Below are 72,089 nucleotides of genomic sequence, written 5' to 3'. Positions count from 1 at the left end.
AAAAAAAAAAAAGTCATTTTCTTTTACATTTCCTTTTAATGAGCACTCAGAATTTTTGCTAGCTGACAACAGGATTATTTTAACAGGCTGTTGGAACAGAGGGTGAGAATGGACTGCACTTGTGTAGGAAGTCATTAATTGTTCAGACCATATCTTGTTGTGGATTTCTCCATGTAACATAAAAGTAATTTTGAGCAGTGACTTAGAATAATTACCACTGTGAAAAACTATTTTGCACAATCTATTACTGAAGCACAGACTTAGTATTGGAGAAGAGTGACAAATGAATAAACATGTAGTTGAAGTACCATGAATTGGTGAAGTGGATGAGCATTAAATACATTTGAAATCAAGACTAACAAATATAAACCTCCTTAGGGCCAGAATAGAAATGTAATGCAGCCATTTTCAAGTAAGGCTGAGGATTAAATGATTAAATATTTGACAGAAGCTAATGAGCCATCATCATAAGCAATAGGGTGTTAAAATGAAAAAAAAAAAAAGGAATTGCTATGAAACACAATTTTTCTGATTAATTTTTAGATTTTTCGGGTACATTTTTTCCCACATGCACATGAATCCTGAACTACTACTTTCTTGCCAATTTGGAGCTGCAACTAATGGCTTGTGACCATCTAATGAGTTGTAATATTTAACTTGGATTCTGCGATCCCAAATGTACTTAAAAGTTTAGATATTTTTGTTCTACGTGTGGCAGTGCAAAGAAAATGTCCTCCTAGTCACAGAGAGCTACAAAAATATTCATTATTCTGAGATACAAAATTCATAGCACCATTCTTCCTCTTCTCCTGCTCTGTGGGAAGGAAAACAGAGATTGCACTCACATAATCCCTGCACACTCAGTTCTCAGCAGGGGAATGAGCACCTGAAAACTTCCCCGCCAAGGCAGAGCAGGGAAGGGTGGGAGGGTGACCCAGGTGCCCTGCCTGCTTCTGATGATGTCTTTTATGCCAAACTGGCTGAAGTCACTGAGGAAAAGCTGTTTCAAAGGCCATCACCATTGATTTCTCTCTGCTGCTGCTGCTGCTGCTGAGGTCAATGAGTTAGTGTTGTCATGATTCTTACCCATAAATATCGATGTGGAAAAACTCTCATTGACTCCAGCACAAGTGAGGACAGGGCAACACTCTTGGAAATCCCATCTGCTGCACTGCAGTTTGCTGCTCCAGAAAGGAAAAAAAGGCAATGATTATGCATGATGTGTTATGAAGGCTGAAATACTGCTACTTCAAAGAGTGCTTAATTAGTTCAGATAGGTCATAGGCCCCCAGAAAGTACCAATTGTTTCTAAGGTTTTATTCCCCACTGATGCCATTTTTTCCCCAACTGACAGATGGAAAATGTGCTTGCAGTGACCTTGTCTGGATGTTCTTTTCTTTTTTTTTTATCATCTGCAGAGAAGTCAGAAACAAATTCCTTCAATAATTTGAACAACGTACATCCTTCTATGAGGCAATCTGTCATCACCTGATTTTGAAATAAGTTCCTATTAATAAGCTATTCCATCTATAAATAATTATCATCAGGAAATCAGTTTTGAGATTGCTACAGTGCAAGAGATTAAACATTCCATCACATATTTTTATTTTTCCTGGAGTTGTAAACTTTTTTTCAGTAGTGTCCTGAACTCAGGGCACAACTAGGAAGAATCATTGTTGTTATTTCTACATGAAAGGGAAAACTATTTATTTTTCTGATTTCTTCTCAGTTCAAGACAAGTTTTCTTGACCCTGTTAGTTCTTAACTGCCACTGTTTTTCTGTTACCATGAGCAGTTGAACAGAACATACCTACCCATACCTATCAATCCAGCACAAACTGAGAACTACATTCTTTATTAAAAGAAGGCAACAATCAATAACAAATTAAGGAACACAGCTATAAATTATTCATGACAGTAAATCCCAATAAGTGAAGTATGCCACATGATGCAGAACATTAAAAATTTGCATTGCTTGCCATATCCCGATCGATATTAAAGAGATTGTTAAATTGAGATCAGGGAAAACAGCAAACAAGGAAAAAAAATCAAAAGTGAACCACAACCTAAAATCCATAAATCAGTCAGTTATAAATAATTAAGGTGAAAAACCTTTTCCTTTTGTAGAATATACAATGCATTTAGAGAGCAGCATTTGTTTGGGTAAAAATTCCAAACTTAAACTATGCAATTCTGTCGGTTTGAAGTTTTATTTATTAGCAGCATTAGTTGTTCAGTGACTTGCAATCAAATGAAAGCTCAGAACCACACTTTTAGCTGATGTAAACCTATTTAACTCCATTAAAGCTGTTGGTGATGTTAACCTCCCTAATTTTGGCCAGTACATTTGATCAGGAATGAAGCAGTGAACGAACACTTAAACTATACTTTGGCCTTCCCTACATTCTGCTGAAGTTGATGGAAATTCTCCTACCTGCTTTGAACCAGGCCCCTGTTGGGATTTTATTCTCAGATCTAGAAATTTAGAGAACACAGCCCTACAACTAAATGCAGAAAAAAATCTAGCATGAACTTTCCTCAACCTACCCTAAAAACAACAGGCTGAGTGAATTACTGTTGGACATTTTTTACTAAGGGGTGAAAAAAAACCATTCTTTATGGGGTTCTACACCCCAAAAAATTGTAGCCCTGGTTCTGTGCCTGAGATGTTTTGGTTTTCTGAAATTCTTTTCCCAGGGAATTTTCTGTAAACAAGAGAAATGTTTTTGTAACTGTACCTTTGTTATTCATTCCTTTCCCCAGGAGGGACTTCTCCTTGCTGTCCCTCTGCTCTGACCAATGGGAGTGAAGAGGTTTGTCTTTGTGTCACCAATCCAATTGGTCTGTGTGAAATAGTATAAAAGGGAGACACATCCCAGAAATAAAGGAGTCATTTTCAGCCTTCTGAAGTTCAGAGTCTGTGTCATTGCGAGTGGTGTAAAACAGGGTCAAAAAATGACACCAAATTGCTCCTGAACATTGACTTCCGGCCTTCAAGCATGGATATTCTGAATATGCAGTGACAGAACAGACTCTGATTCCTCCAGAAAGGCAAATAAAATATAATTAGAGCTGCAGCAGTGCAGATCTCTCACGTGGCACCTGATGAGGTGTTGAGCCCCAGCACAGGCAGTGGTGGGGAGCTCTGGCTGGCAGACACACCACACAATTCCAGAGGTCTGCTGCACATCTCTGGGTGATCCCAAACAGGCAAACAGCCGACACACTGCACACTACCTCCCCAGGAGAAATCTGTTGTCTTGCCAGCACAATAAATGTGTTAAGCATCATTAGCAAGATTCTTAATTACCTATTTTGAATTAAGTAGTGGCACATGCTGTTTACTGCTGCAGAAGGAAAAAAATGATAATTTCTGTGCAGGCAAAGAACTGTGCCTATGAAATTACCCCAGCACTGGAGCCAAGGTAAAAGAAGATGCAAATATTGTAAATTGAATTCGAATTCTGTAATTGATAATATTTTCTATCTTGGTGAGCAATGAAAATTCACACTGAATTTTCTGCAATGGCTATTTGAGGGAAGGAGACACGCAATTCCTTCTGAAATGAATGGGAATGCTGCTTGCAGTGCCCAGAGGCAGATTTTGAGAACTTTATCCTTGATCTTTTTTGATGCAATGGGTTCTGTTCCAGTCAAGAGCAATAATGAAAAGCTGTGTTTCCCTTGCTTCCTGACAACAATGCCTAAACTGCTTCTGTCAATGCAGAGTGACCAAACACACATGTTTTTCCCAGTACATGCAGTTCCCTCTTCCTCCTAACACTTTTGTCTGACCTGGTCTATTTTCTGCTTAAATACACAATTTAATAACAGATTGCATTATATTTAAGAAGCCACTCATGCATGTAACACACCAGGACTGTCTCTTAGCATGGTGCAGACCTCAGATGTTCCATTAACAATCAACTCCCATATTATTAAATATAGGAAACTATTTCTTCATTGCAGCTTCAGGACAGAGTAAATTTTCAGCAGTATACTGTAAAGATACACTAGTTTCCAAGGAAAGCAGTTTGCTCTGTTAAAAGACAAATACACTGGATGAATGTAAAATTATTTGCATTTTTTATTATATTTTTTTAATTGGGGTTTCTGCTTAGATGGGGTATTTCCTGTTTATTTCATCTGTTCTGTATATGCAAATTCAAGAGACCATAAAATTTAAACCCAGACTATGGTCAAGCTTTATGCTTTACAGTAGACTTTCTAAATGGACAATTTCCAGCTTTGTTCTCATAAATATAAAATGCATTGACTTAAAAAAAAAAAAAAGATATCATCATTACATAAACATATTTTTGCACCAGCACCCAACATGATCAATTTAACACCCACTGTCATCCTCAGAACCTTGTCTATTCATGCCAGGTAGAAGTGAGGGATACTTCTCAAATTGTTTCTACTTTCTATTCAGATCCTCACCGTGCCCCCATTTCTGCTGGAATGGAATGAGTGTTCTCACAGTGATGGCAATAAAGGTCCCAATTTGGGATCAAACGTCATCCCACCATAAAGAACTACTGGAGTATTTCAGAGAGAATGTGGCCTTTGCTAGAAAGTTATAATCTAACAGCAATTTCTCCACTAACTAGTGGGAAGGAAAGCTCTCTTAGATGTTTTGGCACATTCCAAAATGCAGTCTGATTGTAGGCTCTCACCTTATATCTATTATTATTATCATCACCATATTCATATTCCAGTTATTAAACTGCTATTATTTTAACCCATGAGTTATATTTTGTTTTCCAATTCTCCTCCTTGTCAGATTATACCCTTTCTGACCCAGAGATAGGGCAAATGAGACGTATTTTAAAAACTTTTATTCCATTTTCAGTCTCATGTGAAGGGTGAGACAATACAGATGTTACAGTTCATGCCATCACAATCAGAAGCCAAACTATTTCTTAAGTACAATCCATTATAAGTGCTTCTTGGCCTATCAGCTTTTGCCACACCTTAAAGCCAAATGCTTTTAACACCTTAAAGCCAAACATCTAAAATTACCCCTCATGGGTCCTACTACAATACATCTTTCACAGTTTTATATAGTTCTATATTATATAGTTCTATTTTCATAATTCTTTCACATTTCTAGTTCTCTATCTGGTCTATTTGCAATGTCATCATTTGAAACTTGTTTCCAGCTCCATTTCTCTCTCAGCAATGTCTGTCCTATCCCATGGCATTTCTAAGTCAGCATTTCTTATCTCAGAGTTTGCACACAGATGCACATTATGTGAGCCTTCTGTCAGGCTTTGAGAATTCTCCACAAATCCATTTCCCACACCTCCCCATCCAGCCAGGCTGGGGATGGGGTGGGTGTATGAGAGCAGCTGTGTTTTAGTTGCCTGCTGAGGTTAAACCACAACAGCCCTACTACAGACAACCCTTAGATGTTACTTCTATTGTGTGTGTTTGGTTGAGTGGGGTTCCAGTGCTCTCCAGAAGTGCTCAGAACCACAAAGAGTCCATTTCCATCAAGGATCTGCAGAAAACAGGCTGCAGGCTCGAGCTGCAAAAAAAGATTAATAAGTGAAAGTCTTCAGAAAATATAGTGTTCAAGGAAGTTTAAAAAAATATTGAAGCTTAGTTATGAAATATTAGGGCAGTTTATATTGTGCTGTGCACAGGGAAATTTCCTCCAGGAATGGGAAAATATTGAACAGGTTTGGGGTGTTTATATAATGCCTCATCATCAAAATCATCACCAGATCTGCAGAGGGTTTTTTTCCAGCAACATCTCCCTCTGTTCTTTCAGTTGGCAGGGCCATAACTTTCAAATTATTGCATAATCCTAAACAGATGACTTCAGATAAGGCCTTTCAGACAGTGATGGTGACACAGAGCTCACCATGAGGTCAAGATTCATCAGGAAATGTAAACATATCTCTTGAAGATGGATGGATAATGGCAAGAAGCTCCTACTGTAACAGAAGCACAAGGGAAATAAAACAATGTCCCAGACAGCCAGATGAATCTGAAAGACATTCCATTTGTGAGGGAGACAGGAGGAGCTGTGGGCTCTCCCAGCTCAACATGTTTCACCAGCAGGTGCTGGATTGTCAAATGCACGAGCCACTTCAGCTGGCAGAGTACCCTGTTAAAATCAACTTATTTACTGCCCTGTGTAGTCCTGGTTCTGTGCCTGAGGTGTTTTGGTTTTCTGAAATTCTTCTCCCAGGGAATTTTCTGTAAACAGGAGAAATGTTTTTGTAACTGTACCTTTGTTATTCATTCCTTTCCCCAGGAGGGACTTCTTCTTGCTGTCCCTGTGCTCTGACCAATGGGAGTGAAGAGGTTTGTCTTTGTGTCACCAATCCAATTGGTCTGTGTGAAATAGTATAAAAGGGAGACACATCCCAAAAATAAAAGAGTCATTTTCATCCTTCTGAAGTCAGTCTGTGTGCTTGTGGGGTATAACAGCATCAGCCCTGGATTTCTAATGGACTGTTTTCCCAATTCCATAGCAAGAGTTTGGAATGGTCAGTTTAAGACACACTCCAAACCAATGTCTCCACAAACTGAGGGTGTAGCAAACCTCATCAGACACCTGCTGGATAAAGAACCACCCCATGGATCTCAAGGGGTCTCTCCTGACGTGTCAAGGCAGGGAGCCACTCCAGGTATTGACCCAGTGGGGACCCAAGTGGGACAGGGAGCTCCTGACACAGCAATGCAACACTGCTGCTAATGAAGCACTTTTCCAATGAATAAATTGAAGATTCTCCTCTTTGGAAAGGTTAATCTAGCACCTTTCATGAGAACAGCACTCATTAATACGTATCTTGTATTTCTAAAACCTTGTCTCCAGCTAAAAAAAACTTATTACACATAGTGATTATAGCTACAGCTATTCATATTTCCTTTTCATCTTCCCCTCTTCCTGGGGTCTTAAATATGAAGAAAATTACTGCATTGCATTTGTACATCCATAAGTGGCAATAAAGCTTTTTAAATATAAACACCACTGAGGATTTGCATGTCTTTAGAGAGAAAATATGACGGGAGAACTTTGGAACCCAGCACATTTTTCACTCGTTTGTTTAGACACACAATTTAGTTTTCATTTTCTGTTTTTTGTCATAATTCTTGTCAGTCCAACAAGGCACTGAAGCTCAACTTTAAATTTGTGCTTATTCTTGTTCCCTTCACTGAGACTTAGCAAGAACCCAGGCAGGTAACAGAATGGGACTCAATGGGATGTGGGAGGTTTAGGAGCTGTATAGAAAGAGCTTTGTGCTGACACCTGTCCTCAATATCCCACCAGAAGGTCACCAATAAATCAACTTACTACAGAAACTGATTTTAGACAGAAAGGAAATAGCATTGCACTGAGTACAGTGGGCATTTTAAAGCAGTCTCTTAGGATGGAAGTTTGTCTGTTGGCGATGCTGTAGTAGTGGATATTACAAATGAAATATTCTGAATGTGAAGGCTTTGGCACTAGCATGACTATCCTTGATATCAGGGAGAGGAGCAGGAAAGGGAGGGGACCATCCCACTATCATCTTGTTAACATTCCTGACAAGTGCACTAAGGACCCTGGAAAAGCAGCACACTGCTAATGCTGCCATGTGAGCAATAAGACATGCCAAATTCTGAGAAACACCTCCCTCAGGGGAGCAACTGAAAGCTGTTTACAATAGATCAGAAACTCCTGTCTGAGATTTATCAGCGACTGTCACAGGTGAGAAGTGTTTACTAACAAAGCCAGAACAAGTGGCAGAGAAGGTGATGACTCCTTCAGGATGCTCAGCCTTTGGAACAATTTATCTTTTAGCAGCAGCCTGGCAAGTCCCACACTGGAGCTTTCAGCAGGCAGCTGGGGCACAGCAAAAGCTTTCCCTTCCCTGGGCAGATCTAATCTAACCCAACTGAATTGCAGCTGCCCTGAGGCAGAAAGGGAAAATGGAAAACGAATCAAAGTGATCTGATTCTGACTTCCACAGAGATTCATTTCCCTGGATTTGATTTGACCAGATTAGCTTAGAAGAAGTTCTTTACTGTGAGGATGGCGAGGCCTTGGCACAGCTTGCCCAGAGAAGATTTGGACACCCCTGGAAGTGTCCAAGGCCAGGCTGGATGGGGTTTGGAGCAACCTGGGACAGTGAAGGTGCTCCTGCCCTTGGCAGAGGGGGTGGAACAAGGTGATCTTTAAGGTCTCTTCCAAGCCAATCCATTTTGGAATCAAACTCTGAGAAACAGCTTTCTTTAATTGCATGAGGAACTCAGGAGCTTTGCCTACCTAAGGCTCTGTATCAGCTGCACCATACAACCAACAGAAATATCATTTTTCTATTCTGCTCTCACAGTTCATAAATTTTCCTCTAAGAACTGAATGGGAATTGCAGTTGGTAACTAATGAAGGAAAACTGAGAAGTCCCTAAAAGTAGCTGGGAATTTTTTGATAGATACCTCATTATGTTATATTTTGACTGCTCAACCACCTGCACTTTTTTAAAAATAAACCCTTAATCCCAGGTTTACTGCAGTACATCACAATTTTTTCGAGATTCCAGGGAGTGCTTCCTTCTACTTTTGGAAGCATCTTTCAGGCCCTGACAAGTATTTTCCAGAAAAGCTGACTGCAAGTACACTTGTCTTAAATTAAACACCCACTTGCCATTTGCAAGCAGATTTCTTTAGAGACAATCAAAAGCATGCAGACCTCAGCCCCTCCTTTCTTTAGGCCTCTAGCAGCCAGAAATATGTCATGTTTTTATAGGTTCCATCACAAATTTGCATCAACCTCAGTACAATAAGGTCTCCTCACCACACCAACATATACTGCTCATGAGGAAAATTAACAGCCCAATTAGCAGGAGGGGGGATCATTATCAGCTCTGATGGATGGGCAGCAGTTCTGTGCCAGGAATGACATCATAAAGACTCACCTCCTTTCTTTCCTGTGGCCACATATTAAGTTTTCCAGCTTAAAGTCCGTTATAACACAAATATTCATCAAAAGCAGGCTAAAGGAAGACAGGATAAGGACAGTATGTGACTACATAAAAAGGCATTTCCAAAGAAACTGGGTTTTTTAATATATATATTTCAGTTATTGAGATCAATGTGGGTCTTTTCTTGTGGCCTAGATCACAGGGCCTTAGCAAATGCAGATAATAATTCCCTCCCTTTTCTGACTCCCTGGTCTGACTACGAGCTCTTTGGGAAATAAATGATCTTTACTGAATAGCTTTAGAAAGAACCAAAGTTTCTCTCTAACCTCTGTTGCTGTTTATGTGCTCTGTCTAAGCAGTGCTGGATGAAAACTCCACCTGTGTGTCCACACCTGCACCTTTACATCAAGAAGTTTCTCATCAGCACCTACATTTAAAGGCTCCAAACACAATTCCATGCAAACTCCTCCAGGTATCTCGAGGTTACAACGGGCTGTTCTAACCAGCAGTTTGCAAATGGTCGCCTGCAGCCATAACAAAAGGCTTTGCTTGATTTCTCTGTTCCAGAGGTGGGGGAGTGAAGCAATAAATATGCAATGTGCTTTCCTCTGCGGAAAAGGGAGCGTGAAACCACAACAAACAGGAACAGACAACAGCGTTTGGAGACAACTGCTGCTAAAACAGAGACAAGTTGCAGCCTGAGGGCTTTAACCTGCCTTCCCTTAAACTTGTGCTGTTGTGCAGTCATTGCCTACAGGATCCCTGTTTTGGTGAAGTTTTTAGCATCCAACGTTCATTAGAGAGACCATATCAAACCAAAGGGTGACCAAATGAACTTTTGTTCTTTCTTCCACTTTGTCTTTCCCTGCACCAGAAATGAAACTGACTTCTATCATCCATCCTTTAGAAACTTATCGCTTTCCCCTCTGTGTAATTTATCTATTGCATCCAGGATTTGTTTGGGTTTTTTTTTTTTTTTTTAAGGTTTGAAGAGCTTTACGAAAGGAAGAGGCAAAGGAATAAAAACAGGCGTCTGAGAATGCAATAATAGAACTGGGTGGCATCTGGAAAAAACATAATAACACAAATTAAGCAAGATTTATAGCTACTGAAAGAGAATGTGACTCCACTGACACCAACAATCCAGGAAATGTGTGCAGATATGCATTTTTCTCTCCTATTGCCATTCACAGCAGCAGCACTGCTAAAGGAATCCCCTGACTTTCCACTAACACAGTGCAATCCTGTTTCTCTCATGCTACCAAACACATTTATACCCAAATCGTAGAACTCACTGCTTTATATTTCACTTTCTGATACACAGCCATGGCTGATTCCCAGAATTACTCCTTCTCTCAGCAAAAAACGTATTAATATCCCTGCAAGTGAATATCTAGTGAATTTATTATAAGAGGAAATGGTTAGACATATACAAACCTCAGAGCAATTTAATCCACGCATCAAAATCCTGAATAAATTGAGAATGGAAAGCGTGATACAGATCTGTGTTTGGAATAGAAGCAAAGAAAGTCACTCAAGTAGTTTTGCTATGACAAATTAAAGTACTTGAGATTTCTTAATTCAAAGCTATAAAAAGTCCCTTCCTGTGGGCACTGCAGAGCAGTGCATTTGTTACGATGATAATAAACAGCTTGAAGTTCTATCAAATCAGATTTGGTTTGGGGTTCTTTTGTCATTAGGGTTTTTTTTTTCCCCAGTCAAATTAGAAATGAAATGCATTGGAGGGAAGATAGTTGAGGCTTCAGTGAAGCAGCAGAGAGATGGAAAATCTTAGTTCAGAAGTGGGATGGACTATTGAAATCAGCCATCCTGAAACAATCTATCATTTCCTCTTTTTGGAGAGGCTGAGAACTTCCAGTTTATCACAGAATCCAAAGTGTGACCTGCTAGGATTGAGTTGAACACACAAATGAGGAAAAATACATTACAAGGTTTAAAACCTTAAACTTTCATGCTCAAAATAGTTTCATCTTTATGAAAAAGCCCCAAGCACAATGCAGCTGAATGACTACTCACGGCAACTTTCTGAGAGACTTTCTCTGCTCCACTTAGAGCAGCTTAAATATGCTTTTTTTCCCCCCAGTTTTTCTTTCAATGAGTCAAAAATTGTTCTTTCTACAACCTGAGGCAGCATTTGCTGCTCTTCTAGGTGGTAGAGCATCGTCATCAGTGTAGATGTCATGGTGCCCAAATGCCATGTCATCTAGCAGGGGAGCTGCCAGCACTGGGAAGTTTGGAGGTTTATTTTTGCTGCAGTAAATTAATGTTTCACATCCAGGCAAATCCCAAAGCAGAGGCTCTGGCAGCAGGCAGGTAATTCACCCCCAGAAATCCCTGGTCAGCACAGGGGGCTGGGATCAGCAAAGCCAGTCCCACCTCATGCCTGAGATTTAATCAGGGGCTAAGAGGGAAGGAAACTTCTCCTGCCGTTTGCTCAGCTCCCACCCCACTGCTGTCTCAGAGCCCAGAGCAGAAGTGTCACAGCTCCCTGGGATGGGCTGCATGGTGACATCACAGGTGACATCACAGGTGACATCACACTGCACACATAATGGGCTCGCTATGCAGATTTAAGAGAAATCTGATATCTGATCCTCCAGCTTGCTATTACACAGTAGAGTAATAACAACTACAATAATTAGATAATCCAGCCCTATTTTCAAATATGTGCTGCCACTGTCTTTAAAGATAGTGCTAAAGATAAAGCTGCTCAATATCTGCAAGTCCTTAAAGCACTTTGAGGATTGGGCTCTCAGTGCAGGTCTTTGAAAAGTGGACAAATTGATGCTGAGCTCTCTGGATCCCTGGTGAGACACAAGTTCTGTTAAAAATTTTGATGCCAGATGAAAAAGTGGTTTTGCCTGTAAGAAAGCTCTATTGGCAAACAAACAGGGAAAAAAAAATACAAAGTACATGTGTAGTACAAATTCATCCTCCTGCCTGCCTTCCCAGCTCCTTCCAGAAACCCTGAGTAATTTCTCTGTGCTCTGAGATAACACAGACTCACCTTAATGCAGGAATGTGAATACAACAGTGGAAATAAAGGGGGTACATCCAGATAAACATTCTGGATCTGTATCAGCTCTTTGTGGGTATTTTTAGCCAGTGAAAGACTATTCAACCATGTAGAAAGCAGCAGTTAATTTTTTTTTTTTTTTTTTTTTTTTTTTTTTTTTCCCCAGAATGCAACATATTTACATAGCATCTTGAATTCTTCTGGGGTTTGGTATAGAATTTGCTTGCTCCCTTCCACTTTAAATGCCTTGTTGTTCGATTTTGGTTGTTGCCTTTTTGTTCTTTAAGCCAGAAGTAGAAAAATTCTTGATGGCTACAATCAGTATTCTGCTACCCTTACAGTGATTCTTTACCTTTTACCTCCTTACAGAGCTGTTACACCATACAAGAAAAAGTAGATTTACTGGTGACAACAGTGAACCGTGTTCCAGTTATAGTGCAGCATTTTTCTCATGAAAAGTTTCCCATTCCAGCAACACCGAGGATTTCACAGAGCTGCTGAACCTGTGTAGAGTTGGCAGTCTGCATCTGTGGCATTGCCTGTGCTCAGGACACAAGGGTGAGCTGGGGAGAGCTGAGGGGGTAAAAGTTTTTGCTGAGGGGTAAATACTGGATAATTTCTGTGACTACATAAATGCAAAATGTTAGTGAGCTCTCGTTGCCATGAAATCACAGCACAGCCTCAGCATCTGAACCAGCCCAGGCATAGCTTCCAACCTCCAGCTGTTTTATCCTCTAGTAATTTTAATATTTCCATACTGCATATGATTTTGTGTCAAGCAATTATTAAAATTATTCCTATGAAAAAGGGGCCATATAAACCATTTCCACTATTGCTACTGTTAAAAAGTATGAGCTGTAATTTTTTCCCAGAGGGGAATTTAATGCACAAGAAAAAATACAACTTCCCTGAATGTGGCTTTAAAATTTCTAAGGACTGGAAAAGCTTTTGTCCAAGTATCTGATATTTACAACAATGTGATCTGTTGCTCAGTGTGATTAGCACAGAGCAGATCTACAGCCCTGACAGGGCTGCTTTGTTCATTTCCTAGAGGACATAAACCATCACTAACACTTCACATTCTTTACCTGAGTCCATTCCTGTGAAGTCACCCTGCATAAAATGTACCCAGCCACAGGGGCAGAGGGGCTTCATTCCTCCTATGGTGGTGCTTTGGCAATCTAGAGGACGAGGAAAATTAAAAACTAAAATATTGATTCATGTCTGCTCTTGCATTTGTACAATTCAGGGTGTGTGTGCTGTGGGTGTGTTGTATTTCTTGGTGTACATGAATATTTAAACCAGAATAATTGCCTTTGTATGCAGAGGGTTTAGTACCTGGAATCCAAATGAGAAAGCAAAATTCATTCCCATTCCATTTATTAGGTGATGAAATTGTATTGAATTATGTCAATTCCTCTTCTTTCTCCTCATTTCAAACAACATGTTCTGTTTTAAAAAGGCAAAGAAGCGTCAAACAGCCAGAACTGGTACCCACTGCTGAGCAAACGGAGGGCAACAAAGTGAGTGGCCTTGAGATACTGGCTCACTGTCTGGACTAGAGGTTTCAGTTATTGCCCTTTTTAACAAAGATGTAGAAAAAAAAAACTTGCACGGAAAATTCTCTTTTGGCGCAAAAATAAACTTTTAAAAAGAAAAGACCAAGATGGAAATAGGAACTCGCAGATTTCCCAGTTACACATGGAAAAAAACAGAGTTGTTTTTTCTTTGCACACCCAAAAAGTGTGCACTCCTAGCAATTGTCTCACAGAGAATGAATTTGGAGTGCAGAAACAATACTGTCTGATTACAAGGCACAGAAGATTAACACTTACTGGCAATCAGCTGGGAGGACAGAATTCATTCTCACTTTCTCAGTTCACATCAGTGAGAAATACAGCTGTAGAAAATCAAAGCCTGTATTGATGATGTTCAGAAAAAGTGATAATTTCATTAGAGCAAACAGCTGTAAGTAGCCATGTGATTTTCAGCAACCTACAGAAGCAGCATTACATTTCTGAACTATATTATTCAGCTTCTTTCCCAAACCTTTCATCAAAAATCTCATCTCAATCTGCAAGAACCTTTTGCTCACTGGCCGCACTTTTAAATGACCAGCAATCAAGATGGTTAAGCTACATTACAAATTTAGCCTTCTGGTTATGGGTTTTTAATTACTCTCAATTAATCCTTCTCTTTTTTGATCCCTTATTACTTGTTTTTTGCCAAACACGATCCCAATCCGACAGCCATTCAACTCAGCAGGAGCCATTCCATTAATGAAGTTTTGATCTGTAACAGCTTCTTTCATTTGCACTACAGACTATCAGGATCAAATCACAGCTGAGTGATGTGGCAGAGCAAATTGACTCCTGAGCAGTGCAAAGTCTGGCTCCCAGATAACTCCTCTCCTAATTACCACCCTCACCCCATGTCCCTTGATATTTCCCGTTGTTAGGAATATTAATCCACAAACCCCAGAGGTTTATGTCTAAAAAAGGAGACAGAGGAGTCCTTTGATTTTTTTTCCAATAAAGGGAGAGGCCATGGGGCATTTCCACTGGGGTCTCTCCAATTTTTGGAGGATGCAGCCTCCTATTTATCCCAATTTCCCAACCTCATTTCCCTCTCTCTTTCTCCACTGGCTGAGGTACTCGAGATGTGCAGACTTCCCAGAGTGCCTAATACCTAAAATTCCTCTTTATTGTATACCCTCTCTTTTAATTTTCAACTCTTATGGAATTTATGGGTTTTCCCCATTGTTTCTTTCATCTTTCAATACCCAATTTCATTTATCAGCAAACCTACACTTTGTTTGTAAAGGCAAATATCTTCTTTTCCATTCATCCAAAAGTGGAATCCTTCCCATTGCTTCTTTTGTCTCTCAGTGCTGGTTTTATCTACCAACAGACCCACTGCTTGTTTGTAAGGACAAATATGTAATTCCTCTCACCATTTCCTCACTGCTCTGTCAGTGGTTCTGCCTTGCACTCCCCCAGTCCCTCTGCTGTTATTGTCCTCTCCCTCTGGTCCTCTGTCACTAGACAGTCACAAAAAGACTACACTCATACTGTTTGTGAGAATGAGAAAGAAGGAAGTTTATTTGGGATTTTGACTTATATAGTTTTTGGAGTTTGATCAGGGATTGGGGAACGAGGTTGGCACTTCTCTGACTCCACTGGTCAAACTGGAAGTCCATCAGCTCATCCTTCCCCCAGGAAGGAATGCAGTTTACCAAACATCACTCTCTGTTTGCGTTACACGCATAAAAACTCCAGTACAAAAATATAAAACATCAGAAAACTAAAAAAATCAGAGCGACAGTCCCCAGGTCCTTTCCCTGCCACATTCTCCATCAGAGCAGCCATCCTGTCCTGCTGATGGCTCTGCCCGGAGCTGTGCAGGTGAGGACTTGGCTCTTGCTTATATGGCTGCTGGAAACTCAGCTGGGAGCGAGGGAGCACTCCCTGTTTATCCCTCACTAAAGGATCTTTGCCAGCTGTCAGTTTTAACAGAATATTTAGGAGCTTAACACCTTCCAGATCTCTCCGTGCTATGAAAGCACTGAATATTTACAAATTTGGTTAGAGTTTGCTAAAAAAAAAAAAAAAATCAAAAGCTGCTGGGAAGTAAATGACTCACAGATGGACAATGTCATCACGAGTTGTGTTTCCTTAAAAAGCAGGACTAAATGTTCCCAGAAGAAGGTAACAGTGTTATAAAATCACAGACCAGGTATGAATGATAGTGCACTGGCAGCCAAATCATCCATTTTCAGGAGCAGGGTAATAAAAGAAGACTTGGTTTACTCAAGAGAAGTAATTCGGATGTGCATTTGCAGCAGAGTGAGTAAAGCTCTCAAGGTTACTGGATCTGCAGTGAGGGAAGACTTGTTTCCAGCTCCCAGCCTGCAGGTCACTGCAATCCCAGACAAGTGAGCACAGTTAAACAGCTAATCCTGTTTATTCTAGAGTTTAGCTTGGAACAGAACAGAAAATCTCAGCTACCCTTGAATTTTTTTTTTACCTGCAAACTGAACTGAACATCATCACTACACAGCCTTACGTCTTTGCAAGACTGCATTGCACTCTGAAATCTGAAATGCTCAGCTTTAGGGGGAGAAATTTTCATTTTATCCACAAAGTTTACTTCCCCCTTCTGCTTTTATACCAAAAGAAAGCGAGCTTTGCTCACCCAGAGAGCTCATGCATAATGTCAGACCATTGTCCTCTAGCTGCACATTCAGCTGATGTTTACATCTGCAAGTTCCACTGGAGAAATAAACACACTGAGCACAAGGCTGCCATCAGTTAAAATACCAACACTGCCTCTTCATAAGACAGGCCGTGCAGAGCTGAGCATCAAAATATGTTCCCGGTGCTGTTGTTATTATTATGATATGACAAAGAGTCTTCAAATTTAATGACGCTATCTTCTAGAGGGATGATAATAATTTGACCTGCTTCAGTGGAGATAATAAAAATTTGTGTACTTTTTACACATCTCCCTGCTGTCAATACTGGATTTTTTTTCCACTTTTTTTTTTTTTTTTTCTTTGTGAGGGATGAATAACCACCTACCCAAACACAGACAGCAACTAACAAGCCAAGATAACCCCTTAAAAAAAATGATCATTATGGGATCCTTGACTTTTTCCTCTCTGCCTTTCAAAAGAAAACTCTTAAAAGTTAACAAACTGAATTTTCTTCTTGACAGGAGCACCAAACAATGCTTGAAAGGCTGCCCACATCTGTGAAACTATATCTAATCAAATTCACGCCTGTATCGGTTGCCTGGGTTACAATCAGACAGTTGCTCCCACAAACAAACTGCAAACAGCAGAAGGAAATGTGCTCTAACTGGGAGCACCTACTTCTCTGAGCTTGAGCCTTGTTAGTTTAAGAAATAATCAGATGTAATATGATCTTACTCACAAGGCAGTGGATGAATGGAGCAGGGACATTACAGGCTGATTGGCTCACTCAGGAGGATGAGGAAGGCACAGAAAAGGTTGTGAGCAAATGAACATAAAAGCTCAGCTCTATTTTTATCATTCCCTCCCTTTCTTCTCCCTGAGACGCACAGCATGGCATTGGGATGTAGCTATATGTCCCTGCATAAAGGGGTGATTCATTATCTCTTTTCCAGCCCATAGCTGAAGTTTTTGTCTGCATTTCCCCCTGGCAGCACAGGCCCCCAATTGATGGGATCCATGTCAGGCTCCTCCTCATGCCACACACAAGAGATGGCTCTCAGGGATGTATAGAGATGTGATAGGCACTGCAAAGGCCCTGGTTTCCACAGCAACAGGGATCATGCAGGAGCTCTGAGCCAAACTTCATCCCCACCCCATCCCTCCCCCCTTGGTCTGACCACACAGGTTCCCTTCTTCGGGCTCTTCCGGGGGAGCCCAGCCACGTTTGCAGGGTGAATGTCCCTCACACACTGAAATCTGGGGGCTGTATAGACAAGGGCTGGCTGCAGGGCTCACTGTGTATTCAAACAAGCTAAGTTTGTCAGCCTCAAGCATTCAGAAATTTTAATAAGTAAGGTTTACTTATATAAAATCTTGAGATTTGACTAATGGGTGCCATGGGTTAGCACAGCTTGGTTTTTTTTTTTCCCTGTAAGGACCTTGTATGAAGTTTAATTTGACTTCTGGGTTATAAAACTTAAGCCTCTTTTCATATTGAGGTTGAATGTTAGACTTTTTTTGTCTAATTTTTAGTATTTTTTGGTGGCGCTGGTTTAAATTAATAAAATGTAAGCTGCCTAAAAAATAAGCCAGACCCAGAAGAAAAAAAAAAATAAATCTAAACAATCATTATGATAATATTCATAGTGGCATGCTATAAATCAGGCCTATTGCAGCTGTCCTGTAACACTGGTTTAAAAAAGGGAAAGAAAACAGAATTGTTAAAGGGCTGCTCCTTATTGAAACCTGAATCAATTACCTGCCAAAAGTCAGTACTGCAGAGGAACATACTTGTATTGCAGATTTCCCACAGTGCCATGTACAGGCTGATGCCCCTGAATAGTGCCTCACGTCATGGCTTTTGAGTTGGTGGGCGGAACTGCAACACTGAAATCATCACTAAAAAAAACAAATATAAAGATGCCAAGTTGACTTCCTGGCCACAGAAGCAGAACTGACAGGAACAAAAGTAATGTGGGAAAGGTTCATCAACAGGACGGTTATGCAAAGCCTGTTGCAGCAGCAAGGATCAAATGCTGGCTGCTCCTCAGAGTCAGTTTTCCCACCTGATTCACAGCTCTGGATTTTTTGGGAGTTTGCTTTGTCCTGGAGCAGCAGTAGCCACTCATTACACAATGCTGGACTGGCTGCATGGTACAGATGAACAGAATCCAGCTCTGAATTTAATACTTTCTCCATCTTTACACTTGCCACGTTTGCATGGGAGAGAGATTTTGTACAAAAAAGGCCTCACCTCTGTGCATGGGTTTGCAGTCACGGTGTTCTCATCCCACCTGGTGCAACCAGCTGGCAGGGAGCTCCCAAATTCCCTTAGACCCTGGAGCTCCCAAATTCCCTCAGACCCTGGAGCTCCCAAATTCCCTCACACCCTGGTGGAATTCCAAATCAAAGAGAGCTACTGACCATAGGGTGTTTAAATTCAACCAAACTTTCAAAGGAGGACTTTCTAAAAGGGTTCTAAAGGAAAGCTTCTTGCTCCCTCAAGCTTTTAAACAAGCCTGTGACTGTGCTCTGGAGGAAAAGAGGAATTTCTGTTTCCTGGTGCCTTACTTTAAAATATTTTTTAAAGGTAATGTCATGCTTTTTATCAAGAGGAGCTGTCCAACAACACCTCATCTTTTTCCTCCTTCTCAGACCACAATCTCCCACGTGTACTTTAATCAGATTGTGGAATAGCGTGCCCAGGACTGGACCAGGAGCAGGGATTATCTCCTGCAGACACTGCCAGCACTGGCCCTGCAGCTCCTGCAGCTCCAGCTTTGAACAAATGCCCTGGAGCTGCTGTTGGCTCTGGTGGTGCTGCTGATGAGCGTTTCTGCACCGAATCAGATACAGAGGAAAACACGCAGGAGAAAGTTGTGAACATGAGCAAAGAAATAACAACAACAACAACAACAACAAACAACAAACAAACAAACAAACAGCAACAACAACAACAACCAAAAAAAAACCACACAAAAAAACCAAACAAAAAACCTGTGCCATAAAAGCAAGAACAGCCCTCAAGTCCCCAATTTTAGAGCATCCACCACATCTGCTGACCTTACCTAGAGGGATTTGCTATGTAAAATGAAGAAATTGTCATATGTGCTCACAGAAATCAGTAGCATACTGAAATATCAGAGTTTTTAAGGACTGCTTTTTGTTGTCTGGTTTTTTATTCCAACTCTGGAAAAATTGTGGGCAATCTTCAATTTCATAAAAATTTTCCCTACAGGCTTTTACATATATATCAACCTGAAGTGGATTATCCGTTTTTCCGCACTGAAAAAATGAGATTCTTCCCAGTGGTTTAGCAATAAACACTTGGAAATTATTTTAAGCTTATTGCAAAGCAAAGCACTTTAATGTTTAGTGTAGTTTGAAGAACACTTTATTCCTGAGAAATATATTTTTTATTTCTTCCAATAGAAAGAATTCCTATTTCTGCACCCATAGCATGGTTTTCCAGCTCTAGAAAAAAGCCAACAGGTCATGATGATACTGACTTGCTCTTTGGGAAAGCATCAGGAAAATTAAATTTGCTTATTGTGTTGCCTATTTTTTCATGAGAGACCTGAGCTTTTTTGTTTGTACATCTTTACCCATTGCTGAGACATTTTATAGTGTTAGCTGGGCAGGATTTCTAAAGCTATCTTGAAACTGAATGGTTAAAATGAATGAATGAATGAGAAATTAACTTAGGAAGTAGAAATTGAGGCAGAGTATTGCACTCTGAGCCAGTATGGAAAGAAACAGATGCCAGTAGAGTCCTAGAACTCCTCATTGTGCCTGAGAAGAAAAGAGTCTCAGCAAATTAGTGTTAAATGGAAGATACCTTTAGGAAAGTGCCTTATGGAGGGAATTGTGTTAAGAGATAGAATCAATGAGGAGATACAATACAAAAAAAAGATAAAAGGTATGATATGTATACATTAAGGTTTTGCTTTAAAAATCATATTTTTGTGGGACAGTTTACTATTTGCACTTACCATAAGAAAACCTGGGACATTTAGTAACAATATTACAATTTTTTTAAAAAACTAATTAACTCATTATGTGATACAACATTCTCTATGAAGACAAGCTTCTGTCAGCAATTTGTTGCGCCCCTCACACCTGACTTTAAATATAAAATTGGGCCACCATAATCTGCCATGGCCGTCCAAGCCACAAACCCACAGCCACCCACCTCTACTAAAGCCACAACAACTGATAGCAGAACTTACTGCAGAACACTATTTCATAAAGGTGGAGGAGCAGCACTTTTACTTTTTCTCTCCTGCACATATGTCCCAGGGAGAATTCACAGCCTGTGCTTCCCATTTCTGGAAACAAGGCACTTTACTCTGTAAACACTGGTCATATGCATCACTTGGGTATCCGTGGTTACATAGATGTAAAGAGCTCTTGAGTCACATCCTACTTGTTTTCCAGCCTCTGTGCCTGTGAGGGCTGCAGCAGCAGCAAAATCCGTGGGTCTGAACCAGAGTCTACCAAGGCTGACAAGGAGATGACATTAAATACAAATCTGAATATCTGAATAAATTAGGCAGCTGGTACAAACCCCAGCTGGCCTTAATTTATATGCAGAGGAAGCAAGGAAAGAGGAGAGAAGAAGGCATTGGAGACTACAAAGGATCTGCCAAGCCCACATCATCTTCCCATGGTATCAAGTGGAAAAACTTGTTCTTCCAGCACATTGCACTTCCAGGGACACTGTCAGAGTCCAGGGCACCCCTCTGGGCAACCTAGGTGGTCACAGACCTTGGTAGGGAGGGATGAGACCCGAGAAAGAGGGTCTGGGGTCTGTGCAGGGGGTTTGAGACCCTGGCACAGAGCCCAGGAAGACACAGGCTTTGATTTCAGTCCATGAGAAAAACTTTCAACACAGAGAGGAATTCACAAGGAAGTCACAAAGGTGTGGCAGACAGTAGTGTAGCTAATCACAAGGTGGAAGATTTTGTAGTTTTGGGGAACAAGATGGAGGATTTAGGGTGTTGCCCTAAGTTCCTCTCCTTCTTCCTTGTCATCCATGTGGTGATGACACAAGGTAGTTTGAGGGGATTGGGTCAGAGTGGAGATGAGCCTTCTAGTCCAGGCACTAGGCATTGGTATGAAATGGTAAATAACAGACACATAATTATCTGTAGAAGAGGCAGCGACCTCCCATCACGGGGGGAGTCACCTCATGTCCGAGCCGCTGTGAACACCTTGGCTGGGCACAGAGAATTGTAAGATAAGAAATAATAAACATCTGAGAAACCACAGAAGAAACAAGACCTTGAGACTCCATTTCATTCTCGCACCAAGCACAGACCCAACGCCTTCAGAGGGCAGAGAGCAAAAAACACTCACTCAAACCACCAGCCTGACTCTCGGGCAAAGAAAACCCAAATCTGAGAGGACACCAGTGACCCTGCAGAGCCTGGATCCACTGGAAATGCCATCCTGGGGCTGCTCAGGCCAGTGGAGCTCTACTGGCCCCACCAGAGGTTCCCCATGCCAAGCTCACCTTTCCCATCCCCAGAGTGAAGCAGGACTAGGAACATCCTCAGCTTCTTTTCCAATCCCCATCCAGTGGAATTCAGGAAAGTGTTCCCTGCTGCCCTTGAAGTGGGCACAAAGAGAGAGAAGGAGGGTGAGACTGGCATTCCACACACAGACACCCTTTGCTCCTCTCTGGGTTAAATAAAGGAACTTCACTGTTCACACACAGGAGTTAATTACCCAAAGAGAACAAAGTGCTGTTCAAGAAGCTGAAATTCAGTTTTTACAGAGGTCAATACATGCAGTGGCTCATTCCAAGCTGTGCTGTTCTAAAAAGGAAGGTGATCTCTGTTCTGCCACCACTTTTGGAAAATTGCTGTTTAGTCTTGGATCAGAGAAGAGCTTGATGACACCTTGCTGTAAAAATAAAATGATAGATTCGGGTCTGCGTTTTACAGTCCCACAACACTGATCTTTGATATTTCTTAGGCAAACTTTCTGTTTGAGGTTTGGAGATGATTTTATTGTTTTTTCTCTCCTAGAAAAGGTTTGTTGCTCATATTCAACCTCTGAAATCTCTCGCGCACTCCCTGTCATACTATTTTTCCAAAACAGCATTTGATCTTGTGAAATAAATAATATGAATAATGCATGAGAGAGACATTTTAAAGCCCAAATTCCAGCCTTCCTTCCTTTCTTCCTCCTACTTTTCTCATTTGGCATTAAAGCTATTATAAACAGGCACATTTTGGTAACAAGCTAGACTGCCTGTGGATAGCAGGACTATCATCAGCTGGAGGAGCAAAACCACACACAGAAAAAAAACCCCTTAAATATAACACTGGAACAATAAATACTGCCAATACAGTATTGATTCAGCATACTCTTGAAATATATAAAAGCTTTTAATTCCATGATCTCTCACCCTTTTTCCTTAAGACCATATTACATTAAGCCAGAGATTTTCCTGAGATCTTATACTGCAGCATTGAAACATGACTGCCAGTCTTAGCAACATCCTCAGGTTCGTGAACAAAAACCAATTCACTGTAAAAATGCATCTCCACAGATCTGTGTTCCTAAGCCAGCAATTTGTTTCATTAATATATTTTACAAGCCATTATTTAATACTTTTTAAAAGTATGTGACATGTTGCAAAACCTTAAACTTTCCACATTGTTTCATGAGTGACAGACAAGTGGTCATAATTCCATACTAAATTCTAACATATTAAAAGCAGTTTTCAGAATCTTTCAATCCCACAGCACAGCTGGCTGGTTTTTAATAAAAGGCAGTGGTTTTAAGGAGCCATGAAGAGTTTGTGTCTCCACTGGCTGGTCAGAAATGCCACCAGAAGGGGAGCACACTGGTGTTTCAAGCTCCCTGCAGCACAGACTGGGTGATGAGCTAGAAAAGGAACCCTGCTCACTGCACAGAACACAGGCACAGCTGGTTCCTGGTGACAACTGGGGGAAAGCTGATGTTCCTTAGTTCTTCTCCTTGTAGGTAACTGAGACAGCACCAGGGATGAATAGTTGGGCTGACACTCCTTGCAGAGAGGTTTGTTCTCTCCCCTGGTCAATCTCCAAATCTACAGATTCCCAGGGAACTCAGAAACATCTTGTGGCCTGCAACCATTTAACTCTGCCCTTTGCCTGCTTTGGAGCCCACCTTTCATCAGGATTCCTGCTCTACAGCTCTCCTGGAGTCACGGAAGAACACCAGAGTAAATTGGCCCATCTGTTTTCATCTGGCAGCCATTCAGCAAGACACAGTTTAGCAAAGTGTTTAAATAAAAGCTTAACCTTAAACTTGTTATTAAGGACCTAAGGAAATGCTTTCCTGGATTAAGAGCAAGAACTACTGAGAAATGAAGGAGATGTTCATTGTCTGCAGCAGAGTCAGAGGTCTCACAACAGAGAGGGAGCTGCTTTCAGGGTAAGATCTGTGTGTGTAGGATGGGACAGTCAGTGGAGATGATGCCTTGAGTTTGAGTTTTCATGTATTTCAGGTTCTGTGGTGCCCAGGGGTGCAGCTCTGAGCTCACAGTCAGTGTCACTCAGCTCTGCACACAGCAGGGACACAAAACAAATCCTTTTCCTGCTGCACACCAAGGACAACTCTCAGGCCCAAAAGCACAAACAAGGGTGGCTGGAGGGAGGAACAAGAAGGATGGGACCTCACAACCTGCAGCTGCAATTGGACAATTCAACCCCAAGATGCAAATGGACCAAAACTTATCCAAGCGTGAGACCTGGTGACCCTTTGTCCATTTTGTGACCATTTTGGGTCCACCTTGGGTGCAGCCCTGGCCAGGCTCTTGTCCTGCCCAAGGTGGATCCTTAAAGGCCTTTCAATAAATCTCTATTTTATTCTCCAGCTCTGTGCAGTCTCTGTTCCAGCTCAGCCTTCCCAAGGCATCAGTTTCTGGCACCCCAGATGGGACAGTGAAGCATCTGAAAAGCCCTGAAATCCCCGGGCTGCAGAGACAGCTGTGCTGCCCATGGGTGCAGGGGGCACAAGACAAGCACATTGTCCTGTGCTGTCACCTCAGCCCCTTCCACTGCTCTGTGCTCCCTCAGCCATGGGAGGCAGAAGCAAACAGCTCAGATTTTCTGTGATGATGATGGGGGCAGTGAAGATCCAGGTGGCAGCTTCTCTACAGGTTGATAATAACCCTCCCTTTGCAATACAAATACTGCCTGCAGGTGTTTACTCCTGCCTTTTTACCAGCTAAAATGAGACAACACATTTGCACATGACTAATCTCTTCATAATGCATTTTACCTCCTGCAAACTGCTTATAAATGTAATTATTTTTCAAAAGACTGAGAAATCTGCCGGATCTTTATATATAGGTCCTTGTGGATGACACAATCCATCACCTTTCCAGTAAAGAGCTATACAAAATGAAATATTTAATAGGTGATAAATATTAACGGCCAATGCATCACAGATATCTCCAAATGTTTACATGAGTATATAAGTTAGAGTGGTTATTTTTGCAGCAGCTCAGTCTGTTCTCACCTATGCCTGTTGGGTGTTTCATAGGCCTCTAAGCAATCCCACAAATCCAAAGTCACCTCTATGGAAAAATTCCAGCTCCAGAAGTTCAAACCCAAGTTCAGTTCCTCCCTGTGCATCCCTCAAATATCCCCTTACCTCACCAAGGGCTTCTGGGCTTGCCTGTGTCTGTCTCCACCACACTCACTGAGATTTTACTGCAGCTGGAGGTCGTGGTGGCACAAATAGAAATCATTTACCCCTTGCTTTCATCCACACAGGAACAAACCTGGGGGAATCTGCAGAGGTTCTGGCAAAGGAGGGGAGGAGGAGGAGGCTGCTCAGGCAGCTGGAAGGTGCTGTGTAAAGAGCAGAGCATCCTGCTGGGGTAATTAGAGAGCTCCTACCAGATTTATTCCAAGATCAAGGCCTTAAACTTATTTAACTCCCATATCTTTGAAAAGCTGCACACTTACAGCACTGGACTGCAGGAGAAGTACTTTGGCAGCTTGAAAAAAGTCAAAATTTTCCTCCCCAAAAGCAGTTTGCTGACAAAGAGCATCAGGTCATCTGGGACAGATGCTGTCTCTCATGGAAATCAGTGGGGTTTAAAACCCTGCAATTTTTTCCTCAACACCTGAAAAAGATCCCCATTGTGGCAGTTCACACGAATCCTTCCACTGGCTTCTCTTGAGCAAGACAAAGCAAAAAGAATGTAAAGTTTCCATTTTTAATCTCCTTCAGAACAGCTCAGGCACGTATGATGGCAGTGGCTATGAGAGGTAATTGCTGCACTGTGGCCCAATTACTCACACACTTCAAAACAACCCAAAACTCCCACCTGCTATGAGTGAAAGGCTTAAAAGGTGTGGGTTGTGAAACAGACAGAAGCATCATTTCAGACCTACCCAAGTGTCAGTTAAAATCTGTTTTTCTTTATTCTTACTACAAATTATCATTAAGCTAAATGTGGCTGTTACCTGTGACTGGTGTTCTTTGAGAGTGGTTGGTTTGTTTTTCTTTTTAACTTGAAGCTCCTCTTTCAGATGAATCAAAGCCTCCAATCTCAATAGGAAACCGAATTTTGGAAGATTTGTGTAGTGCAACTAAAAGCAAAGGTTCATTGGGTCTTTAGAGACCTGCTGTGGTGTTAATGTGCCTTAACATGGCCTGGAAAGGTGACAGACATGGAGAGAGATCCTTTACAGAAAGGATTTTTCGTGGTTTTCCTTGGATTTTTTTCTTTTTTTAACAAAAAAAAACCCCTCTCATTATGAAGATCAACTATAAACCATTCCACATGGTTTGGGTTGGGTTGGAGTCTCCTTGTGATGAGTCCAAGTAACAGAAACCCTTCTTCACCCTTAATTACAGTAGCAGTGTTGGGTGATGCTGCATAAAACTGACCTTTGGCTTCATGTCAGCTGTGCTAAATAAATAAAAAAATCACAATTTCCCAGTAACAAATACAAGCATATCTTATCATTCACAGTGTGAAGTTGTTACTACAGTGCCATCTTCAGTGCGTTACATAAAGTGGAGTTTTCCTGTAGGGGATTTTTCCTTTGTTCTTTATGGGTTGGAAATGGATTCATGGAACTTCAGCTCTAGAGGAATGAGTAAAAAAAAGAAAAAGAAAAAAAAAAAAAAAAAACCAAACGGTGAAAGTTTTCTCTCTTTGTTAAAAAGAGTGTTGTTATTAAGAAAATAAACTGTTATACATGAAGTATACGTAATTGTTAGGAAAAGCAATCTAAATCTGGCTATCACAATAGGTTTTGAGGTTAAAAAAATGGTTGTCCTCATTTACTGCCAGCAACACTCAGCAGAAATACCACACAGAAATCCAACTCTGCATGTGCACACACATTATGTGTAGCACATCACCAAACCATCAGAAGTGTTAAAGCATGTTTGACCTGTATAGAGTATACTATTATATTATTTATACTTGGATACTGTAGTACACAATATACTATTTACAGACAGGGAAAAACATGAATCTCCACATATCTGACAGAGAACCTAGGCTGGCTCTGCTGTGGGGTAAATCTCATTTGGTCAAACATTCCTTCCTACCCAGTCCCCAGAGTTTAGACTGGACCCAGCAGTGAAGATTACTTCTATTATTTCCATTACTTCTCTTGCAAAAGGGATAAGCCCCACATATTGAATAGCAGCCAGCCAAGGAGAGTCTTACATCCTTGATTACAGAGCCTCTGTGTCACTCTGCTGCCCTGCAATGCTCAAACAAGGATGTTGCTGACCCCTGCCACAGCCTTGTTCCTTGGCCAAGGATGCTGTGGGCCATGGCACAGGTGTGCTCCTGTGCACAGGAGAATGATACTGCATGAAATTAAACCAAGAAATGAAATCCTCCTGGATGAGGGACACTTTAGAATGTCCTACTGTTATGAAATGATGACTAAACCATTTAAAGATCACTTTCCGTTTTCTGGTTAAACAAAGACCAGAGAGAAGTGATGATGATGGATGATTATCTGCATATGGATGATTCTTTCTCATCCATATACAGACAATCCAAAAGAGAATATGAGGGTGAAGGAGAAGGCATTCTGGCAAAGGTCACTGCCATGCTCCTGATATCTCTATCTAGTCCATGATAACTCTAGTTCTAGCTCATTGCAAATGCCTGCAGAGTGGGGATGGACTGATGTTGTTGCTTCAGCCCCATCCGGCACTGAAAGGCACTTGGGCAAACTGACCCTGTTTGTGTATGATGTCAGAGGGAACACTTGTGAGGAGAAACAGGAGCTGAGGCCAACCCCACATCTCACCCCACAGCTTGTCAGAGCAGCAAAAACACCCAAAGGCGCCAATGACGCTGGAAAAGATGGGTGATTTTATTATTATAATGCAGATGTTCTTCTGGGAGAGGATGTATTTGCTTGTCGTTTTCAGGCTTGTGTATTCTCTTGCTCTGTGCAGAGTAAACAGCTCTATTTAACAGCTGAAGAAGAAGAGTCTATAAAGAGGAAAACACAGCTTATCCACTCTCAGTGATATTTCTCAGTCTGAACAATAGACCACTGTGCAGAGTACAATGGTACTTCCCTTTTGAAATGGATTGTATGCTGATAATACTCATCATTTGCATGCTGCTTTCCTTTTGAAAGCACATTACAAATGTATAGGAATCCTAACCAACACCCTTTACAATTTATGATCCTTACTATCTTTGCTGTCATAAGTGGTATAAATTACTTGACAAAGCTACACAGAGAAAACGCGTCACACTGTTGTTTTGTTGACCAATACAGCAAAATCACAAAATCACGCTCATGGCATAGCTCCAACAGCTGAATTGAAACTCCAGATTCTAGGGGAAGCTACTTAAAAGATAAAACCTCTTATGGCATCCACAGCTCATGTTCTTGAGGAAGGATTACAAAATAGGGGCCTTATTCGTTGGCACAAACCAAATTTTCCCAAGTTAATTCCTAAATATTTCACTTGTACTTTCTGAAGATTTCACTTCGTTAAATAAATCTTAAATCTAGGTTATTCACCAAAAGATGCTTTTGCTCTTTATTTTCTTAAAAAAACCCATGAAAATTAAAGGCAAAGCCTTTTTTTCTAGACATTTGGACCCAATTTCCTGATCTTATTTTTAAAACCACTGATTTATTGAACTAGTCATAGAAGTAAAGATCTTCATAAGTATAAACCAGTGCAATGACATGGTGCTATTTAAGAAGGAAACTGTACAAACCTCAATTATTTCCAAGTGTTAACCCCATCCAAAAAAATCACCTCTTTTATGACATTTTCACTTTTTTTGCTAACCAACTTCATCAAACTGGAGGCACAACTCAACGGAAGCTTGAAGTCTGCGGATGCGATTTCCCTTAATGCAAACAGAGAGGGAACATTCCAAACCTTGCATTTCATTTCTGCCACACAAAAGGCAGAAAGACATCGAGGATGAGCCTTTGCAACTAAATTGTGCCTTGAGCTGCACATGGAAGTCCCTTGGCACCCAGGGGCATTATTCTGACCCAAGAATGGAGGTTGCAAAGTTGCATGCTAAAAATATAAACACAACTGCTTTCTTCTTCTCTCTCTCTCTCTCTCAGTAAAATACTTTATTAGTACAGGTATTAACCAACAATGGGACCGTCCTTTAAAATACCTGTATTTTTCTTTTTCAGTCTGGAAAAATTCAAATTCAGCCCATTTCGCTTTTCAAGAAAAAAAAAAAAAAAAAGTAAAGAAGAGGAAGTTATTCTCCTACCCTTCTCCACGAAACTATTTTTGGGTCTAAGCAAACACAGACTGCACATACACGAGCCTGGTGACCTGGAGCCTTATTTGCAGTGTACAGACAAGTAGAATACCCTGCTGAGAAGGACTCACAGGCTCTATGAAATCCTGCCAGGGAGCAAGAAAATCTGCTGTATGCTACATCCTTTCCTGCAGTTTCTTGCAGTGAAGAGCTCAAAATCTGTCAAAACATGCTGCCCTTTGTGACTCTGCTCATTGAGATGTACATCCTGCACAGTGCCTCATATTCAGATGTGAGCACTGATGTAGCACATGGAGAGAGCCCCTCCCAAATCCACTGCTCAGCATTATTTGGCAGACTGATCCCTAAACCCAAACAGAGTGCACAAAAATATATCCACATCCTGGTTAAAAGCATCCCTGAGAAATCTGTACCACCTCTGGTTCAACCTCAGTAATTTGTGCAGGATTTTTCAGTGAGCAGTGACACCAAAGCCCAGCTCAGGTAAGTGGGTGCAGATGTCTGCAGGGTTTAGTCACAGCCTGTCAGGATTCAGCTGGATAAAGCACATTTCCTTTACACTGCACCACTCACAGTCCTGGAAAGCCACCACTGTCCAGCTTCCAAAGCCCAGCACAAAACTTCCCAACAGAAGCTTAAACCATTTCCTACATTTCTTTTTTGGATCATGCACCATGTGAAGTGACTCATAAACCATCCAGGACAGGCTCTTAGTTTGCCTTTTTTAGCTGTTTTCTAGGAACTGACAAATCCCACTCTTCTGCCTCTTTGGAAACTGCCACCAACCCAAGCCTAGAAAAACCTTCAGCTGTAAAGGACTGGCTCCCTGAAAGTGAAATGAGAGCACGGAGTGAGAGGATGCTCTGGAAGGTCACAGTGCACACATTTCTAGGAAATTACATGAAATTAACCCAAGAAATTAAATCCTCATGAATGAGGGACACTTAGGAATATTCTTTGTTTCTCTACTGTTACAAAATGAGGACGAAACCATTTAAAGATCACTTTCTGTTTCCTGGTTAAACAAAGACCAGAGAGAAGTGAGGATGATGGACAATTATCTGTATATGGACGATCCTTTCCCATCTATATACAGATAATCCAAAAGAGAATATGACAGGCACTTAACAAAGTCTAGTTTCAGATTTCTGTTTCTCTGTTACCCATCAGAGTTGCACTACACTGTGTTAAGCCTTCACGTACACACAAACAAAAAAAATCACATTTAGTAACAACTAGGACTTTTAATTTTCTTTATCTGATCTTAATTGTGCTTTTGAGGAATTATTTATGGAATTATTACTTGGGGAATGGAAATTCAATGTAACTCAGTATCTGTCTGTTACCAGCAACTGGTATTTTAAAAATAACAGACTGAAATGTGCTGCTTCCAGACAATGAATTAATAATCTCAAGAACTGCTAGTGGGTACAAGTAAAATTAGCAGTAAAATGAAGATATGTGCAATAAAGTCCCTACTTAATGAAAACCAAGAGCAAAGTAACTTTGCTCTCCATTACAGGGAGCAAGTAAATTGTACTGTTAAGATACTGTTTGTATTTTATGTGAGATCTACCCCAAGTGTATGTATAAACCAGCAAATTTATACAGTTTTGTACCCATAGTACAGCTCTGGGACAGCCACAGCTCTTGAATCATTGGAGAGTTCCACTGACATCAAACAGACACAGGATTCACTTCGTCTGTCGTTTGAAAATAGTAACAGCTTTACCACACAAATCAACAGAGTATAAAGCAAGATTATATTACATTTCAAGTCAAAAATTACTTATTTTTATTTCAGTCACAGATAGATCTTGTACTTTCTGCTTTTTTTGTTCATTAGGGTGAGGAGGATTTACTCCACTGAGGTCTGTTCAGTCAGTCTGGATTAACATTGGTAAATTTCTGAGGAGAGTATGTCCCTGAGCAACAATATTCTTATTTTTGTTTTCCAACACAGCATCAATCATGACACATAAGGATGAGTGATTTGAAACTGGAAATAAAGACTAATAATGACAAAACACATTAACAGAAAACTCTCAAGTTCCTCTGCATTCAGGAAAGCAGTTCACACTTATTATCAAAACATGAATAATTAATTCTTAGTTCTTGAGTTTTTCTTTAGAAAGAAATGATATGGAATATTATATGCAGACTTTTCTCAACTAATGCTACACTTCAACCTTCCTACTGTCACACTTCAACTAGAAGTGAAAAAAATCTGTATCAAGTCCTGATTTTCCACTCCATGTCCCATCCTGATTCTCATGTGCTGCCATTATAATGCATGTTAAACCCTGCACAACAGGGAATGTTTAATCTAAATGTAACTCTGCTCCTGCTCTTCTCCCTTGCCATGAAGATTTTGATGAGGCTTTGTAAACCATTTTAACTACAAAATATATAATTGGAAGTTTAACTACCTAAAGGAGTCTTTGCAACTTTCAGTTATAAAAGTAACCTAACCAAATGAAATGGTAGATGGATTGGTGGTTTTGCTTCTTCTAAGGACAAATGAACTTTTCTTTCCTCTGAAAAATTGTCATTGAAAATGACTAATAAGAAGACAGCAGAATCAAAGCAAATGCCCATAACATTATGTAATTGTTCCTCTAAGCATTTCTGGGTTGAAGAACTGAGAATCCAACTAAAATCCAAATTCTGCTTCTGGTAGTAACGGAAAAAAAAACCCCAAAACAATGACTTTGGAGGGATTATTTGCATAACAGGGAAAAGGAAGATTTTGTTGGACAACAGAAAATGAGAAAAACTTTCTAAAATACAACAAATTGTTGAGGTGGTTAGAAAACATTACTGCATAACTGCTTAACACATTCCTTGTCATCCATATACAGATAATCCAAAAGAGAATATGACAGGCACTTAACAAAGTCTAGTTTCAGAAATACAATAGTACCAAACAATTTTATTAATATTTCGTACAAATTATGAAGTCAACACTGACTAGTATTTTGATGTTGATGAAGGCAAACAAAATTAATGAACAATAGGTTTCTGTGTTTTACATTGGACTGGATGTCGTAAGTATCTGTCTTAATTATAAACTAAAATAGTAATGATCAAAACAGGGTAAAGCCAATACATTTTGTTTTCTTTACTTTATTTCAAAATAGAGTGATTATAAATACATTCTTGTTATATTTCCTTCCTAACTCTTTGGATGCAACCAAAAAAAAAAAAAAAAAAAAGTCTCACTGTGCTCATTTCATACAATATCAACATACAAATCATGCAAAAGATATTATAGATATTATACCACCATCAAGTTCTGGATTTTTTTTTTTTCTTGATTCTGAAACATTTGTTAACATTATTCACAAGGCCATGCCTTTATAATTTATATCATCATTATGGCTTTAAAAAAAAAAAAGCATTTAAAAATATATTTATACTAGATTGCTGCATTATTGTCAATCTTGAACACTAAATGCAAAACATAAATCACCTGTTCTCGTGATCTCGCACCGCAGCATTTGCTCTCTGATAAAACTGCACAATCCTTTTTTCTTTTTCAAGGAAACGACTACACTTTATTGATTTCATTTTAAAAATGGAAACTTCTTTATAATACAATGGAGACAAACAGATAATGCCAACACCTTCACTGGTTTAGTTTATGGGTCTCAACAGCCATTTTACAAGCATGGCCACTCAAACCAATAAAATGAACAGACAGACCCGTTAAGCCACACCCAAGAGTCACCTTCTCAGAAAGACTGACCAGAGATTTGAATGGACATCACACTAAAACTGCTGTGCAGACACATACACCGCTTCAAAACATGGAAAAAACAAACTCAGGTTGCCATTCAAAGTAACAACTCCACAGGGAAAAATAGTGTTTTTCGCCAGCTTCTGCATTCCTCACTCACACTGTTATGCCTACATATTGCACCACACATTGTAGAACACTCAGGGACAATTTCTACAGGGAGGTCCAGATTTGTGCAACCTTTACTGGTGATGCTGGTGAACCTACACTCAACTGCATAACCCCAGATGAGTCACTAGGCTTCTATGGATTATATACAATGGTTCTGAGCTGGCTTGTTCTGAAGTCAATGACAAAACTCTAGCTGAGCCCCACTCTTGGCTAGGTATCTAATTATTACCTCATAGAATTACCTTATGAATTACCTCTGCACATGGTTTAGGTGGAGGTGAAGTGCTTTACTGGAACTGGGGCCTCGGTGATCAGAAAACTCTGACCAGTGTAATGGTACAGCATAACGGTTCAGTTCTTTTGATCAGCAAAAAGAATACAACACTCCAAAGACCAAAACAAACCAAAATAAAGCAAAAAACCGCAGAAAGAACATCCCCAGAAAAACCTCACAATACAAAATAAAACAAAAAAAAAAAAAACTTCATTTTTTTTAGCTGAGGAAGGTATGATCATCTATCACTGTTCTCAGGGCAACACAAGTCATAAGCACATCAGTTTTACCATCACTTAGCAATGTTTCCTTACTTGCTGTTTTTAATATTTTTAGCACATTCCTCTCTGGAGGATTACACAGGACATGCCAGTTACAATGCACTGAGTGTGTCAGATGCATTCTGCTTTGGCAAACCCCAGGGAACCTGGACACACAAATCTAAATTTCAAATTATTTCCAAATGATTTCCAAATAACTTCAAATTATTTCTGAATTATTCTCAGGAGGAATCATACAGGACATGCCAGTGACAATGCACCGAGTGTGTCAGACACATCCTGCTTTGGCAAACCCCAGGGAATTTGGACACACCCTCGAGGACACAGAGCATCGTGGATCCTCCTTAACCCACAGACAATAAACTCACACATTCTCATCCAAACCATGCATTGCATCATTGGCCAGCTAGGAGCTTTTTATGGCAGAACTGCGTGTGCATGCAGCATCCATGTCCTCAAAATCCCCATGACATTCTGAATTAAGTTAATTATTGTGCATGGATAGATGCAGCTCTTTGAAAGAAACTCAGCCATTAATTTATCTCTCTCGTCATTTTATTATCTGAAGTCATGTATGTACTTTGCAGTATGGAGGAAAAAAGAATAAAACCACCCTCTTTCTTAAGTCAAAAGAGCATAAATGTATGTCTGAAAGTAGAGAAATGTTTTGTTTGCTTTCTCTTAAATACAGAAGCAGTGCTTTTTTTTATTATTTTATTTTTTTTGGTCTATTTTGATAAAAATATACTGCAGGCTGTTTGCCAAGTATCATTCCAGAATAAAAATTTCAACTCAGTGTCATAAAGCCCTGAAATTAGAGGTTTATATTGGAAATAGCTGACACAGCCCTCTCCACAGTATTATTATTGGGACTTGCTCTAATTTTTGCTAGCTTCAAATTCATGAAAAACGTTCATGTTTATATCCTGCTATCTTAATTGACTTATGTATTGATTATAAAAGGTAGGGAGAGGTTAAGGTTCCAAAAGCAAAGGAGATAAGAGAGTCTTATCCAAAGCTCACCAAGTCAAAGAAATTTTGTTAATCTCATGGATTTGCTGTGGGCTGCTTTACCCATATATCTCCATTCTCATGTCAAAGAACCACCTATCAGTGAGATACAATGGGGATTTTCCATTCTCCTCCCTTTTTTCCTGGCTATTCAGATTCAGCTCTGACAAAGGCAAGTTTCTGCTCTCCAGTTATGAGCTACACAGTCCTCTGAACTGAGACCACTATATCCATTTTCACTGGGGGTTTAGACAGGATTTGCCACATTGTTCACTGTTCTGATCAGGTTTTGCTGACTAACAGCAGCCAGAGAGATAAGAACAGAAAACTTCTGCATGTAAAACAACAACGTTCCCCTTAGCGTGAATACTTAAATACTTGTGAAAAGAATTCAGGTTAAGCTGTAGAGACCTGAAAAGCAAGAAAACTGATGGCAAATAACTGCCTGGGACACAATACTAAAAAACTAATCAACCTATTTTAAAACGCACCATTGGTAACAAATCTGAAATAAGGTGATATGCTAATCTCACAAGAATAGTACAGAACAATTTTATTATTATTATTATTATTATTAATTATATTATTATATCTGATCACTTAATTCTGGATGATGCTATACATTACATCCCCGGCTGCTGTTTGGTATATTGTTCTGGTTTTATTTATACTGAATGATTAATGCATTGTGATCAGGAAAACAAGTCAGGCATATTAAATACATATTAAGGAGTACATATTTTTTTTTTTTCCTATGTAGTATACAAAGTATTTCATAAATATGAATTATATTACAAAAATAATTTCTGCTACGCTCACACAGTAAGCACTTTGACAATTTTGGACAACCTGTTGGGGTTGCAAGAGTTTCACGTAACTGAGAAGGAACTCTAGTTTTAATTGGAGATGAGTCTTAGAACAGATTCTGCATAAATATCAAATATTTTCTTCAGATGTCGCGAGTACTGCAGAAGTCAGCTTGAACTATTTTCTTTCTTTCTTTCTTTTTTTTTTTTTTTTGTATAATTTTCTGTATAGACATGTATGCTTCAAGTGGTCAGATTTATTTCATAGGTATGTAATGCATGGTATATTTTAAACAAATATTTGCACAATTTAACATTATAATTCCAGTGGTTTCAAGATGCAGCCCATAAATGGAACCAATTTACACATACTATTGAATGTTCTCTCTTTGCATGCTTGTTACTTTCCAGATAAGCTTTGAACAGTGCCATTAGAACACCACAAATCAAAGGGTTACTCCAGTTCCACCAACTTAAATCCACGTGCAGGATGAAGGACCCAGCTGAAGTACAAATATCAGTACCAGGTTTCTTGTGTTTGTTCTAACAAATCACAAGGAGACGATGGTTTGCATTTTAAGATACAAAACATATATGCCTCTTGAGGTTAAATTCAGTGTAACGTGTATAAAGCATCCCTTTGGCAATAGAGTTTGCAGTATCCCTACAGGATTCCACAGGGCATGAGCTTTATGGAGTAAAATCTATTTAAGGAAATTCTCCTCTACTTGACAAATCGTACGCAGCTACAGTTAATCAGACACCCTTGGACACACCTGTGTATACCTCTATGCCTATCAATATAATATAGTATTTGGAAGTTAAAAGTCAACAAAAGGCACTTTCATCATTAAATAAATGTCCTCTGTAGGCAATAAGATTGTATGACCTATATTTTATTCAAAGCTGTTTGTTCTTCAAGGACTTGTAGGTAGTCAGGTGAACCTTGAAGTTTAGCTTTTAGTTCAAAATATTCACTTTTTCTTTGTTCTACTACAATTTTACTATGATTACCACCTATGAGAGATTTCTTGTTTTTTTTGTCTTGCAGTTTCTCTGGGTAACGTATTTCAAAGCCACTGACCCCTATGCTGTTGTATTCTTTTTTACTTTCAAGAAAATTTTGAATAAATACATTGGAATCCCTTCCAGGGAACAACTCATCCAGTTCATCGATTGTGCTAAGTCTTTTTCTGGTATCCACATGCAACAAATCTTTCTCCTTGTCATTCATATTTCTCAGAATGACTTTTTGCCCTGGTGGGTCAGCAAACGTGAAGCCTGTTTCAGACTCCTTCAAGCCACAGGTGTGGCTTTTGCTCATCTGCTCAATGGTTTGAGGAATGAAGGCCTCTGCACCCAGTCCATCTTTTTTGTTTGACTTGTGATCGTGCTTTCTTAGCTGCAGCTGCATAGAACTGCACTCTTGGTTTCCAATCCCTTCATGCTTTATAGTGGGTTTTTTGTTGCGCCGAAGCACAAAAACGAGAAGACAGAAAGCAACAAACACCGTTAAAATCAGCACAACCAATATGCTCAGGATTAGGATGGACAATGGAACTGGGCCACCAGGAGGACTCCGGACTGGTCCTGGTGGTGTTGTGTAAATAACAGCAGGCATGGGACTAGTGAATAGAGCAGATGGCTTGTTTAAAAGTTTGGGGCAGAGGATCTCATTTTTCAGAGACTTAAGTTCTATGTTAGCAAACTGCACGGGTGTTTCACATTTCAACTCCTTCACCACAATACCGTCATTGAGCTTTTCAAGCCACAGTTTCAAAGCAACTAAATCACAAGTGCAGTCCCACGGATTACCTTCCAAATCTATTTGTGTAAGAGATTTTAGCTGATCAAGAACACCACTTACAGGTAAATACATGAAGTGATTGTTCCTCAGGTTCAGTCTAGCAAGTGGTGCACCAGCAAAAATGTACGCTGGCAAGCTTCTCAGAAGATTGTTGTTCAGGTAGAGCAACTGCAAATTTGGCATTAAGTCAAAGGTGCCTGCTAGGATTTCTTTGATAACATTGTATTCCAAATACAGATACTGCAGATTGTGGAGGCCAGCGAACATCTCTGGGCTCAGACGCTCTATCTGATTGCCATTGAGATACAATCTCCGTAAATTTGTAAGGTTGCGGAAAACATCTCCCTTGATCGCTGAAATCCGATTGCTGCCTAAATGCAGCAAATCCAGCCCCTCAAACTCAGCGAAATCTGTAGTATCCACATCCTTTATATAATTGCCATTCACGTGCAGTTTCTTGGCATTGAAAGGTTTGGGTACGAGCTCAGCCATCGATTCTATGTTTCTCTCTTGGCAATTAACACTTAATCCCAAATCTGAAGGATGAGTTTTGCAAACACAAGGGACTGGGCAAGGAGTTAAGGGAGGCACCCTGGTCTGGTAAGATACGATCTGACTGAGATTGCGATTGGACAGCGCTTTGCCTGCTACTATCCCCGAGATCTTGGAAGGGTTTGTAGTTTTTGGAGGCTTTGTGACTAATCTGTGCACTGATGTCTGGGTGGTGTGGCCGTTGGGCGTGCTGTAGCCGGGCTCCAGCTGAGAGGGGGGCAGAATGCGCACGTCAAAATCGCTGCCCGTCCCCATGGAGCACAGCTCCTGCTTATTGGTCTCCTTCAGCAGCCTTCCATACAGGTCACTGGGCGTCTCACAGATGGCCTCCCCGATGTAGATGTTGTAGGGCATGTTCTCCAGCCACGCTTTCAAAGGCAACAAATCACAGGTACAATTCCAGGGGTTGTCTTCCAGCTGCAATTCGACAATCCGCCCGATGTGCTCCAGAACTCCAATGTAGGGAAGCTTCTGTATTCGGTTCCCCCGTATATCCAGATGGGTTAGAGAAGCAAATCGAAAAATATTATCGGGAAGGAACGAAATCAGATTGTCATTAAGTATCAGGACTTTCAGCTTGTGAAGCTTATTGAAGGCTCCCCGTTCAATAAACTTGATTAAATTGTAGTCAGCTTGGAGATACTCCAAGTTCTCTATGCCAAGGAAAGTGTCAGCCCGGAGAATCTTTAATTCATTGTTGTTCAAGTGCAACTGTTTTAATGCACTAAGACCCATAAAGGCCCCTCCCTCAATGTTCTGTAACTTATTATTACCCAGTTGCAAGGACACTGCATGTGTAAAATTAAGAAAGGAATTTGGATACAGAATAATTAGCAGGTTGTTTTGAAAATTGAGGTGGTAAAAATTAGACCATGGTGGTTTAAGCTGATTTGGTCTGTAGACTGCAACCTTCTCACAGTTGACATAGAGTACATTCTCAACTGACACACAGGAGCAAACATTGCAAATTTCCACAGATATATCAGCCTCTGCAGTTGTAGAAGAAACTGGAGATGACAGAACCAGAAAGAGCCACAGAATCATCTTCTTATGATCAGCAAGCAACCTTAGGCTCCTGAACAAAGATAAAGAATCTAAAGAAGAAAGAAGGAAAGAAAAAGAAAACGTTTTTCAGTTGACATTGTTCCAAAACGTCATTTGAGTTAGAAATTGTATACCACTGAGCTACTGTATCTGCCAAGGATTATAGACAAACTACAAGAACTGAATTTAAAGTAACATGAAAGGCTTTAACAACCAAACAAACGCACGGGAGCTGGGATGATTTCAAACACGGAATGTAAATTTCTGTAGACAAACACAAATAACTCTCAGGTCTGTCAAATGTATTTCTCTCTCTTGTGCATGCCAAGCATGCATAACTAACCAAGTAAAATAACCAGAGGAGATTCCAATTTTATGCATATTTACTCCCCTCAGTTGTGCATTGCTCATATGCTGCTGTGCATTTCAGGGATATTAAACACAAATGCTGATGTTATGCATGCCCAAACATCTGGGATGGGACAGCACGACACAGAAAGGATGGAGATGCTGACACAAGAAGCAATGGCAATGCTCAGTATATGTGTCTGAAGCAGTAACACATACAGATACATCACTATGATAAAGATATCCACTCAAGGGCTACATAGGCATGCACACACATTGTTTCTGTCACTTCTGATATCTGGTTTAAATAAGTAGGTGGTAAACTGACTGCAGAAATAAAACTATCCACCAAACAAGATCAGCTCTGGGTGACCAGTGGAAGCACACAGACATGGAAGAAGCATGCACAAGCACACAGCCCCATCCCCAGGAATAACGATACACTGACTCGCAGGGCGGAACAGAACCACAGTCTGCCAGCCTGACACTATTGGAATCTCAGAACTATTTTTTTCCCCCCTAAAACATTATATAATTTGCTCTTATTCCTGCATTGATAAGATCCCTTTGCATATAGTCAGGCCAGCTGAGCTGCCATTTTTTACGCAGAAGAACTCGAGCCACAGCATTTGCTCTGAGTTATAAGGTAAGCTTCCCCCCCCCCCCCCCCCCCCCTTTAACAAATCAGTCAATAATCAATACATTGCACACACACACACATTCCATCCTCCCATTACCCCCATTTCCCAACTTGTCCCTTTTATTTCCTGCTGTGGGAAGCCACTGAGTTGGCAGGAGGGAGGCAGAAGGAAAAGTGGAGAAAGCAGGAGGCAGCTGCAGGGAGGAGAAGCGGGGCTGGAGGGGAGACACGAGGGGAGGCGATGTGCCGGGGGACCTGCAAGGGACGAGCAAAGACAGGAGGACGAGAGGGAGAGGGACAGCACAGAGGAGAGACAAGGAAGGATGAGAGAAGGGATGGCCGAAGGGGTCAAGGAGGCCGCTTGTGGGGAGCAGGGGAAGCAGCGGCTGCCGATGCCCGCAGGCTCCCGAGCCCGGCCGGCGCTGCCCCAGGGGGACCGCTGTCCCCGGCGCTCCATCTCCCGTCTCCTGCCTGCCCACGCTCCAGCCCCTCATTCCTCCTGCCGGCGGTGCCCGGCGGGCGGGCTGTGCGGGGCTGGCGCGGGGCGGGGAGCCCGACCGGCACCGCCGGCGCTACCGCAATTGTTCTGCCGCATCCGGCTCGGCCGGTGCCGGCTCCCCTGTGCCCTGGAGCCCCGTCCCCCCTGTGGCTCCGGGCAGAGCCGAGAGCGCTGGGGGCGCACACAGCCCGGCCGGGAGCGGGAGCGGGCACGGGCAGCCCCGCATCCCCCCGGCTGTCCCTCCTCTCTCCGCCGCCGAACGCGCCGAGCCCCCCCCGCCCCGGTACCTTCGCAAAGTCCGGCCCGCAGCAGATCCATCCACACACCCCCTTCCCCGGTCCCGCTGCGCACATCCTGCTCCCCCCTCCCCTCCCCGTCCCTCCCACACCTCCAGCGGCTTCTCCGGGCCGGCGGCGGCCCCGCTCTCCCGGCAGGGATGAAGGATGGGGAGAGGCAGCGCTGCCGTGCCCGGTGCCGGGGCCGGGGCTCCGGGAGGCGGCGGGTGCGATGGCAGAGAGGCTCCGGCAGGGAGCCACTGTCGCCTCGTCGTGTGCACCCCCGCCCCCCCCACAGCGCCCCCCACCCCCCTCCGCCAGCGCCGGCTTTGAAACGGCACCGGCAATTATTACAGCAATGAAAACAAAATCCTTCGGGATAATTAAGAGGAACGAAAACGCCCAGGGGTCCGGGCGGCCCCGCCGTGCCCCCCGCCCGCACTCACACGCCTGCCGGGCGCCCGCCGCCCTCGGTGATGCTCCCGGCGGCTCCTGCCCGGCCCCGTCCCTGTCCCTACCTCGGCGCCCGGCGGGGTGTCCGCGGCCCCGCTGGGCTGCGCTCCGGGGCCGGCGGAGCGAGGAGGGCAAAGCCCGGCGCTGCGGAAGCCCGCGGGCTCCGCCGCATGCAGCAGCCGCCCGGCCGAGCCCTGCCCCGCCGCGGTCCCCGCACACGGCCGGGGAGAGGATCCCTGTGCACACGGGCGCCCGCTCCCATCGCACTGCTGTGCTCTCGCCCACCCCCTGCGCACCGAGCCCCCTCCCCTCCCCTCCGCCACACGCGCACCCGCGCACACACACACACACTGCTCACACACATTGCTCACACACATAGACACACTGCTCACACACACACTGCTCACACACACACACAGACACACACAGACACAGACACGCACCCAGCGCCGCTCCGGCGGGCAGGGACACGCCGCTCCGGGGCAGCAATCCCGGCGCATCGCCGCGGCCGGAGCCGGAGCCGGAGCCTCTCCCGGGGAGCCGCCGAGCTGCGCCCCCGCCGGGCCCGGGCGGGGCGTGCGGGCCGGGAGGAGCCCCCCGGGCCGGGAGGAGCCCCCCGGGAGCCGCGGGGGTGCCATGGGCGGGAGGGGCCCGCGGGCGGGACGGGGCCAGCGCGGCCCCCGGAGCCGCAGAGCCCGGCGGGGGAAGGAGAGAGGAGGCAAAGAAAAGGACTCTACCCCCGCCTTTCCTGGTGATCTCCCCTCCCGGCTTGAAACAAAAGTAGAGGTGGAAAGTGAGTGGGCAGGATGCTGCATTAATGTGAATTGCAGTTGTGGAGCGGGATCGCTGCGAGGAGACACAGCCCGGGCCGTTCTTACGGCAACGCAGCGATTTGCTCTGGCTCGTTCTCTGTGCTTAGGTGAAATTCCTTCTCTGCTTAGGTAACAGCTGCAGGCTGATGGAAGAGAAATCCTCAAACGCTGCGCGCTGGTGCTAAGCAGATTCTGCTAATTAACAACTCCTATTGACTGTGCCTTTCATAATACACTTTAAAATGGTAATGAATACCCTCAAACGGGGTGACGTCTCATTCCAAAGCAGCAGAGTCAGTTAACCCAGTGAAATCTTGCAAGAGGAGTTCAGCCGCTTGTCCTTTAGCACGGCTAGCTAACGTGATCCAGTTAGAGAACTGTTTATGTGCTGTACACAAACCGGCTGGGAGTGCTACATTTGGGCAATAAACGCCAGGGAATGGAAAACAGCAACTGCTTTCTTCATTTACTGAAATGAAATAAATAGCTCGCTCCGAAGGCTGCCTGCATCTAATTGAAATAATTGCAGAATGTTATTTTGCATTATGGGGTTAGACTGATACCTGAAAACAAATGCAGCTGAGACATCAATAATTTGCATATCACAGCAGAACTGAAAGTGATCTGTGATTAATATTCAGCCAATTAAAAACTGAAGTCTTTAAAATGTAAACTCTCTTAATTATGGAGCCATTAACAAAGTACTGTTCACATAAAAGGGGATGTGTGTATATAAAGGGCCCGGTTTAGAAGGATTTGCATATAGTTTAAGCTGAATTTTTCCAACACTATTTAAATAAACTAATGAATTAGAGAGCAAAGGTCTAGAATAAAATTCATTTAGGAAGATGGCTGGTTTATATAGTTATTTTAGCAGCAGGCACAGAAAGGCAGGTGTAAAGGTCAAGATGCCCATTTTGTTTAATCAGCAACCTTATCTGGATGTTAAACTAATTTCTTGTTTATTTGGTAGGTGAAAGAGCACATTGGCAGATTCAAAGGGATCACTACTCCCACCGCATCCAAACAACTACTTAGAGACTGAATTAAACATCAAACAAGAAGCATAATAAAATATTGTATTTTAAGCAAGTAAACTGTGAAATGAATAAGCACTTGAGAACTGAAATAAGACTCTAAATAAATAATTCTCGATGTTTCTTTTCTAGGTGGCTGTTACCAGTGGTGTATGTTTATGGTGCTGTAGAACTTATCTGAGAAGGAAACTTAGTTATGCAGCACAGTGTCATTATTAGGGTTTCAGTGTGTCATATATTTATGTTTCTGCTTTTCAGTCACTAAAAACAACTTCTCCTCCAAATCTTAAGTGATTTCTGAGCTACCTGCCCTAGCCTACCTCATGCCAAACTCACTAATGTTTAGCTTACATGTCAGGACCACAATCCAAAGCAAACTGAGGGGGATCTGAAGTAGAACATTAGCACAAGCTAAGTACAAGGCTTGGATCCAAGCTGATGATGTTCTTCAGGAATAAAACACTTTAAAAGGTTACATCCTAGAATCACTTGGTTGCACCCATTTTCTGAGATCCAGCTTCAGGTTCTGTCACTCTCAGGAGAAATTTTCTGCAGAGGTTGATGGCAGGTAGTAACTGGAAGACAGCAGGGCCAGACAGGGTAAGTTGGAGTACCTGGTCTGATCCCTGAAGGTTACAAGATTGCCTCAGGCTAAACACTGTGCCCATTTAATGTCATCTCTAACCTTTTCTTAAATTTCCTACTGTGATGGAACATCATTCATCTCCTCTGATTTCCCCCCCCCCGTCTGTTGTTTGCCACAGCAGCGTGTGTTTTTTCCTTCTTCAGCTTAGCAAAAGGAGAGCAAAAGTAAACAGGCAGATTCATAGCAGGGTTTTCTACAGAGAGAAGTGGCTGAAGAAAAGGTAGAAATGTGAAATATATAACTTCTCACACAAGCAGATACATTCAGAGCCATATCAACAATTAGCTTGTTGATAATGTCATCACCAAATCTAAGTAGAAGCTCATGGGAGGGAAAGGTACTTTTTACTCCTGGCTCTGGAATTCATCGTTGAATCTGCTCAGAAATTACAGGAGCCTGCTTATGTTTTGTTTCCTTTCTCATTTTTGTGAGATCTTCTAAACAATACTTTTCTTTCAAACACACAGACATGCCTGGTCGCCTACTCTCCCAATTTAATTCTGGGCTCATGCAGGAACTTGAGGCTGAAACTGAGCTTTATGTGCCTTCAAAGTCTGTCAGGAGGAAGAAAGCTTCCTGTAACAGAGCCATCAAAATGCAGAGGCCAGTTGGGATGCTGAGCCTATTGCTCACAGCAGGAGACCTTGGAGTGCATTTTCCTCCAGCCACACATGCAAATGGGGCTGCAGCTGGAGGCGAGGACAGCTCTGTGCAGTAACTCGCTTTGTTTCCTCATCCACAGTCATTTTCTGAGGGAGAAATGAACTGACAGGAAACAGGAGCTAAACGTCCTCCTCATTCCTGAGCACTTACAAGCACAGTTTAAGATGCAGTACCTGAAATCAGGCTGTGTCTTCCATACATTTGCCATCCATCCCACCCTTCTGTTACCTGTGGATTTGTGTGCATCCCAAACTCTTTCTCCATGGGCACTGCTCTCTCTTTGCTGCTCTCTTCCCAGTTTGTCTGTTGTCACCCTGAAAAATCAAATAAGACTTAGTCCTCAGCAGTGAGAACTGACCAAAGATGCCTATGACCCCCAGACCCCTGGCTCTTGAAATCAGGAGGCCAGGACAAGAAATTGCAATTGCCATGAGCAGCAGAGGAACACTCTTACTCTTTCCTTGCTCATGTTGCCAGCATCTTTACTGGCCAGCAGTGAGCAAACCTTGTGTATCCAGAGGGCAAAAACACAACTGGGGGAGAAGCAGTGTGCAAGCACATGTGTTTGGGTTGTTCTGTTTGAAAAGGGTCATGCCAGGAGTAGAAGTTCTTAGAAAAGGTCTCCAGAAATTAATGCAAATCCATTTGGATAGGACTCTATAATTTTATGTAAGCACCACATGTTGCACCTTCCTTTTCCCAAAGAATGGTAAAAATAGCCAAAAAATTAATATTTTGGCCCTTCACATAGGGCCTAGGTAAAGAATAAACTGTTTTGTTTGAACATGTGGGAAGCTGGTTAAGAATTCTTTGAATAAGAACACAAAGATTTGTATGGGCTCTGTCTGTTGCTGGGGTTTCCATGGTTAAGCAATTTCAGTTTAACAGGTCTACAAGATTCTGCTTTCATATAGATCAGTAACAGCAGCCACACTCAGCAAACAACATCCAACACAGCAGAATGACAGAAATGATTGTGCAGTCTTCTAAAAAGGCTTCAACTAATAGGTCATAGCCTTTTGAGGAGGAGAAAACCCTCCAAAATCAACCAATAACTCCACCCAATGTCCACATCTTGTCTGTGTTTTGTCAGACTGTCAGTCAAGAGCAGAGGAGGAAGAGCATCCTTGGAAACTCTGTGTGCACTGGAGTGAGTTCCAGCGTGTCCATCCTTTTAAAGGCACAGTGTGAGAGGAAACAAGCCTGCAGCAGACCAAAGCCAGCAGCACTGAGAGGGAGCTCTGTGCTAAACAAACTGTCAGATATGTGTCTCTGACTCTCTCTGTGTTATTTCCACCTAACTTTCTTCTTTTTATCCAGAACCCCTCCTCAATAAGCAACAAGTAACCCACCACCTGCATGCAGGAAACCTGAGGAATCACTGAAATGCCTGCATCCCTTCCACAGGGATTGCCAAGGAATGTTTTAATTCCATCATTTGCTATTCATTTGCACTGAGTCATTGTCTTGAATGCTTGATCCAGTGGTCATGATGCTGGTAATGGGTTTTCTCACCAGTTCTCTTTGTGAACTCAGCCTGGGGTTGTCCAGCTCCATGACACTGTTTGTGTTTGTACACAGCTTTCCACAACTGTGCTGGCAGAGCATTTAATTTAATTGAAGGTGCAAGATGTCCTGTGCCTTACTTATTTTCTTTCTCTGTGCTCATTTACCCAGAGGCTGTTCACCCTCCAGCTCACTCTCAGAGGCTACAGCCAAGCTTGGCCTATTCTCTTGACTCCCGAAACAACCAAAAATGTGAAATCAGGAGACAGATAAAATTTAGGGGAAAATTGGTAAAGAACTCACAGGGGATATTTTTCTATAAGGTTTTATGATATAAGGTTAAATGCAAAACCTACAGGCAACTGCCCTTGTCTTACTCACCTCATGTGGAAACTGCTCCCTAAATGATTTCTCAAGACGAGGAATACATTTAAAATAAGTATCCTGTGCTGGAAAACTCTGACATTATTGAATACACCAAATCACGAAATAACACTTCATTCTCCCTGAGCAGACAGGATATTAACTGAATAAAAGAACTGCAGAGAAAATTTAAAGAACTTTGACTGTGGTTGGAGATGTTAGAGGATAAGAATGGGTGGAAATGTATTGTGTTATGAGAATTGCTTCTTTGTTTGCTCCTAATAACTTTGTCTTCGACAGTGGAGCAAGAGAAGTCTTTTATGCTATGAATACCATGCCTGCTATGCTTGCAGTCAGGATTGGGTCACTTGACATTAACAGAAGATGAATTTAAACCATTCTGATTTAAATCCTCACTCCTCCGTGTTTTTCTCACACAGGAGAATGTTTCCCATCACCCTGTGAAATCCCACAGACCTTCATGGGACTTCTCATACGTGTGAAGCTTGATGGAATAAGTCCTCCACAAAGCTACATGCAAGCAGAAAGGTCTCTTACTTTATTTCTTGGATAGCTGAAGAGTAAAGCTTACAAGAAAGAACATCAAATAGTTGTCATTCAACCTCTAGAATGAAAAATAAATATTCTCTTTTTGCTGAAGTTTAGGCTGGGGCTGTCTCCTGGATGAGAATCTTCCAGCTGTGACCTCGTGGGATGGGGAATAAGCACAGAGCCCCTTTGACACTGTTTTACACCACAACAACACAAACTGACTTCACAAGGCTGAAAATGACTCCTTTATTTTTGGGATGTGTCTCCCTTTTATCCCATTTCACACAGACCAATTGGATTGGTGACACAAAGACAAACCTCTTCACTCCCATTGGTCAGAGCAGAGGGACAGCAAGAAGATAAAGATTTCATCAAGAACATCAAGAAGATTTCTTTTCCTAGGAAAAAGAAATAAATAACAAAGTTCCAGTCACAAAACCATTTCTCCTGTTTACCGAAAATTCCCTGGCAAAAGAATTTCAGAAAACCAAAACAGCTCAGGCACGGAACCAGGTGCACACACCTTGCCAGGTACTGCTGTCTCTCAGCACAGTGGGGGATTCTCTCCCCAGGCACTGCAGTGCCTGAGCTCATCAGCTGAAGGAGCACTGGCTACAACCAACAGGCATCTGCAGATAAAACCATGTGCTTTGGACTTGTGCTTGGATTCAGGGGAAAAAGTTACACCGAGGGGGAAACATCTGAAGCAAAATTAAGTTGTTGCATGGGTTTGCTCGTTGCTCTACTTTAATCTGCTTTTGCTTCTGGGGTTTCTTTTGCAGCTGCCCTAATTTCCTCTGCTTTTGCATTTTCTATTAATTTCAATTAAATTTTTCTATTAATTTCAATTAAAGCTTCCATAGGCTCATGAGCTAACAGAGCTTTTTTATTATTGTTTTTAAAAAAGTGAGCCAATACTGGCTTTCCTGTTGCCTCTAGACTATTGCAAAGGAGTGTAGGAGCATGATCTTTCAAGAAAGAAACTGCAGCTTCTGTAGAGTTTCCTCACTTCACCAGAAAAAAGTCTGTATTTTCTCACACTTGTGCCTTTTGACATTTAAAAAGGAAAAAAATCTTTTCTTCCCACACGTCCTTGAAATCTCATTTTCAGAAGAAACATTTATGCATATTTACTAAACAGTGAAAGAATCAAAGACAGACTAATGTGAAAAGCCTAAACTGATGCCTTGAATGATTGAAAACTTGTAGTCTTAAGGCAAATTCTAGCATTGCTGGAATCCTCTTAAACCAAGAGGAGGATATGCTTATAGACACTTTGAGCATAACAAAAAAGATAAAAAACCCCCAAATGTCTTGCCTAATCTCAAGATCTATGACCTAAAAAGATAAAAAAAAAAACCAATATCTTGCCTAATCTGAAGAACTACAGCCTGAATATTGTCCTGACATATAACATTTCAAGTCTTCTCCAAGGTGTGAAGTTTAACCAACCTCCCAGACAAAGCTGAAACCAGCATCTTTACCATTATTACCATTATTACCATTATTACCAGCATTAAACCGTCACTCGAAATGTAAGAGGAAATGAATTTGATTAAAAGAGTGATTGATAAATCAATAAAGACGTTCAGATATTCACATATCAATAAAGTAACCCAGCAGCAGTGCAGAAGGTGGAAAAAACTTCCACAAGGGGAACGAGGGGAGTCTTGCAAGGAACACGCTGAAGAAATAACTGTAAATATATTTTAATAACTGTAAATAGCTGAAGAACAGGTTCGAGGGACTGGAGAAGAGCAGAAGAGGGATGGTTTTGAGAGGCTTGTGCAGAGTTTGGGAGGCTGGCTAGGAGTGCATGAATAATATCCAGAGACACCTTTATCCACTAATGGAACTGACAGGAGCTGACAATTATGACAATGGTAATGAACCTGTCTTATCTATTTTAAGACACCTTGTATGAAGAATTCAGCGAGAGGAAAAAAAAAAGGAGATTATTCTTTGGTTGGTTAAAATACCATGACTTCAAGGGATTCCCTTTCTGTTCGCTTCGCATGGAAAATATACAAAAAAGCACCATAATTGCAGAACATTTAAGTAGGTCATTTAAAATAGATCCTACAAAGTGAGAGGAAAAAAAGTCCACCCTACTTTAAAGTAACTTTTTTTTTTAACAGAAAAGAAAGAAGACTTCCTTTTATCTTCTCATTCTTCTGTTATCTTCCATGAAGGCCAAGAAAGTCCATAGATTTATTTTAGATAGCCTGTAGATTTACTTTATAAGGCTGCTTTGCCTTGAGATTAGCCCAAGTGTGATGTCTTCCTGATGTTTACAGATGCCAAGGGATCCAAGACATCTCGTTTTCTCCCCTTTTCAGTTTGTTCTGAAAACATGCTGTATTGACTTCCTGCCTTTTTCTTATGTTTGGGTTTTTGTTATTTTTTTTTGTGCTGTTTATCTCTAAGATCATTGCTTGTATTGCAGGAAGCTTTCATTGGCATTTCAGTGGATGTAACTTTATTTTCTTGATAGTGTTCCTGCTAGTAACCCTGTGGTTTTCATTGTGGCTGTGAAGTGATTTTTGGACAAAGTCAAGATGTGATGCATCTTTTAGTGAAGCCAGTCAGGCTAAGCTTCCTTTAAAATAAAGGGGTTTGATGCTTTCTTGTTTCAATATGTAAATTATTTCAGTATGTAATGTCTTTCAAAAGTAACTTCCATGTGCAAATCAGCATTAGCTCACACTCCAGGTTCAAAAACCAGTTATCTAACAGCACAAAATGCCTTTCAAGCACCATTTTCCTTCTCAGCTGTAACTTGTTAGTGTTGACAGGTGCACAGTGACATATAATAGAAGCTGAAAAGGTCTTTATCTGTATCCCTTTGGCTCTTTAAATCTGATTTATGGCTGGCAGGCCAGTATGACTACATGCATCCAGTGGTCCAGGTTTCAGCTGGGATCAGTGGTCGGTGGCATTGGGGCTGCCACTCAGGTTCTGGTTTAGCATTTAATTATTTTGGAACTGCTTACCAGCATTTTAATAGCATTTCTCTACCTGTACCCTGTTGCCCTGATCTTTTTCAGCCTTCTGATATTTGCATTTTTTTAGTGGAGTTTCTCTCAGATTTTCATGCAAACAAAGTGATGTTATTGCAAATATCCTTTTTACTTTTCATTCCTCTCTTGAGGAGGGACAATTGGTGGACTTCTAGTTTGACCAGTGTGCTTGGAGAGGTGGCAGCCTCATCCTCCAATCCCTGGTCATTGTCCAAAATCTATATAAACCAAAGTAGAAAAATAAACTTCTCTCTTTTTTCCCTGATGACCTGACTGTGTGGGTATTGTTGATTTGGTGTCCCATAGCGAGAGTACCCAAACGTGGTTGGGCATTCAAAAGTGCAGTTTGGGAGGCAGCCTGTAAAACAGTGGAGTCAATCTCATGCTGCTCAGTCAGACTATTTATTATCCAGTTTTGGGAAGTGGTCACTCACATTATTGCTCTGCTGAGCACACGCCTTGAGTCCATCTTGCATTAACATTGATTTATATTTGTGTTCTCGTGTTTGTTTTCTAAAATCATGAAAAAAGAATATTTCAGTTCTAGAGATTCACTGAGTAGGTGTTAGAATGGGGACATTCTTGAACCTTCCAGACCCAGTTTTATTATTGTAGGCAGAGCTGAGAATCAGTATTCCCCAAGGGCACCATAGAGACAAACAGCTGAATTTTGTGGCCTTTATTCTGTCAACTTCTCTCAGCTCTGGATTTCTTTCAAGAAGTGACATCTCTATCATATGAAAAATCCCTACTCAACATCTAATAATTTTGTTGCATTTCCCAGAAGACTTAATTTTTAATTAAAAAAGGTATATTTAAAAGAATTGTTATTTTTGAAAAGATAATTCTCAACAATACCTAATGCTAAGCAGAGCTGATAATCTTAAAGTTGAAATGTCAGCTATTAAGTACAGGAGGACACAGTAAGGAAATCTCCCCCCAAACATTTATCCTGGGACTATTACATTGCAGTGGCATCACTACTAGACAGTTCTCTGAAAAAGGACATTAAAGATGAGGTTTTTAGACTCTTTCTCCAGACCAAGGCACAACAAAGCTACCACATATGAATGGAAAAAAAAAATCTAACCTTTTGCTGGTTTTATAAATTCTAAAAACTTCCTGCATCCAACAGGAATCGAGAAAGTAAATGGATAAGCATAAGTTGGAACAAGCTAGCAAACCAAATTCAGAAAACACTTTGACAGTTTTGAATATGCACTTGCAAAAAATCATTAACATTTGAGAGTTAGCCAAAGTTCATAGCTGGGATTTAAATTTTCGAAAACATTTCCGCTCGCTCTGACAATAAATATTACACATGATATAACATTAATCCCAGCTGATAATGTTCCTTATAACACATTTTATGAATCATCACACTTCTCTGCTTTTAACACCCCATCACTTAGAAGGAAAAACTGAGGAACAGAGAATGAGCCTGTTCTGTAAAATCAGGAGTAAGGGCCTCCTTAATGCAATAGTCTTTGGAGCAGACTGATCTATGGGGGTGTCTAGTTGCTGAACTTTTATTCAATTAATAAAAATAAGTTATATGTTTTTTTTTTTCCTTAATTGCCTTATATGTATAAACAAATATGGATATGGTGGTGTAATCTGATTAAGGATTTCTATTCCTCAAATTCCTACCAATGCTTTGTTTTAGCCACAGTTCCTGTAACCTCTGCATTGGTGCTGATCTGTCTGACCAGAAATATTCCATCACTTTCTCCTGTGAACTGCTTTGGGGGTTTCAAGTGACAAAGAACAGGAACTTTGATTCTTCTTTTTCCAAACAATTTGTAAATCACAGCATCAAAGCACACGTTCAGTGGGAGAGAGAGCAGCTTGTGGTTTTGCGGACATTGTGGTTCACTGCATCTCTGAAGAGCTTGGAGCTCACATCTCCTGTGATTTTATTTCCACACCTCTATTCTCTCCAGTCCTTTTCTCAAGAGTGAGGCAGCAAATACAGATATACAGAAGAGCACCTGGTAAGGCCATTTGTTAAGTGAAATTCTCATCTCCATTACAATCTTGCAGCTTCCTATCATTATGTCTAGGTTAATCAAAGATAATTACAGAGCCCCAGTGAAGCAGGCAGAAATGTATTTGGATGCACAGCAGAAGCTCATGTTGATATACACCAAGACTGGTTATGCACCCTTTGACATAATTATTTTCCCTGCAATGGATGACAGCAAAACCAGTGTCTGAGAAAGAGCAAGCAGTGATTTTTTTTTTTTTTTTTTTTTTTTTTTTTTTTTTTTTTGGTGAGTTATTTTTTCCTTAATGGCTCCTTAAAAATGCTAAGTTTTTCACACTGCAGCAATTAGCCTGCCCTTGTACTTCATAGTGAATTAATATCACAGCAGTCTGGAAAATGCCTTACAGCATTGCAAACCAGGGTGGGTGTCTGCAGGTCACCACCCAGGGGTGGCCCTGAGACTCCCTGTGACCCAAAGGTGGCCATGAGCACAGAGCCAGCTCGTAGGGTGTGAGAAATGGATTTGTAGAGGATTCTCAAAGCCTGGATGAAAGCTCACAGAGTCCTGTAGATCTGTGTGCAAACTCTGAGATCAGGTGTGCTGGCTTAGAAAGGCCATGGGATAGAGAGGACATCGTTGAGAGAGAGATTCAACAGGAAACAAGTTTCAAAGGATGGCCTTGCAAACAGACCAGATATTTTGGAGAACTAGAACTGTGACAGATGTATTGTAACCAGACCACGTGGGGTGAAATAAAAGGTAGTTGGTGTTGGAAGCATTAGCAACATTGTGTGGCAAAATCTAATAGGCTGAAAAACATTCATAAGGTATTGTAACAAAGAAATAGGTTGTGTTTTCATAGAATGGCGCTGAGTTATACTCTCGTTGAGTTTTTATCTTGTGTCTCACCCTTCTACGAGATCCATAAAGGAATAAAATCTTTAAAAACACCTCTCAGTTGCCCTGTCTCTGTAGAGCTGGGTTTTTCCAGCAGTACAAGGTGCACAGTGCCTGTGCAGGGTGTCCAGGTGGGCAGGAGGTGATAGAGAGAGGAAGCTCCTGGTACATTTTGCTTCTGGTGCAGGCAGAGCTGTTCCAGTTTTACATCTGCTGAGTCCCTTACCCTGACACTTAGGCAGAAGAACCCAACCTGAGCTCTTGTTCTGAGGCAGTGAAAGCTCTGTCTCTGCTTCCAGCAGCTTGGGTTTTCTCCTCATTCTTGTACAGGATCAGTCAACACAGAAACACGGCCTGGGATTGTGTTCTAATATACCTCAAGCTCCTGCTGACAACAGGAGATGCTCAATATTAGCAACCCATTTCCCATCTCTCTCCCAGCTCCACTTTAAATCATTATTGAAGTCTTCTTGGTGTTATGTTTTTGATTGTGGGTTTTTGTTTGTTTGCTTATGGGGTTTTTGTTTGTTTGTGGGCTTAAGAGAAGAAGAGAGAACTGTATGTACAAGAACCAGTCTGAAAAACCAAAATTCTCTGGGTTAAAATTGGAGTCTGCAGTAGCAGTGAGGATCACAGGTTCAGCTAATGCAGCGCTGTGCTATTTGTAAACACCTTCTCATTGCCTGCAAAAATGGAACAGAACATACCAGGCTGCCAAGGGCCAGGGAAAAGCATCATCTGCAAATACTTTATCCTGACACCTCTGAGAAATGGAGGAATTGTGCTGGGAGTCAGCTGAAGTGAATGCAAATATCTGCCCTTTCCATCTGAAGAGCCTTCAGTGGTGTTCCAGGTTTGATTGTCATTAGCCTAATGCTATTACTCCCTGCTTTGTACAGAAACTGGACTTGGAGGTCTGGAAAATCTCTGGAAGAGATGTTGTGGATTTGGGACACAAATTGTTTCCCAGTTTAAGATTCCAGTCACACTTTTCAGGTTGGGCTCAGAAAGTGAACATGCTCATGTCACAATGACACAAGTAAATCTGCTTTTAGCAGCCACCTCTCTTTGGGATCCTGGGCCCTCTCAGCAGTCTAGGCTCCACAATTCCTGGAAAGCCTTGAACAACATGCCAGTACTCATGGACAGCTGGGCTCAAACACTGAGTCAATCAGAGGTCATCACAGATCTATCCTAAAATCTTGCTTGGAGTTTAAGAACAGGATAAGCTGCCTGTATAAATACATGAAAAGTGTTTATGGGCATTAAAATCTGACCCAAAATGCTTTAGCAAGACTTTTACTCTTTAAATGACTCTTTTGAAATTGCATCTTCACTATTGTCTATTTTACTCATGCATTAATTCCCATGAAGGAATATGCACCATTTACTGTGGCAGTCTCCATTTTCATTTTCTCTGATGGAGTGGCAGCTGGATCAAACTCACACTTTGTTTCATCAAGGAAAGAGAATTAATTCATTGTTGAAAAGGGCCACCTTCTGTAGTTTCACTAAGGAAGAACATTCCTTGGCTATTTTTGTTGTTTCTTCTCCTGGAGCTGGCAAACTGAGGAATGCTGAAAGCATCAGTGTTTACTAAAGAGTTTTTTGTGCACTGCCCATTAAGTTTCAACAATTCTAAGTCCAGAATAAGGTGGTGACACTTCAATGTATTAATCGCTCAGCTTATCAAAACAAATGACTGATTTGCCAAGACAGCTAGCACTGCTTCTAAGCTGCTCTGAAAAAAAAAAAATGAGAGCTTTTCAAATAGCACTATTAGAGTTAATTAGATAGGAACTTGTAAGAAGGCAGCAATGAAATTAAAATAATAGCTTGGTAGCTTGGTCTAACATACTCAAAAGTCCAGATGTTAATAGCTGATTGGGAGGAGCTCTAAATTACACTGAAGCAAGTTCCAGAATTGGCTTCTTGTTATTCAGCAGGCAATCTGTATGCAATATTTAACAAATCAGGCATTTGATGAATAATTGTTGACAGATCCTGTCTGCTTCACTGCTTTTCACAGAACTGCATCAGTGAGAGTAGACACAGCATATGTCTAAGAGGTTCCATAAACTTTTTCACCATTTTTTTATATGCTCAGTTCCTGAAATCCACCAAAGAGCTATTAATATTGTCCCTTCTGCAGAATCAATAGTCAACAGCTCTGGAAAACCCAGTAATCTGCTGAGGAGCTACCTGGTATTATGGAATGGTTGGGAGAGCTCCTCATTTGATTTAGGAGTATATGTCAAAACCTGGCTCTCAGCAAAAGCAAATTAATGATCATCTGAAAGAATGCAGCACACATGATGTAAATGGAAGTAGAAACTACCCCTATTAATAAGAAGGGAGAAAAGCAACTATTTGCAACTCACTCTATCTGTAATTTTTCATTCATGAACACAATGAGCAGCCTATTTTTCAAGAGTGCAGCCTTTAGGATATTATTCAGTGCTTGGTAACTTTCTGTGGATCCATCTGATAAGAACCTACTTATCTTCCATTTGCTCAGGTCTTGCAGAGTGTCTTCAGTCAGGAATTGGGCTCTAGGACAGAAAACAACAGGCTTCTGTCACAGACTGATGGCCCTGCAGCTAATGGACTTTACATTGCAGGGGCTTTTTGGCAGATAAATAACAGCCCACTGCAGGGACAGGACTAGGAATGGTGGCTCAGGCAGCAGGGGAAAGCAGGCTGTGCTTAAGTCAAATTTTAAGCAGGTCTGGTTCTACAACCTAAACCAAACATTCCTCACAGTGGCTTGCTGTGGCCTCACAGTGCTTGCTGTGAGCTGGACATTCATCCTTGAAAGAGCTTGGAGAACCAGCACAGGGATTTCAGTTTTTGCTTGAATCCAAGGCCTTGTCTTTACTGTGGAATTGGAGAGCACAGCAAACACTCCACCCTCCCTGCAGGTGTAAAGATAGATCCCTGCCCATGAGCTGACCGGCACTGCTGCCCTCGCTGCTGGCCAAGGGAAGAGCTGGCCTGACTCTGGGTGAGTGCCTCGTTTCTGCCTTCAGTGAATCAGGTGAATGTTTTACAGCTTAAAGTCATGGAAAAGGCACACAACATAAAGTTACACAGCACTTCTTTCAGTTTTCTCCTGAAATTCTGAATTACGAGCCAATCACCCGGATCAGTTTAGCAAATTAGGCTACTCTGCTTTGTTTACACTGCAATTTGCTTTGTAGTGAGATCAATTTGATAAGTTTCATTAGGGACCTGAGAATTTCACTGACTGAAACTGCAGTGCTCTTATTTCTCACGGGCCAACCTGTTTGTCCTTCATTCAACAACATTTTTAAGCCAAAGGCAGCCCAGGTGCACTCACTGGGTCTGTTTGGCATCTCAGAGCTCAGTTAAAAGACGCAGCTGGGCCAATAAACTGCAGAAGGAGTCATTTTCTCCTTACTCCAGGTTTTTAAGGATGCTTTCCACAGAGCACAAGAGCTCTCAACCCCCAGGCACAAGAAATCAGGCAAGGAAGGGAAGAGATTGATGTGGCTGAGTAGGAAACTGCTGGTCAAACTAAAGGGAAAGGAGAATTGCACAGGCAGTGGAAGCAGAAACAGGAAAAGTGAGAGGACATTTTCTGGCTCTGTAGGAATGGGGTGCAGAAGGCCAAGGCCTGGATGCAACCACAGATAAAATATGAGCAGAGGATCAGATTTCAATTTATGATTTAGCCCTTTACTGGAGGGAAGAGAGAAATCCATGCGTGTGTTTGTGGTACTGCAGAGAGCATGCATTGAATGCTGTGGTATGGAAATTCATCTCTTTTTTTAAACCTAATTTATAGACAGATTGCACAGAAATATGCCTTAAAATTGTTATCATCTATTAATAGGCAGGCAATACTGGTTTTGTCTCTATTCCAAAATGAGATTAAAACATAAGCTGCAGGAATGTTCTTAATCATTCAGACTTCCTCTAAATATAAGTTGTGACTGATCTTCACTGGCATGCAAAATATTATAATTAACATACCATAATAAAAATGGTACATTTTCCACCGTGGGAAATTGTTCTCTATTAATAAGCTAACCAAGTGACTATCTACTACATATTACCACCAGCATAATTCAAAAATAATGCACTCCAGGGAAATAGATGCTTGGATTCCACAGGTGCTGCTGTCTGGCACAGCCCCAGTAGGGTTATTTTGCAGTGTATCAGGAGGGAAAAAGTGTCAAAACCCACCAATGCTCCTGCAGGCAGCTCGATGTACATTCTGGTCATATTTGTACACCATCATTGATTTTCTTCCAAGCAGTGGAGAAAAGACAGGGCCATGGTTTGTGCTGAGTACAGGTCTTTATCCACGAGATGGCACTCTGCTTGTCACTGCAGTGAACCAGCAGAGGGGAAAATGAACCCAGCTCTAGAGCACAGAAGAAAATATTTATCGTCATCCTTAATTTATTCAAATAAAATCTAATTTCTCATCATTTTCATAGCTCTTTATTTCAGCTGTGTGAGACTGATATAAGACTCACCTTATAAGGAATTAAAGGAGACATTTTTCTTCAGTGTCAATGCAGATACATTTACATATCCACATTTTTCCCAAAGCTGTGCATTCACATCCATTGTTGATTGGGCACAATTTCCACAGAAAACCACACAAATGTTACAGGCTGACTCGAAAGTTGCTGAAACCTCACAAAATTTTCAGCAGAGCTGGCAACTTGCACAGTTTGAGAGCAATCAGAGGTAGCTGGATGTCACATTAGTCTGGGTTGGAAGAAAAATATTTGAGGTATTTATTTATTAAGATGTAGATATTACAGAAGTCTCCTCAGGACCCTGCAGTTCTCTCAGGTCCCTCTGTGGCAGGAGAAGCTGTACCCACATAAGGCTGACCCAGCCAGTGGGAACAGCAGCATAAATATAAACCAGGTTGTGCAGATCATATGGATTCAGTATAAACTAACTTTCAGGATTATGCTGATGTAATTCCTTTTTCACAATTGCTGTAAAAACCAACACATTTAATACCTTCAGTGGTACCCTAAAATTCCTCTGCATTTCCCCCTAATGTTCTGAGGAAAAGCCCTGCCTTGTAGAAGTCTATTAAATTACAGCTATTCTCATCCTGAGGTTTGTTCTCTGAAAGCTTTTCAGCATCCATTTCCAGTTCAATGGGTTTTTTTTTTTGAGTCAAAAGTCAAATTTTCTTTCAAAGAACTGTTCTGATGTACGGTTTAAATAAACCCATCTAACCAGGCATTGCTCCCTCATGGCTGAGAGTAGGCACAAGGAGCAGGTTTTGTCCTGTGGAGATTCCAGTTCCTTGAGACTTTGTAGTTTGCTTCCTCCCACTCTGCTCCAACTTTGACTTCTGGAGTCCAGTGTCACACTGAGCTCTGCTTTAGCTTGTGGCAAGGGATATATTTTTTTAAAAAATTTACCCTGTTACTTTTGTGTCTTCTAAAAGAAATGAAATGCAAAATTGGTTGGAAGAAAGAGTATGAAATCCTGACTTCAGCTGGGAACTGGAAATCACTCCACATTCTTGTTAGGTTGTTTTCCAAATTTTTCTTCCATGCTAGTCTGCATAGGAACCAAAAAGTATCCTGTAAGAGCCCCTGTATCCCAAACCTACCCTCTCTTCCACAATAATAATAATAAATAAAGATAAAAATATAACTTTTTATATCTAGTAGCTTACATTCTATTTCTTCCCTGTAGGTATTGTGGGAGTTTGCACTGGAGTACAATATTTTGCATCTTTGCTTTTCTCAACATTTTTCTCTTCTGCTTACAGACAATTAGTCAGAGAAAATTCCTCCAAGCAGGTTGAATTCAAATGTTCTGTGCCTTGAACTCTGACTTCACTCTGTGCTGAAAATGTTGTATATTCTAGACTTGTGGCCTCAGAACACTCCTTGTTTGCTTCTCTCCTTACAGAATTCCTGCTGCAGCTCTGATGGACTGGCTGTCAGAGGCATATACTTTGATATTTTAATTCTAATGAGGGTCTCAAAATTATAACAAGCCCTTTATGGTGACAGTGAGTGATGACTCACCACACAAAAGAGTCTCCCAGACAGATAATTATTTAAGCATGTATTTCAGCAGATCATCCGTTAGGTGTCTCAGAGGAAGAGATTTTTTTATTTTTTTTATCAACAGGAAGACAAGGCAGTGAGTTAAATTACCTTGTAGGCAATACTGACTCAGGAGGGGGAATGGGAAGTTATTTGAGAACTGCACACACGTCCTGCCTAAATCTGGCTCTTCTTACTTAGCTCATGGCATTTGGAGCTTGCTAATTGTCAAGATTTCCTTGAGCATTTAGTCTGACAATATCCACAAGGCCTGAACTGAGTATTTGTTTCTTAAGGGATGAATGGAGTCAGCAGTGATGGTGATCTGGCACTGTCACCCCACCTGGGAAGGATTAGGGTTACAAACTTAAAGCGGTTACAGAGAGTGACTTGACCGAGGCTGCCACCAGTCCTGGGCACAAACTCTGTTAACAAAGCTCTAAAATAGATCTCTGTAGCCCTGGTTCTGTGCCTGAGGTGTTTTGGTTTTCTGAAATTCTTTTCTCAGAGAATTTTCTGTAAACAGGAGAAATGTTTTTGTAGCTGTAACTTTGTTATTCATTCCTTTCCCCAGGAGGGACTTCTCCTTGATGTCCCTCTGCTCTGACCAATGGGAGTGAAGAGGTTTGTCTTTGTGTCACCAATCCAATTGGTCTGTGTGAAACAGTATAAAAGGGAGACACATCCCAAAAATCAAGGAGTCATTTTCAGCCTTCTGAAGCTGAGTCTGTGTCGTTGTGGTGTAAAACATTGTCAGATCTCAGTTGTGTTTTTTATTTCTTTTTATTCTGAAAGGAAACATCACAGGCCAAAGGAAACCCACGATGCTTTGGAGGTCCTTGAAGAGACAGACTTCAAATTTTTGGATTAAAACTGTAGCCTGAGTGATTTGACCACTGAGGGACCTTATTCCATTTAGATGAGCTCTCTGTAACACTTCCCAGGGGGTGGCTTTGCACAGGGAGTCAAAATTTAGCTGCTGTAGGAGCTGCACCCACTGCAGCAGCAGGGGTGTTTACCTGGGAGGAGAATTTATGAGACCTTGAGCAGGGAAGGTCTAGTCCAAGGTATAGTCCAAAATGTGAGCAGGTAGAAACTCATAAAGCATGAGGATTTCTCATCCAAGGCAAGCATTATGTGTTTTTCAAATCCCTGATGAAAATTTCCTCTTTCCCCAGGATGTTTGGGAAGTATTTTTCTCTTAAATCTTGTATTATCTTACCTTTGTGTCTTTTCCCAGCATGAATCTTGCTAAAGAAACCTTGTAGGTCAGATATCACATCTCAACCTCATATAAAAGAAATATAAATAAATAAATTAAAATAATAAACAAACAAACAAATAAATAAATAATTTATAATTGCTGCTGGATCAATTATCAGGTCCTCCACAGAGCATTTCCCACTGTCACAAAATGAACCATTGAGAACAACCATGGGCTGCAACAGGAGAGGAGGAAAAATGGTATTTCAATGTGAAAAGAATGAACAACTTTGCTCCTCTCCAGCTGCTCTGAGCAAGTGCTGCTGTCCTGACAGGAAGTCAGTAGGTGGTTTTCAGGTCTTGTAGCATCCAGGGTAAATTATGGCCTTACAGCTGAAATATCACATATTCCCTAATCACCCCAGCCCTGGAGTTTCTGAGAATTACCACTCTGTTGAAATTTTTACAATAATAAAGGCATAAACACTCTTCATAGGGAACTAGACCCATTAGATAGGGCTCTTCATATGGGGAAAAACGACTGTACCCTTTTTAAAATAGGAAAATAATGGAGAATTTCATACAAATGTGAAAATTAATGGCATTCCCTTATGCAGTCTCTGATACAGACTCGCTCTGTCTGGGTTAATTTGACTTAATTTTGAATGCTTGCTTGATCACATATTTTCAACTCCTTTATCTAGTATTCACATATTTTCCCAACTTTTTTTTTTTTTTAAAGCAAGGAATCTTGCTTAGGCTAAAATAGCTCCATAAAACAGCTCTCATTTGAAAATAAAACCACATTTCTTTTCAAAGACAATGCTAATAATTGGAGCAATTATGTAACAGGCAATGCTATCACAGATAAAAACCCAGGAGTTTCACTGCAGAAAATTCCCTTTTCACTGTGAGGTAACAGACAGCCTTACAGATATACATTAGGAATGGATGAGAAAAAGAGGAAGGAGGAAAAAACATATGTAGAAATGGTTACAATGGGTAGATTGATACAAATGCCACCTGTGGTGTTTTGTGTGCACACAAGTGCCCTGTGCACGGTGCATCCAACTTACAATCAAACAGATGAAAAAAAAAATTGTTTTAAAATCTCAGGCTGCTGGTTCTGTTCTCAGTTCTCTGAGACAGACAGAACAGACCTGACATCATTACCTTGACACGTTTCCATGATGGTCACTGCTGGATCACTGGTGCTGAAAGGATTATGAACAGCAAGCACAGCAGTTGTCACTGAGCAAATAAGGGTTTTCCTGTCTGGAAACCCTTTCCAAGACATAATGTCCTGTTTCTCTGTTTCTCTCACAAGAATTGAGTTACCTAGCTGTGCATATTCTTGATTAATAAAACAAAACTAAACTAAAACAAACTAAAAAAGGTTTGTTCTTATGGAACCAGCTTTTTCATGTACTTAAAAAACCCCAAAACATTACTGTTTTTCTGTTATTATTTGCATTGTAAAATATAATACATATTTCTATCCCCCCCCTCAGCTGTGGATGTATTCTGGGGCTGGGTTTAACTTCTGTGGAAAGTAATTTCCATTTTCTTTTATTTATGTAGCTTTATTTACGTGGTTTTATTTATGTAGTTTTGGTTGAGTACTTATGCTCGATGTGTACAGCCGTGAATCTTCAGTTGCTATGGCTAAACCGAGCAAAGCACAATATCATTTGTCCATCTTCATGCTGGAGAAAGAAATATAAACAGCCTTTTCCTCCAGGATTTAAACAATGAAAAAAGTTGCACAGAGTTGCTATTAAAGCATAAATCCAGAGTGAGAGTAGCAGCAATAACTACCACTTTCCTAATGTAATGATTTTCATATCCTCTTCAAAAGTGCTTGAAAACCCACAGGATTTGTCTGAATATAGATGGGTTGACTATTATGTGAGTTTAGTGCTTGATCCAGTCTGGCTCTTACTCATGATTCAAAAGAAATAGGATAATGGTCTACTTGCCTAAAATCAGATGCATAATTTTGATGTTCAAGTCTCTTCTTAAGAAGAACCCTTGAAAGAAGTCTTCAGTGTTAATAGCAAAATGAGATTATAAAGAGTAAAAATATCACATTACACAAAACCAACTATTTTTAGCAAGAGCAAAAACCTAAATACAGAAAGGCTGTTCTATATTTCCAGATTCGGAAATTTTTAAGCAAATACAGAAACTGAGAAATTTTTGTTGAAGGAATTAAAAATGTCATTAGAATAGAATAAGATAGACTATTTCAGTTGGAAGGGACTTGCAACAACCATCTAGACCAGTCTGGGGCTGACCAACAGCTGAAGCATGTTGTTAAGGTCATTGTCCAAATGCCTCTTAAGCACTGATGGTCTTGGGGCATCAACCACCTCTCTAGGAAGCTGATCCAGCTGATCTCTCTGTGCTGATGCCCTAAGTTTTATCTTTCCTATATTTCAGGTTCTGTGGTGCCCAGGGGTGCAGCTCTGAGCTCACAGTCAGTGTCACTCAGCTCTGCACACAGCAGGGACACAAAACAAATCCTTTTCCTGCTGCACACCAAGGACAACTTTCAGGCCCAAAAGCACAAACAAGGGTGGCTGGAGGGAGGAACAACAAGGATGGGACCTCACAGCCTGCAGCTGCAATTGGACAATTCAACCCCAAGATGCAAATGGACCAAAACTGATCAAAGTGTGAGACCTGGTGACCCTTTGTCCATTTTGTGACCATTTTGGGTCCCCCTTGGGTGTAGCCCTGGCCAGGCTCATGTCCTGCCCAGGGTGGATCCTTAAAGGCCTTTCAATAAATCTCTACTTTATTCTCTGGCTCTGTCCAGTCTCTGTTCCAGCTCAGCCTCCCCAAGGCATCAGTACAGAAATGCTTTCCAATGTCCATCCTGAACCTCCCCTGGCACAGCTTTGAGCCATCCCTGTGCATCCTAGAACTGGATACCAGGGAGAAAAGATTGGATTCAACTAAAGAAAGATGACATGAAATAATTATGACTTGGTAACTGAATTTAGTCTAAAAGATCCTTCTAACTTGGCAAGTGAATTTAAGTGATCAGGTGCTTTCAACTCATTTCTATACCTTCTGTGTGTCTTGTTCTTATGATATAGGTTACCATAAAAGTAATGTAGAACTGCTGCAAAAATTAGAAACAGAAGATAAAAATAATTCAGTGCTGTACCTGACAAACCACAAGACTTGTTTGCATCACTTTAGATCAGCTGTTCTGTAATATTCCCGACAACACATGCATTTTAATGCTTAACTGGATGACCATGAAGCCAAAGCTGAACAGTTCATTTCTTGTGTTTCTTTTCATTTTAACTTCATTGACACTTCGCTTATCCTTGCAAAACATACTCTGAAACCACGCCAGGAATGGAAGAGGAAAATGCCAATGTAATCAGCCACCAGAAAGGCATTTGGACACAGTGTGAAAATGTCCTTGAGCCTAAACAGAGGCACATCAATAAATGTGCAGATGACAAGAGATGCAGGACTTGGTGAACATTGTATTATTTCCCTGCAGTAAGCAAAAAACTTTTTTTAAGGTGTATAGTGAGAGAAGAAGAAGAAGAAGAAAAAAATTACACATTTAAAGAAATGTTAACCACTATTTGTGGTGTTTATTGTGCTGCCAGGCATTGTGAAGACATCCCTGCTGGAATATTCACAAATAATGAAAATGTTTTGGGAGGAGCATGTTCCCTGCTGAAACCAAAACGAGAAATTCATCTCCCTGTCCTAACAGACTGAGGCCCCAGCTCCTGCTGCCTGGGAACTCAGTGGGAATTTCAGAGGGAGTCCAGGTAAAAGCAAGGCTGAGTCTCCTTAAATACAAGCAATAAAATTCTCAATTCCATGAACAGGTTTGGGGGTTTTTTTAGGGAAATTTCTCACATACAATTCTCATTTGTTCACCAAACCTTTGCCTTGACATCACAAATGAGAATTCTTTTGTAACAAACTGATAATTTTAATTGAATAAAATATGTAACATCTAATATGAGGGAAGAATCTCATAAAAGAAGCAAAATTTCCTCTCTAATTTGTTTTGCTGAAAGGATGGTGCATTAACACCTGTTAAAAGCAAATGTACTAACAGGAGTTCTAAAAATACAACATAAAAATAAACCCCACATTAAATTGCCCCAACAATTGACTGTTTTATCAATGCTCTTTGTACGCTGTGATGCAGTTCTGCATAATGCAAATTTTAAGAGAGGCAATCTTTCCAAAAGGCTGAATCCTGTAATGCAGTGTACATTCCCCATAATATCCCCCTATGTGCTCTTATATAAACATCTGGTAAAACTTCCTTAATGAAATTAGAACTCTGTGCTATCTGGGAAGCCTAGTTTCTTAACAATTGATTTCAAAGGAGCTGGGGGATAATTGGGTGATAACAACAGCTGAGCTGTGTGAAGAACTAATTATGTTAAACAAATCTTGTGCATCTTGACACTGTAACCAATAAGCAGTGTAGTGGATAAGAAGTGATAAAAACTGCCTTTTTTTCATTAGTGATATCTTAAATAGTAGGAAATATATTACAGAATTTGCCATTCTGTAAACATACAAAGAAAATAAAAAAATTGTATTATCATTGAATTGTTTAGACTGGAAAACCCTTTAAGGGTTTCAAAACCAGCCATTAACTCAGCACTTCTCAGTCCACCACTAAAACATGTACCTAAGCACCACATCCATACATATTTATTTAAAAATCTATATTTAAAAATCTACTATCAATCACAACTCACTGGGTTTGAAGGCTGTCAGTTTTTAAAATGGTCCCTCCTGTTAAGATTTGAGTGACATATGTTATTAAAAAAAACCCCTTACATTAATTTTTCTGTGGATTTTTGGTGTCCAGAATTATTCTTACGTGAGACTTGTTTCTCTACATCAGCTGTCCAAAGCAATGGAAATAAAACACCTCTCCTCATGATTGGCTTCCTCCTGGCATCCCAAGGAAATCACAATTTGTGATGTGATAATGGAGCAGGCAGAAGTCACTGTTGCCCCAAACAGCAGATTCTTGTTTTCTTCCACTTGGACAGAACTACAAATGTGTCTGCCTTGCCCAGGTGGGAAGAGAGAATAGCACAAAAGTGATGGGTTTGGGTCTGCACAGGGCAGAAATTCAACAGAAATCTGCAGCTGTTTATTGCTGTGTGTTCCTGAAAGATGTAGAGTTGTTTGCAACGTGTAAATGGGCAAAATAAAATATAATTTGTTGAAACAAGGTCCCTCACTGGGTTTGAAACAGGATATACTGTTCTCCAACAGTAATGGTGCTGAGAAGGCTGAATATATAATCTCTGTGATTTTCAGAATTATTGACAAAACTTTAATTTTGTGATAGTTTTTCAGAGTATGATGATAGAGGTTTTTATAAAGACTGAAATAATGAACGAAAACGACATGGCTGGGACAATCTCCAAAGGTAATTTAATGCAGCTACTCATTAAACATGTCTTTTTAGCAATTGAGTGAGATTCATTTTGTACAAAGTTATGGCATTTGCGAGATCCTGAAGAATAATATCAACAAGCATGAGCAAAACCACTGAGTAAAATCCACTGTGTTTTGATCTGAAATGAATAAATATTTCCAGTCCAATATTTAGATTCCCTTTGTATTCTGAACTTTGAGTCTCAACCTCAAAGTAAACACAGGGGATGTAAAGTCTTTTCAAATGAAACTAAAAAAGATTTCAACCTCTTTCAGACAAAGTGGGAAATGTGGACAGTTGACTGTTTGTTTTGTTTTTTCTCATTCAAGATCTCAGGGGAACTGTGTGCTCTAGAATGATAAAATATAGAAACTTTTCACCTATGTAAAGAACAAAATTCTTCTTTGGTATAGATTATTTTCAGATAATAGAATATTAGTTAGTGTGAACTTTCCGTATCATTCACACTTTTTTTTTTTCCCCCAACAATTTTATGCTGCTTTGTTGAGAATTTTTTGGTTTTATGTAGACACAGTTAGTCCTGAAGTTACATATTTTAGGCAGTAGAAAAAACTCATAATTTACAGGTTAATGCAAACCAAATAAACTTTCTGTCACGTGGCTGAATCTTGTTTGCCTTACCTTCAGCTATCAAGCTTCTTGCTTTATTCCATTGTGTCTTAATTAATGCCTTAAGGCTACCAAGTGACTGATCACAGATTGATGAATAAGGGTTGAAACAGTCAGATCAAATGAAGGGAATGTCTTCATGTGAGATATAAACTCAGCAGGGCCATTCAGAGCCTGCCTCTGTGCTAATATCCTTGGCTGTCTTTCCCAAAAACTTACACCAATTATATTTGCTAATACTGAACATTCTCACAGTAATACAGAATAAGCCACACCATGTTTTTCAGCGTTTGCAGAAGTTAAGGAGGAAACCTGGAGTGTTGGTTTGGATCTGGAGTTACCAAATATATACAATTTGTTTTCCTCAGGCTAGAATTGTCATGGGAAAAATGAACTATTAACAAACTTAAACTTATGGGGGGGGTTGTATGGAAACACTGTTGACTGTCACCTTCATTAATAACAGAAAATATTTCAAAGATGGGCAACATTCAAATCAGTTGGAAGCTTCAGTGTTCACCTGGGGTTGTCCAAGTAATCTGAGGTTCTGCAAGCAAAATTTCTTGAGTTTGGAGATCATCTTTGGAATTTTCACAGAATAGACACTTTTCCTATGAATTTCCTTCTGTTTCAAACTCAAGACTAAACCATACTTTTCATGGGGAGGGTAAAGACTTTTTAAAGATGGTGTTTTTAAAGGTGGTGGACATTTGAAGATCTTTTTCCTAAAAAAGAAAGTGAATCTATGTCCTAAAATAAAGTGAGATTTACGATGCCCATCTGCATATTAATCTGTGCCTACAACACAAGCCTACAACATCCCTCATCCAACCTCACCTGGATCTGCCAGAGACGCTGAGGTCTCCTGGCTCAAACACAGACATGGAAATTGCAGCTCTCAGCAGCAGTAGGACCCATCACCACCCTGCAGTCAGGATAAGTTATTTTTTTTAGCCTGGTCTGAGATCAGCAGACTCCCTGCACAGGGCAGGGTGGGCAGGGAGCTTTGGGTTAGAGGATGTGCTTGTCAAGGGGAAAAAAAACTTGAAAGTGGTTAAAGGGAGCCTGGAAAGAGAGCTGCTTTATTATGATGAGAAGAAGTAGTAAGGGAATCAGTAAGGAATCAGATTTTATTAGTTCACTGAGAAGCCTTGCCTGTTCCACCAGGTGTTTTGCTCTGAAGAAGTGACAGTTTGTACATCCCAGGGACATTTCCACACCACCCTACACCTCCAGTATATCTCTCAGTGGAAATGCACCAATCACTCACTCCTGATCTCAGGATTTGCTCTGTCACTGCCCTTTTTTAGTCCCATTTCCAAGTGAATGGACAGTATCTCCCCGTGCTTTGCAGATCCCAGTCTGCATTTCTGTGCATTTCTTTGCGTTTCTTCTTCACCTGCAGATTGTGATGCCAAAGGCCATGAGAGATCTGCACTCTGTCTGTCTGTCTGTCTCACTCTGTCCAGCTTCCTGTAACAAAACTGGCAGTTCAGCAATATTTGGGGCCTCTGTGGCCTCTGAAACCAGGAAGATTTTCCCTCAAATAAATAGATTTTAGAGCATTTAGTTGCTACACCTGCTAGATATCCAAATTACCTGTGGGAAAGGAAGGTATTTTGGCAGCTGATCTGCTGCACTATGGATTCAGACAGCCCTGAACTGCTGTTATGCCTAAGCCTTTCAGCATTGTGCTGAGGAATTTGCTTGCATTGATAATGTAATCATTAGCCCGTGGGGATTTCTGGATTTCTTGGTTTGTCTTTGCTTTTTTCCTTTTTTTCCCTGAGAATCATCCACAGTGAAAAGTGCTTGATATTATTATACAAACAGAAAATAAGGCCTCAAATTTGCATTTCATTCCTGTGATCTCTTATCTTTAGAGAAGGATTAAAAGCTAAGCCTCTTTACCAAAATCACCGAACATATTAATTATACACCATATAAATAATTTAATTGCATGCAGAGAATAGACTTTCTGAAAGTTTCATACATACTTCTCTTTATATGATGGAAATTATTGCAAAGCAGTTTTTCCCTTAATACTTTTCATGGTTAAGATCTATCCTGCTTATAACTGTAATTTATAATTTGGTAATAAACAATAAAATTTGCTAATGCTGACAATGTATAGGAATGGGAAATTCTATTAAAAGTTGAGAATCAGAGAAATTATGATCCTTATGTGCCTCTTTTTGTTAGATAAGCTCAGACCATCAACTACTTAACTCTGTCTCCACTAAAGGGAATTTGGTTTCATCCATCTGCCAGCGCTGGGGTTTGCTCACAGTATTGCTTGGGTCACCATAAAAAAACTTCATGAGAAAAACGTGCCCCTTCAAGCCTTGCACCCCTTAAAAACGAAACCAACATATCCCAAATATCTGGAGAAATGTGTTGAAGGTGTCAGAGTTGGGGAAGGAGAAGGAGATGCACGTACGAATCTCAAGATGGATAAACTCTGTCAGAATATTACTTGTGTAAGAATCTATCTTTGGATTTGTATGTCCCTATTTTCTGTATTTTTGTTCTTTTAGTTTTTCAGACTCAAATTACTGTAATTTAAAGGAAAAAAAAAATGCTCCAAAGGGTACAAGGAGTTGGAGGAAGAGCCCTGCATATTTATAAAACCCCAACTGGAATTTCCATTATACATTAATTAACTGATACACACTGCCTACTTAGCCTGAAAGAAGTTTCATTACTCACTTAGGGTCACCTCTCTGGTGGAACATCTTATTTACCTGTCTCAGCAGAGATTTATAATCTGACTGTAACATTTGTCCTTGAGCTTTCCTTTCCCCCTGCCTGTGCTGGATGACTTTTCCCTGGAGTGCCAGTGTCCCATAATCATTGTCACTGCGAGGAGGGAGAGGAACAGAGACAGCTGACAGTCAGAGCTGCTGGGACAGATCTTTCTGCAGATTGTGCCAGTTTTACACTGTGCACTGCTGACCCTGTGCAGTTCATTGCAGCTTTTGACTTTAGTGCTGTTGACTTCAGCAGGCCCAGTTTGGAGTGTGGGGAGGTTAAAGCGAGGGCAGGGATGGTGTTCTGTGAGAGAGAAGAGTCCCTGGGCCCTGCTGTGGTTAACCCATCTGATAGCACAGGGTTAAAATGTTTCTAAAATCATGGGGATTGTATACAATAGATTCAGGAAATAAAGGTTGGGCCTGGATATGCCTGGGAAAGGGAACCAGGACTGGGCAGGCCCTGGAAAAAAAGGTTGGGTTTTGTCTTTACTGGATCATGTGAAACTGCATCTGCATCATCATCATCTGATAAATGATGTTATTGTTAATTGTAATGATTGTGTGGTAATTGAATGATTATTGTTTAAGAATCATGAGAAATGATGTTTGGGGTGCCTGATGGAAACTACAAGGATTCACACAATAGAACAATATGGGTTTAATAATTAATATGTAGTTATAAAACAAAAGGATATAAAAACATCCATCCCGAATCCATGTTGGAGTCAGATCTGGGTCTGTACCCTGTACCCTGATTCCCAGAGCTCTTCAATATAAGCACCTGCAGATAATCACTCTGTGATTGTGTGTTTTAACAGTAACCCAGCTAGGAAGTGGATACTATAGGTATTTACACAGGAGCTTTGGCTGCCTTATGCAAATTCTTCTCATGCTTCCAGAAAGAGGCTGTTAGGTTCTCACCCAACCCCAAAGTCAGAATTTCCATTCTGAAACTCACCCACAATGAGTAAACTGGGTAGGCAAGAGACATGCAAACATGAAAACAAACAATTGTTCTGAGTACTCATTGAAAATTAAAAGAACTTAGAATCCTACACCTAAGTGCTTTCGTGGTCATGGTGGGACTGTGGCTGGAAAAGCACATGGACACCAAAGGGCAAATTCTCCTGTGGAGTTCCCTTTGACAATAAAGGGCAGCAAGCACTCAAATAGAAAAGCATATTGATGTATATTCATATAAGTAAATGAGTACAAAGTCTTCCTTTTCTCTTGAGAAGTCTCCTGCTCTTTGCAGATGCAGATATTAAATTTTCTTCTGTGAATGTCTCATCAAAAAGGGCCAGGACAGGTCAAAGAGTAAGAGGGAAGCCATCCATGAGCCAGTCTCAAAGCTGCGTGTCATCTCAACTGAGATACAGGGTCGTAGTTCTACCCTCTTGAAGCTGTGAAAGATAATTTTTAATTTTAAGCACAAAGAGAAGTTAGACTTCTGTCCATAATAAATCGCAGCCATGCATATTTGGATTAACTAAAGACATTTGGCAGTTCCAATCAAAACACTTATTTCCTGGCCCTGACTAAAAGTGCAGTAGCTGTGTAGTACTGAGCAGCTGTTGAGTTTTGTAAAAAATGGATGATAGCTGTCGATGTAAACATGTCCTCTCTTTCATTGGTTGCTGAAATTGGGATGTAAATATGAGATTTGTTATCAATCAACAGCAATTTCCCAATTTTTATTCTCCCATTCATTCCTATGTTCTTGTCAAAAATGTGAAAATGATCTATCATTCCATCAAAGATCAAAAAAATAATAATAAAAAAAGAACTGCCACTAGGAGCAGAGCTGCTAAAAATCACAGGAAAACGAGATCCTCAACACATAACAATGATAATAAATTTTTCCTTTTACAAGACATTTGTAAAGGATGTATTCTCATTGTAATTTTTACAAGTGCAACTCTCAGTCTCTTCAAGGTCCTCTAGTGATCATAAAATTATTTTCCTTCATGTCATTTTGAATGATTTCCTATCTGGTTTATTGTTAATGCCTGCACAGAAGTGTGAAGTATGGGCTTATGATTTCTCTCTATAAAAATGTAATGGATCTTCTCCTGGTAACAATTCTCTCCAGTAAATGGCTTTAACGTGGCTGCTGCATTCCTATAAGACCAAACCCATAAAGCTTAAGCACACCTGATTTGGTATTCTGGTGCTTTGCATAGTACACAAAAGAATAAATACAAATGTGCTTATCGTGCAACATACACAGGATCTAATCCAAATCAATACAGACTTCAGAAGGAGGGAGATAAAGTTTTTATCATATTCTTTCAGACCCTTCAGTTTTCCTGCTAGATGCCCATGAATTAAAAAAGATATTTTCTTCATGGTGAGCACAGTATCTTCCATGTCAAACAACAGCCTGTAATTCCAAAGCTCTGTGTACAGTGATTTTTCTGCCTCATTCTTTGCAAGACAGAGATTGTTCTATTTTCTGTATCACTGTGATTTTTAAGAATGATACTGGTTTGAAAATGAGGTTGCCCAATTACTGGTGAGCCATTTCAGTAATATTAGCCTCATCTGCATGAATAGCACTTCATCAGTCAATAAAAAGACCTCTCTGGATTGTTCAATCTGTTTTTTCTTCCAGATATTTTGTGCAACAGAGCAAAGAAAGATAAAAATTATTACACTGGGTAAAACCTGTCATCCATCTGATACCAGTGTTCTGCCTCCGAGATAATTTTACGATGCCTTCAATGCAAATATTTTTTTGGCCATGCTTCCTGAGCTGCTGAGAGGAGAGTCTGAGTACTCCCAGTGACACTGTTTTACACCACAATGACACAGACTCTGAGATTCAGAAGGCTGAAAATGACTCCTTGATTTTTGGGATGTGTCTCCCTTTTATACTATTTCACACAGACCAATTGGATTGGTGACACAAAGACAAACCTCTTCACTCCCATTGGTCAGAGCAGAGGGACAGCAAGGAGAAGTCCCTCCTGGGGAAAGGAATGAATAACAAAGGTACAGTTACAAAAACATTTCTCCTGTTTACAGAAAATTCCCTGGGAAATGAATTTCAGAAAACCAAAACATCTCAGGCACGAGCCAGGGCTACACTCCTACCACAACAAACTTCCTAATTTGTGGGAGACAGCTGGACCTGAGACACCAGATATATGACAGAGCAAGAACCAATCCTTCACTCTCTTCACACAGGAATGATCATTCCCATTCATGGCCTGCATAACTTTTTTGCCCGAGTCAGCAAGAGCAGTATATGGGAAGGAGAATAATGCTGAGATATCATAAAATATTATTTTGTAGTTATGATTTTATAAGCACTTAAAAGGCAGTAAAGCATTTGAGATCCATCTCATCTTTCCAGAGGAAGAAAAATCAGAATAACTTTTTTTTTTTTTTTTCTCGGGCTAGATAATAACATTCAAGGTTTAAAACAGAATGAAGAGTGATGTGACTTTACAGCACACATAAAGTCTTTATGGCAGTGTGGATGGAAGGAATGTGATGGCATCTTCCTGCAAGTTTCCCATGACCAGTTTGCTCTCAGGGAGGTGGCACCTCAAGGGAAGATGAAAAGCAGACATGAGCCATGAAACAGTAATTCCTTCTCATGCCACCTGTGCCTGCAATGAGGAACCCTCTGTCTGCAGCCAGGAAAGGCCAAAGGATGTCTGTTGGAATCTTGGACAGAACTGAGTGAA

General features: G+C 40.9%; 1 protein-coding gene across 2 annotated transcripts; it reads right to left on the bottom strand.

Annotated features, from left to right (window-relative positions):
* Positions 1-35,376: 35,376 nt before the first annotated feature.
* On the bottom strand, positions 35,377-41,312 carry SLITRK4 (SLIT and NTRK like family member 4). Of its 2 annotated transcripts, none has more exons than XM_083876434.1 (2): positions 41,257-41,312; positions 35,377-38,648 (listed from the first exon to the last, which is right to left on the bottom strand). In XM_083876434.1, exon 2 carries the CDS (start codon positions 38,596-38,598, stop codon positions 36,085-36,087), a length of 2,514 nt encoding a protein of 837 aa, XP_083732560.1. In that variant the 5' UTR covers positions 38,599-38,648; positions 41,257-41,312; the 3' UTR covers positions 35,377-36,084. The 2 variants fall into 2 exon arrangements, with proteins under 2 accessions (XP_083732560.1, XP_083732561.1); XM_083876435.1 differs by lacking the exon at positions 41,257-41,312 and adding an exon at positions 40,373-40,376.
* Positions 41,313-72,089: the final 30,777 nt, after the last annotated feature.

The sequence above is a fragment of the Zosterops lateralis genome (assembly GCF_965231275.1).
Source record: "Zosterops lateralis genome assembly, chromosome: 21".
Lineage (NCBI taxonomy): Eukaryota > Metazoa > Chordata > Aves > Passeriformes > Zosteropidae > Zosterops > Zosterops lateralis.
The sequence above is the reverse complement of the archived record's forward strand: the minus strand, read 5'-3'. Positions and strand labels throughout refer to the sequence as shown.

Excerpts from the sequence above, each read along its gene's own strand:
- SLITRK4 (XM_083876434.1), bottom strand. The coding sequence starts at position 38,598 with ATGATTCTGTGGCTCTTTCTGGTTCTGTCATCTCCAGTTTCTTCTACA.